This window comes from Phytophthora infestans, genomic scaffold, assembly GCF_000142945.1.
Source record: "Phytophthora infestans T30-4 supercont1.25 genomic scaffold, whole genome shotgun sequence".
NCBI classification, from domain to species: Eukaryota; Oomycota; class Peronosporomycetes; order Peronosporales; family Peronosporaceae; genus Phytophthora; species Phytophthora infestans.
In genome coordinates, this window is record NW_003303734.1 from 1,718,953 (window position 1) to 1,782,094 (window position 63,142).

Consider the following 63,142-nt stretch of genomic DNA (forward strand, 5'->3'; position numbering starts at 1 on the left):
CGGTAAGATGACTCTGGTGCTACCAAGCGTGTTGATGCACCTACAGAGCGCAGCGCGTTTTATTAAACAATTAGCACATGATAGCAACTGTGTATCTCTGCAAGCTGGTCGTTCCTATCCGCATACGCGTCACCGTAGATGCAAGGTACACTCGCTCACGTGGACACACGAAAACCATGCTATCTGTACCATCAGCGTTCAAAGCGTATATTTCACTAATGGGCGCCCACAAATTTAAACTACAATATTGAGTGGGAACTGCGCGCGACGAATGAGCTGTTGTTTGCATAGATACGACCACTGCGTTACAGTGCAGACCGTACTGATGGACGTGGAAAGTCGATGTGTCTGAACGCAATATTGTACGTTTGTGGCCTGTCCATCGTGGCCGAGATAAGAGTTCGGTTGAGTCGCGGACGACAATAAGGTGTACCCGCTGCGCGCGTATATATTGCTTTGACTGCTGCTAACAGAAGCCAGGTCAGCTGGTCTAACGGAATTACACGGTGTAGAACACACAGGGGTACGAAGTACCTGCAGAGCTAACAAACGCTCAGTACATAAGTTGGAGAGCTAACAAGGTCTCTCAGTACGTTGGCTGAAAGCCACACGTTATGCATTTGATTAGGTTAAACTATGCTTGATAGCTAAACACATATTTGTTTTTACCCCTAGGCGGCTTGGCCACAATAATAGTAAATAAAACACTTCTGGTTTTGAAGCATAAAAGTTAAGGTATTAACTTTGAGCCCTGGCCTTGGTCTGTAAGTGTCCTTTGGATAAGGAACTTAGTATTAGTGACTCTTTGAGTCGAACGTCTTCCTCTGACGCTAAAGCTACGGCAGCCCCGCTGCACTTGGTAGCACTTGTAGTCAATCCCGCTCCTGAGTCGGTAGACTTTATCCTTTGCGGGGATGAAGCACCCCGTGTTTGCGAATTTGCTTCCGGCGCAGCAAGACCCGCTTACTAAGCTTATGTCCCGGAGGGTGTGGCCCATCTTGCATCGCAAGGTCCAGAGGCGGCTACCGCGAGGCTGGAATCGTTCTCACGCTACAAGAAGGCGCGCTAGGATCACGTCCAAGAGAAGATGAGCGCCGCAACGGCGGCGGCGTGGATACGCGTGAAGTGTCTACAAGCCTGATACAGCTCATGGTGAGCGTAAAAATCTTTGAGGGAAAGGGTGGAGAGAATCTTCTTCTCTGGACCCGTGAGGTCGAGATGGCCATGGGATAGGCCCTGCTCCAGAATGAGCATCAGCGCGTGGCGCTGGCTATCTTTAGGCTTGGAAGTCGCGCTCGCGAATGGGCACTAACGTGCGGCACGTCTGTTGACGCTGCATTTCGCACTTGGGACCAGCTGAAGCAACGGCTTTCGCGCGTGTTCGCGCCGCCTAATCAAACGTACCGTATCCGATCGAAGTATCTTGCTACCCGCCAGGGTAAGAAGAAATTATTGGACTATGACCAAGAGTTGAGAACCCTTGTCGCCGGAATGACGGCGTACCCTCTTCCAGAGCTGGTCAGCGTGACGTGTTCACGAAGGGACTTCGTGTGAGCGCAGCTCGATCGGAAGTGTTCCGTGTACACCTTAACGCTTTCGAAGAGGCGGTGGATGTGGCATTGAATGCCGAGCACAACTTCAGGTCGGCGCGACACGGTTGAAGCGCTGATAGCGCAATCTCTTCGAGCGGCCCAGAGCCGATGGACCTCAGCTTTGCTAAAGATGAAGAAGCGGAGCTTCTTGCTGCGGAGCAGCGGTGCAATAGCACTGAACACTTGAGGGCCTATTGCCCTCTGCGTAAGAAGCGCGAGGCTCCGGCGAGCCAACCCTCCGGGTCATCGCCGCGAAACGACAACTCCCAGTAGGCGCGGGGCGACCTACTGGGAAAGAACTGAGTTCTGTTGTGCCTCGACGAGGTAAAGGGCAACGGGGCTCAGCCCCGAAGAGAGCTTAGCTCTCTTACGAGAAGCGTGTATGCAAGCCGAGCGTGAATCCTCTTCGAGGAGTGATGGTGTTGCTGCACCCGGTGGTGGTGATGGAGATGTCGCCACACCGCCCTCATCCAGCCGGGCTCAGTCGCGGAGGGAGAGGAGAAGAAGACGCAGGGCGTCTTCGACGTCGGACGAGGTGTCCAACGTGATGAGCGGTGAGACTCCACGTGATTGCTGTGAACTGCTGTACACGCTCATGAACGGAGTGACAGGGGAGGTAGAAGGCGACATCAGCCTTGACACTCTGCCCGCTGCAGATGCTCTGCTAGTGCTGGACAAGATGTCTATTGCCGAGTGTGGCGAAGCCTTAAAGGCAGGCGAGCTAGCCGAGGTGGCCTTGTTGGGACCTGAGGATGTGTTGAACTCCTCATCCGTCGTGGACGACGCGGTCCTAGAGGACACCAAGAAGGCGCTGGACGCCAGAAGTGGATCGGCGATCATCAAAGATCCTTCGGATCCCTTCTATCGTGTGGTGAAGTAGTATGGAGACTTTGTCTCGAAAGACCCACTGATGGGCCTGCCTCCGGATTGACGCATGTGTCATGAGATTGACCTGATTTCTGAAACCAAATACTGCGTGACAAGGCAGTGGCCTTTGCCGAGAGAGCAGTGTGACGTCATTGACGCATTTTTCCGTGCGAAGCACGAGGCAGGGATGGTGCGTGAGACTAAGTCTTCGCACTCGACACCCACGTTCTGTGTCAGAAAGCCGAACGGCAAGTGGCGCATTGTTCATGCTTTTAACAAGCTCAATGCGGCCACTATCCCGGCGCATTCGCCGATTCCTCGCAAGGATATTCTGCGGAACAATATGGTAAGTAGTGCGTCGTACAGCGCGCTCGACTTGGTCGATGGCTACTACCAATTGCGCATGAGAGCGAGCGACATTCCGCTGACAGCGGTGACTACTCCGAGCGGTATGCGCTGGGAGTGGCTGGTCATGCCCCAGGGGCTGTCGAACGCACCAGCAGCGTTCAATTGTCTTGTGACGCAGTTGTTTAGGCCCCACCGGGCGTACGCTCAGACGTACTTTAACGATATATTCGTCCATAGTCGTGCCGAGCACGGAAAGTCAGACGTGGATAACCACGTTGACCACTTGCGAGCAGTGCTCTAGTGCATGCGCACAAATAAGTTGTATGCCAGCTTGGACAAGTGCGCCTTTGGCGCGAAGGAGATACGTTTCCTCGGGTGCTTCATTGGGAAGCGTGGCTTACGGGCTGATCCTGCCAAAGCCAAGGTCATCGTGGACCGGCCGGCCTTCAAGAACTAAAAAGACTTCGCAATTGGCTAAGTTTAGCCAATTACTTGTCAAGTACAGAGCGAGCTACGCGGAAATGGGTCGGCCATTATCAGATCTCCTTAAGAACGACGCACTATGGTGCTGGAACGTCGAGTACGACGGAGCCTTTGAGGCTGTAAAGAAGAGCCTCCTCCAGGCTCCGATCCTTGCGCTACCGGACCCGGATAGCCCGTTTAGCGTCGTGGCTGACATCTTCGATTTTGCAATCGGTTACGCTTTGCTACAAGCAGACACCGAAGGGTGTGAACGTGTGATTGCGTTTGAGTCTCGCCAGCACAACGCTGCAGAGAAGAACCATCCAGCGCATGACAAAGAGCTAATTGCCATGAAATATGATCTAGTCAAATTCAGGGTACACCTGCTAGGCTCTAAGCCTTTTGTGATCTTTACTGATCATGCGTCGTTACGCACTGCGACACAGTCGTCTCATCACTCTCAGAGAATGGCAAGATGGCTTTCCTTCTTTGCCGAGTATAACTTCGAGGTGAAGTACAAGCCGGGGCGGCTTAATGTAGTGGCCGATGCGCTCTCGCGCAGGCCGGACTACGAGTTAGCCCATGTCACGACAGTGACGTCGTCAGTGCCTGACTTGACACGCGGAGCTTACGCACAAGACAACGTGTGCGTAGCGCTGCTACGGGCCCTTGAGAGCGAAGAGTTTAAAGACTCTGACGAGGAATTGTCTGTGCGCTTACGCGCGAGGCTGCATCGATTCTCGCTCGATGGCGGCCTTCTGTACTACCGCACCGACCCTGAGGATAACCCTCGAGTAATCGTTCCTCATGATGAGGATCTAAGGTATCGAATTCTCTATAAGGTTCATGATACGCCCGTGGGCGGGCACTTAGGTCGGGAGAAGACCTATGGCTCGGTGAGCTCGATGTACAGGTGGCCTAAAATGTATAAGTGGGTCGGCCCATATGTACGAACGTTCGAGACGTGTCAACGGACAAAGTCCGCGCCGAGCACGGCAGCGCCATTGGCGAGTTTGCGTGTCCCCAAGGGATGTTAGCAGTCCACGCGTATGGACTTCGTGTTTGGCCTTCCCAAAGATAAGGCGGGAAACACGGGTATTGTGGTATTTGTAGGCCGATTGAGCAAGATGGCTCATTTAGCGGCGGCGCCGGACAGCATTGATGAAGAGGGTACAGCTTTGCTGTTTTTAGACTGAGTCTTTCGCCAACATGGCTTGCCTGAGGCGATTGTCTTGGATCGAGACCCGCGCTTCACCGCGAAGTTCTGGACGTCCTTCTTCAGAGTGCTCGGCACTCGTTTGGACATGTCCACAGCGGATCATCCGCAGACCGACAGTCAAATCGAACGCGTGAATCGCGTTGTGGATGATACCCCCCGAAGCGTATGGGCTGAGGCGCCAAAACGCTGGAGCCAGATGCCCCCGCTCGTTGAGTTCGCATTAATCAATGCAGTGCACGCCTTGACATGCTACACGCCGCGCTATGTGAACGGCTTGGTAAGCCTTCGCGTCCCACTGACGCCGCCCCGCAGTGGCTCAGGGCTTGATGGGGGAGGTATAGCCGAGCGGCTAGCTGACGTCAGCCCTGTTGTGGCTCGAAAGCAAGTCGATGACTTTGTCTCTTTGAGACTGGGTGTAATGCGTCAACTACGCGACGCTCTGACTGAAAGCCAAGACACGCAGAAGGAACATGCAAATGCCAAGGGCAGAAGCAATGTTGAGAGGTTTGAGGTCGGTGGCTAAATTTTATTACACGCTTAAACCCTACCTACTCATGCAGTGTCTGCAGTCTTTAAGACAAAATTGAGCCCACGGTTCATAAGACCGTTCAAGGTCGTGGCCAAGAAGGGCCTAGCCTATACGCTTACCTTCCGAAGACGATGCGCACGCATCCGGACTTCTATGTTGGCTTGCTTAAGCCATATCAAGACCCTGCTTAGGTGAGCGCGGAAGCGTTGGAACCAACGGTGGCTGGACCACGGACAGCTACAGGGCAGCAGGTGGTGGACCCACAGATGGCTCATCAACAGCATGTGGCAAAGCCACAGGTCGCGGAGCGAAGTGCTCGAGATGCAGGAGCAAAGCAAGCTGAACGTTCAGCCGAGCGACTGGACGCTTAAGGTCCGAGATCTGTTGTGAGTCAACAATGGTGGCTCTATACTATCCACAAGGTGGATCATCTCTTCGAGATCGACCGATCGACGGTGAACGGGAACGTTTGCTTCGTGGACGCCGGTGTCGTATGGACGCAGACACCGTTGCAGCAAGTGCTGATTCTCACCGAGAGAGCCCAGCTGAGACAAGGCCTCCTCCTGCTCTGCTCTGTGAGCATGGCTATTTTTACTTCCACGTGGGACGCCTTGTGGCGCGGCGTAGACGCCAGGGTCGTACCCAGTACTTGGTGAGGTGGAGGGGTTACCCACACTCACAGAACTCATGGGAGTTTGAGGTTATCCTCCTGCAAGATTGCCCTGACGTCGTTGACGCTTACGACCGGGCACATCATATGCCGAAGCGCCCCCAAGGCGTGCGACAGCGTCACCAGGCGCTGGGCGCCTCCCACTAGAGTGGGGAGCGATCAGGTCAGTAGTTGAGCTCAGGCTCTGACCAGTGGCTGCAGCAGCCAGCTCGTACGTATGGGCGGTGCTCGCAGCGGGAGCAGGAGGTGGAGAGACCTCGTGGTGTTAGGGACATGGTCCCAAAGGAAACATGTGCTTTGTGCTGTGAACAAGGTTCAGGTACAAGCGTCTCGATAGACGCATAGTTGTTTTGAAACAGCTTGCCCGATGATCATGATCCAAATGTGGATGCGCTGTAACATCGAAAGTGGTGTCCCGGACGGGGGTCGAACCACTGGCCTTTGGCTTGCCAGGCCGGAGCTCTACCATTGAGCTATAAGGGCGATGCCCGTACGTCAGTCCGAGAACGGACTATTCATGGTATGAAAGGGCTGCGCCCGAGTGGATTTGAACCACCGACCTGTGGCCTCCAAAGCCAACGCTCGACCATTGATCTATAAGGGTGATGCCCTTAAGCTTGTCTAAGGATGGACAACCGTTCGTGGAACGAGAGGGCGACGCCCTGGTGGGATCGAACCACCAACCCATCGCTTGTGAAGCGAGTGTTTAGCCGCTGAGCTGTTGTCGACGACTCGGATGAGTCAAGAGCATAGCTCTAAGCGGTTTGCAACTCTTGGAGTAGGCGCGGAGCGCGAGCGTAAGCCTGAGACCGCTTGAGAACACGATGCGCGCTGCGCTTGGAACATTGGTTGTGGGACGACGACGAGAAGCTGGGCCAAAACGATGCGTAGGCGTTTGTGAGCTCACGGAGCTGTACAACGCTGGTGTGAGGTGTAGTAACCTCCGCCGTCTTAACAAGACGTGACCTCGCTGAGTAAAGTTTCGAGAAAGAATGTTCTCATCTTAGTGGAAAGAGTGCAGCGGATTTACATGGTGCGGAACACACAGGGGTACGAAATACCCGGAGAGCTAACAAACGCTCCGACATAAGCTGGAGAGCTAACAAACGCTCCGACATAAGTTGGAGAGCTAACAAGGTCTCTCAGTACGCTGGCTGAAAGCCACACGTTATGCATTTCATTAGGTTTAACTATGCTAGATAGTTAAACAGATACATTTACCCCTAGGCGGCTTGGTCGCAATAATAGAAAATAAAACATTTCTGGTTTTTGAAGCATAAACGCTAAGGTAATAACTTTGAGCCCTGGGCTTGGGCTGTAAGTGTCCTTTGGATAAGGAACTTAGTATTAGTGACTCTTTGAGTCGAACGTCTTCCTCTGACGCTAAGGCTACGGCAGCGCCGCTGCAGCTGGCCTGTATCACCGCGGATATGACCTGTGCCCAATTAGTGACGCGCTCGATCATATGGACTGATACATCATAAGCGTAGGTACCGTAAGCTAGCACGATGATGCAAAAGTAGAGAGATCGCAGCAGTGACCCAATGCATGGGTGTTGGCCATCACGATCACACCCATTTACGGCATTGCGGGATATGCGCGGACACATCAAATAGCACGCCGGGTAGTTAGGTAGACAACAAAGTACTTCATCTAATGGACATGAGCTACTTTTCGATTCAAGTATAAGATATCTACGATCTAATAATTTGCCTACAGCCATGTGGCTTCATATATTCGTCGCACATATCGGAAATGCCAATCGAAAAGGATCTACGCCACTCCGTCAGGCAGTAGCTACGCAAATAAGTCAGTAAGTAAGTCAGCTATGCAAGTAAGATCAATGCATGCGGAAGATAGTGGAAAAGCCCCTTCAGTAATATTATAACGAGCTCAGCCGAACACTTTCAAGGTATGTTTGTGGCGCCCATCGGCAAATACTACCTGTCCTAAAAGATAATTCGTGCGAGGAGCCGACCAAATTTTGCTCTAATAGACCGTCGCAATCAAGGATATGGTGTCGACAGCCTCACGGGCGATGACGTGACAGATGGTATTATGTTTGAGTTGGCGTATTTACGCCATGATTTCTCACCGATCTATGCCAATTTGGATCATCATTGATACTGACACGTCTTTTGAACAGCATACAACCACGCGCGTCTGCGATTCCTGTCATTTTGGGAGCTATGAGCTCAAGCGATATTATAGACAATACCTTCCCGGGTAAGATGGTTCTCATCTTGCAGATCACGTTAAACCCGAGTCATGTCTCCTGTAACATGTGAGCACTAAGCATATGTGTGCAGTGTGGTTTTAACGGGTAACAAAAGTAGATCACAGTATACATATATTATATGAAGTTTCGCTCCTCGTAGAAACTCTAAGCCCACCGCAACGCAACGGGGGTGGTTGGCCCTCTCTACACCAACAAACCATGCCCTAGCGTCCGCGGATCGGGCGCCCAGAGCGCTAGTTCTATCAGGCTAGCACTGTGTCCGTCCGTCCATCGCACGAAACGCTCAGATTTTTTAGCCTTCTCATTTGTTGCCGAGCGGAGCGAAGGCGGCTCCAATTGGTTTAAACTGAATTATGTAGCTTACATCAGTAAATTTATGTGATTTACAGAGCACATATGGATTTGCACACGATTATACATTACTGGTATTGTCAATTCTGCAAGAAATTTCCGTTTCGATCAAATTTATAAACGGATCCGCAACCGCTCGGTAGCATACTACTGGCTAAAATCAGGAAAGATGTGCTCGCTCGCCAACAGCGCACAATAAGGGAAAATAGAGCTGGCCGCCACTAAGCAACATGCTCAATCAAACACAGTGTTCCACTGCGTGTACGCGCTCTAAAATCTTGGCTACACTCGCCAGCAGCTCGCTCATGTCTTATACAAGGACGTAAGAACTGTCGGTAACTGGATACAGGTCTACGAGGACACAGATACATTTCAGCGGGCGAACACAGAAGTGGACAGGAAAGCTACATCAGCGCATAGAGAATGGCTCAGCAACTATTATCAGAAAAAAACCGTTTGCCTACTTGGACGAAGCACAAGCTGCTTTCACTGAAGCTCACCACATTTCGATTTCAAAGTCATCCGTTTGGCGCATTATCCACCACTTCAGACTAACTTGGAAGGTCCTTGAAAGATGTGCAATGCCTATTAAAAAAGGCGATGTATTCAGATTCGTTGAGGAGCTCAGTAATGTTAATTGGAGTCATCAAAACCTTGTCTTCCTAGACGAAGTATCCTTTGATAACCGCGGAATGATACGAAAAAGAGGATACTCAATGAGGGGAGAAAAGGTTGCCGTATGTGGAGACTTTCAGAGGAAGCCAAGGATTTCAGTGCTAGCGTTTATTGGAGCTAACGGTTTACTCGACTACTACGATACACAAGGAACGTTCGACAGGCTAAGCTTCGTGAATTGTTGCAAAGATTTCGTGTACTCAGCACGTAAAGGCGTAAATCAATACCCGGGATCTAACTCGGTGTGGATTCTCGATGGAGCATCAATCCATCGCCATCCAGAGATTATACACTACCTGCGAAGTGTCGGCGTGGTCCCTATTTTTTTGCCGGCGTATTGCCCATTTTTTAATCTCATTAAATTTCTCTTTGGGTACGTGAAGAAGGCTTTTATGCGACACTATGACGAATCTAGTGGCCGGGACCTGACTCCGTTAGCTGTGAAGCCGTTTCAGCGCCTTGAATCGTTCGACATGACACGCGTGTTTGAGCACTGTGGTTGGATGAAACAAGGCATTTTTAATCCAGTCGGGCCACTCTCTAAGGAGAAACGACAGGTACCAGACATTTGGGACGGGCAAGAACAAGTCGACTGCCGTGAAGATGAGTTAGGATTTGTAACGCACCAGTCGTTAGGCTACTGAGTATCCTACAATTTACTATCTACTCTTCATGATCGATGTCAGCAATGTTTTCAATCAGTGGAGCAGGATCGACGACATCACTAGGTGGGGGGGCAGTAATTCGTCAATGAATGCCTCGATGATTGCCTTTCTGTCAGCTAGTCGATTCTTTTGTGCTTCAACCCGTCTTACAAATGCGTCAACATCACGACGGTGTTGCTCATTATCTGCAATAGCTGCGGCAACACAGTCCAGTGCGAGTCGAGATGATCGATTGAGGTTTAAGATGTATTGCTCAAGAAGCAAGTCCGCTGCGTTCAGTAAATTCGCTACGTGCACCGGAGGTGGATCTGAAATTGCATCAGTCCATGTCGATCGATTTAGGTTTCGCGTAATAGAGTTCGCCTACATGCGCCAAACTTTTGCCGATCCTTGAAATCGGCTCCCCCAGTGTTGCTGCAGTTGGACAACCGCATCGTGCAAAGTGCTCTCCGCAGCTGCACCAGCTCGATCGGTTTCCGGAGGTCGAATGCACGCCTCTTTAAATTTTGGAGGTCTTGAGCCTTTGTTATTTCAAGGTCAAATTCGTACACAAGAAGCTGTACAGTGTGGCGACGTGTACTTTTCACCCACTGTGCCCAAGCGTCTTCTGTCTTGGTACTTTCGATCATGTGCCTTTTAAATCTGAATTGCATGCGTTTGTGCCGTTCTTCCTGGAAAGTAGTCTGCAGTGACCACTCGCCATTCGTCTTAGCTGCCCGTCCTTTGATGTGACTACGAAGCTTTTCGAATAGAGAAGTGATAATGTCGTTAAACATGGCTCCACACACGGTCCTCTTATCTAGCGTGACGCCAGATGCATCTCGCTGGCCAATTGTAGCCTTGATAATTGGCTGGACCACCAGCGCTAGCTGCCGACGTTCTTCTGAGTGCGCTGCGCTTGGCGACCGTCGAACTCGAGTTCGTACCCGCTCAGGATACGGAGAGACGCGCGTATGAGACGTCGAGCTTCGCTGTGATCTCAGAGCTGTCAATCTGGTTGGTGTTGTTGCCTCTCGCTCGCTATCACGAGTCGCCTCCATGTCTCCAGTCCTCGGGCTTGGGCTCGCCACCTCGACGCCCCCCTTGCTTGGTCTTGGGTTCGCCTCCATTGCACTCGTGTTGTGGTTGCTTGCAGATTTCTCTCTGGGAATCTGGTCAGATACACACCATTATTGGAAATACACTATAAGATAGGTAGGGCGAAACTCAGATCGAAACTCCGGAGCGGTTCAATCGGCCGATTCGGAAACTTTGACTACAACTCACTATAATCGTTTTTATATTACGAAGTTTTTCTTTTTTAAAAATGCATGTTGCTTTTACTATTTGATTGCTAAACAGGCAGAGCCACTTATTCTCAAATGAAATAGCCCCTCTTTTGCTGCAAGGTGCTTAGCGTACACGTATGAATGTGTGTTTTCGAGGGTACAATATTAATATACGTAATACTATGTTCATAATAGTTTCTACAAGAAACAATGACTAAAAGAATAACTATAACTATTTTGTTGTAGAAATATTAAGAAAATATCTGAATGTGAGGTAACTGAATGAGCTGAAAATAGTAGTACATTTACAACAGAAGATGGCCGTATCAACAACGCTGTGCTAACAAACGCTGTCACTTGATCAATAAAGATAGATAGTTTTAGACTAAAGGGTTGGGCTGGTAGTGCTGCTGCGCAGCGCTAGTCGCCCTGGAAAGCCAAAGGCTTCGCACCAACTCCCTTACCATCAGAGGGGTCATTTGTTCTCTTAAGCGCACTACTTCTAATGAAAATTTACAAATTCGTAGTAATTTCCAATCAGCCGGGAGGGATTCGTTGTCCTGAGTGTTTTTTTCTTCTTGCTGTTTACATTTTGCAGATTTTAACACCTTTTTTTAAACTAGACTCGATCACCTGTAAATCGGTTGAATTTTACCGCATCTGCTCTAACAATCATTTACAGATAAGATACAGTACCACACTAAACTCCAGCACATCCAGAATTTGTAAAAATATAATTTTAAAGAAGGTAATACGATTTGAGTGAGGTTATCATTTTCTATAACCGGAAAGCTCGTTTCTTTCAAAAGCTCACAACCACAATTTCTCAGCGAGCTCGCCAGCTGCGGTGACCACCTCCCGAGGGCACTATATTTCGTCGCCGTGGCGTTGAGTGAGCTGCTGCGGTTATCTTTGCTCTACCTACATGATACTCTACTCTTCTGCTCGTCTACTTATCGTCCACTTATTTACTCATCTCCGCTCTGCTCGGGGAAGAGTTGGGCCGGTCGAGTCCACCACTAGTGACGCCCGCGGCGGCTGGCCCGATACGGCCTAACGACACCTACGAGCGGACTTATCACTTCGCAAAAAATACCGAGAGCTCCAAAATCACCATGTCCAGGATCCTTAGCGTCTCGATGCTGCGTCAAGGGGCAGCAGCAAGGCATTGAAACAACTGCAGCTTCTACCGAACAAGGGCTAGAGGTGGACGTATAATGGCCTCGACAGCTTTGCTTACAGACCTCTTTATAGTTATTAAGATCTACAAATACGATTATGTGATATTCTAGCACAACACCTAGCCGTGTAAGAAAAACTGAAAAAAGTAAATTTTCTAAAGAACATCTCCAAGCATTTGTAAAGTAAGCAATAATTTCTTTCGTACACCAAGGTTCTATAAGTTTATACCCATGCCAAACTTTTACTTGGAGTGAAACCTGTGAAATTTATACAAATTGATAGAAAAGTAAATCCTTTTCATTTGAAATTTGTATCGAATCGATACCTACTACTGGTGTGGGCACATAATCTCGAATTAATCCCTATTGGGATAAACCCATACAGTATGTGTTACTGCTGTAAATCATTGTTTTCTAATAGTTGTTTAGACTGCAAAATTCGATACTACATAACGGGTGGACGTGTCGCCGACAAGGGCGTAGGATACGAGTTCAAATGGAGCAAGACAACAACAAAACACGAGAGGTGCTACTTTTTGCTGGCTAAGTAGATTTCATAAATAACCGTTAATAAACTTGGAGCCTAAATGACAATTAACCATCCTGGAATCATCGTTAAACTATAAAAAAAATACCGCCGTCAACAAAAACAACAGAAAGGCGGCTTGCGACGCATTATCCAGATGATTTAATCATAACTGGAACTGATTAGCGTGTCTAATGACTCATTATGAATCAGCACAAAATGACCGCTAAATGTAATAAATATACAAAACTGTTTATTTTTTGTTTCATGGAGTTTGGTATGAGAAGTGATCAATCTTTAGCTACTTACAAGATGAAACAGGCAGTACAAGCGAAGTAGTGCAAGCTGACACGCCATTACTATCTTTTGCGCTGATGTGAGCTAAGTTTCGAAACGGCCCGTGGTATCGAGCACGACGCTTAACTATACAAATTGTGTAACGTTTGTATAAATGTAATTTAAAGTGGAGGTGGTTTTCGATGGAAGAGAAATATACAGTGATAACCAGCAATAATAAAGATGTTCTAGTAAGAATCTTGATTCGGGATCATTACAATAATTATTTTTAATCAGGTAAGCATGATGCTGACCCAGATTACTTAATGAATTAAAAATATCAAGGCGCATACGGGGCCTAGCGTTTTGTACCTACTTGTTTTGGCCTTTCGCCTCCTCTACGCTTCGGCGGAGCACACCGTCGCACACAGCTCGGAACATTCCCACGTCCATGCTGATAGGCATCAACGACGCCACATCTCTGTCTGCTTGCAAAATGTTGTTGATATGCTCGGTGAAGGCAGCCGTCTCTATCTCTGAGTACGAGTGGAGACCACCCGCAGTGCCCTTGACCTCGTAGTTGTATCGCACTGCTCCACTTTCGGGGTTTCTGAAGAAGAAGTGGCGACGGGAGCAGGAGATGAAGATCGACACCCGAGAACTGCGGTCGCTCACGTCTCTGGGCGCTGCATGTGAAGCAACGTTGGAGGTGGCTGGCTGCCGAAAGTCAACTTGTCTTGGGCGGAAGAAGATCGTTCACTATATCTTGTACGCAGTTTCTGTCTTCAATATTTTAAGTCAATTTTTTTTTTACTTCAACTTGATCAGAGTTTAGATAATAAGATATCCGATAACTTCAACGTTTAATTAGCCATAAAGCTGCGTAAAACGCTAAGAATTGCGCAAATGATCAGTTGCAGAAAATATACTACTTAGTAGTTGCAAGCTATTACTGTCCGCGCCCTCCTCTCTCTCCCCCGCACACACTGATAAAGCACCGCAAAGCTCCTGCCCACCATCATCGAACAGCCGGACGCAAGCAAATACTATATAGTACATCATCGCTCGCTGTAAGGGTGTCTAGGGGTACTCTAGATGCCTTTTTATGCGTAGCTTGAGCCGACAGTCACTGTCAGCGGAGGAAAAAAACCGTTTTTTTCCTCCGCTTTCCTTTATTTCGAGAAAGAGAAAATGAGCACATGCTGCGACGGGGATTCATATTGTTCTTCCACACTATACGACGTGGTACGCTAACATCAGCTGCAGCAAGCATGACGACATTAAAGACCGTCGATGATATTCGCGTCGCCATCGATGCGCTGGAGCTTGATGTGGCTGCGAGTTATTTCGACAACGATGACGATGAAATCGATCCGTACGTCGTGTGTGAGGGAGTCTCCATTGCTGCCTTCAATGAGTATGTTGGAGACGGCGAAGGGCTGCGGATTCCACTTCGATTTCTCGCCCTTGATGATGGCCGTCTCGCGATTGTCGAATTGCCAACTAGCGTGCATGAAAGCACTGCGGCATCTTTCGAGAAAATGTTCAATCGTGCATCAGGCAATGATCTCGAGGTTGCAAGTCGCCGCTCGATGACCGCGAGAAGACCTGGCAACCCGAACAAGGAGGCTGATGCGACATTTGGTCCAAAGAGAACTACGCTCAACCGAACACCAGCACCGGCACCTCGCACCGTTACCGATTGGGTGACGCTGGCAGTGGAAGTTGGGAGAGCTCAATCTTGGAACAGTCTGAAAGCTGCTGCCAAATGGTGGTGCGGTTATGCTGGGATCCAGTATGTGTTGCTATTGAAAATCAGTGCCCGTGGTACTCAGATTCGATATGCTCTCTATGACAGTACGACCCGACCACACCCAACCATTAGACCAACAGCGAGCGGAACATTTCGACACGCAGCTGCTGGAGCTGCTATCGTTCTCACCTTCGACATGCACCGAATTTTATCGATCCTCCCGAATACAGCTCTTCCACCTGGTGTGAGCCCAACAGCTCGTGTCGATCTGCGCATCGTCATGAATCTTGTCATCGATAGTCTTGAATAGAAGAAAAAGCACTGCCATGGATTCATGCGGCTCTGTTGCAGTCTGAAACCACCGTGAATTCATGCGATTCTGCTTTGTGAGACTACCACGAAATCATGATCGGATTGGATAAAAATAATCATGAATTTTAATCAAAAACCACCGCCGTGGAAAACTGGTTTTATTCCGGTATGGTCTAGACGCGAAAACTGCGTGAGTATTTTGTTTTAATACTCACAGATTTTTATTAAAAAAAACACATACCACGGGAAGGGCCGTCGTGTATACATCCTCTTGAATTTGTGGGTATGTGAGTTTTTAAAAATGGCCTTTTTAACCACTCCATATATTTACAATATTTCATGGTAGGGTCCTAGACCCCTATACGTATTTATGGTTTATCTATCCCAATACTCACATACTCACATACTAACAAAAATTTACTAATGATATAAAGTTACTATAGGATCTATCGACATGTTCTAATTGAAAGCTTTGTGAGTATTGTGCTATTACTCACACTTTCTTCTAAAATCTATCTCCTATTGATATTAGATGAATCAAACCTAGTCTCGGTCATTGTTTCGTGCGAGGCAAGACTTTTACGGACATACTCGACACATTTAACATGAATACAGCTCATATAATCCACTTGCTAATGTGACTTCATGGCGGAATCCCCGCACGAAGACATCATAAAAAATTATGATCTTGAGCGAAAATATAGAATATGAAAATATAACTTTAGTAATATAACAATGTGCAACTTTATCAAAAAAACGGAGAACAGTGTTTGCTAGCTCGCAACAAGGATCGCTGCGACAAGCATCCAATTAATATGGATCGGGAAAGTATTGTCGTGGAGAGTAACATAGTAGAAGAAATGTCACCACATGTCAATACCCCAGTCGTCGCTGAGGTTGTTGATACATCAGCGCCATCGGTGATCGAACCCGTCGAGGCCTCGAATGTCAAAGTAAGTGAAGTTCCAATGTGGATGAGTCGATGTCGAACCGATGATCGCGGATAGCGCGGTAGGAATATAATTTAGATTCGGAACAATTATATAATTCGGACGATTCTGAGAATGAAGTGACCTCGACTAGAACTGATGCACGTGAGCTGGATAAAAAAAGGAGTCTAGCCCACTGAGACAAAGGGTATTACTTGGGATACTTATGGACTTGAATACGGGAATAAAAACATTCTGAAGTTTTCTGAAGTAACCGATGCTTGGCGCTCACTAGCGAAGGAAATACCAATCGATCATCCAAGCATTAAGAATGCAGATCCACAAGTATTATTCAGTCAGAGTTATATCTCACCAATCCAGCTTGAAAATCGAAAAGATGGCAAAGTAACCTCGCGTAAGCGTATCTACTTCAAATCAGATGAGGACAAAGAAGCCTTCTTAGGGTTTTATGAGAAACTTAATCTTGTAGAATATTGTGTGTCAAATGGACTATACGATCAGCGTCTATACAAACTATGCTGCATGATGAAGAGATCGTGGTACTATGATAACAATAATACTTGGAACTTGGCTGGTGTGCTATATCGCAAGCAACACATCAATCTTGGCTTAATGCGGAAGACATACTTGTGCATTCTCAAAACAATGACAGATCGATTTGATCAGGCCGCTGCATTGAAAGTGTTTAATGACTGGGAAACATCCAGGTATTACCCCAAGCTAAGTGAATCCCAAATTAAATTTATTGTTGGAGGAATCTTTCGAGATGGATACAAGGAATGGAAAGCGGAGTATGAACCACAAGAAGTAAAAAAAAGAATGAAGAAAAGGAAAAGAGAAGACCGTTAGATATTCTTAAGGAGAAGCTGATTGAGAACGTCAAAGGCAAGAATTTCAAACTGGAGCAATCTATGAGAATTTGCTTCCATATTACTATGTTCGTAAATACGATGATCCGGCTGTGTTTCTGAATGTAGTGTTTGCTGATAAGCCTCTGTTTCATATGTGCAAGTTGCAAGATCATCAGCAATTACTTTACTTCATCAAGAACATCATCAACCCGGACTTTGAATTCATTAAGCTTGACTACATCTACATTGGATTCCGCAATGGTATCTACGATCTATCTAATACCACGTTTATTTTTACTGCTGATATTATAGAGAGCATTCAGGTTCGAACATACATTGACTCAGAGTTTGAGCTTAATACTGACTATGCTCAGCTACTTGATCAATATCTCCAGTTCCAATTCGATGACGAGACTATTGAATTTATCTATTTCATGATTGGTCGCCTAATGACTGCTGAATGGCAAATTTGATTTCATGGTATTGCTTTATGATGAAGGTGGATCAGGTAAATCGTTATTGATGAACCTTCTTAGCAAAATGCTCCCGTTCACCTGATCACGGACCCCTATAAGTGTGAGTAATAGCAAAATACTCACAATTTGTGAGTATTTTGCTACTACTCACACTTGCATCTAAAATCTACTTGAAGTATCTCCTATTGATATTAGATGAACCAAACCTTGTCTTGGTCATTGTTTCGTGCGAGGCAAGACTTTTACGGACATACTCGACACATTTAACATGATTACAAGTCATATGATCCACTCGCTATTGTGACTTCATGGCGGGATCCCCGCATCATAAAAAAATTATGATCTTGAGCGACGAAAATATAGAATATAAAAATATAACTTTAGTAATATAACAATGTGCAACTTTATCAAAAAGAACGGAGAACAGTGTTTGCTAGCTCGCAACAAGGATCGCTGCGGCAAGCATCCAATTATTATGGGTCGGGAAATTATTGTCGTGGAGAGTAATATAGTAGAAGAAATGTCACCACAAGTCAATACCCCAGTCGTCGCTGAGGTTGTTGATACACCAGCGCCATCGGTGATCGAACCCGTCGAGGCCTCGAATGTCAAAGTTAGTGAAGTTCCAAATGTGGATGAGTCGATTGTCGAACCGATGATCGCGGATAGCGCGGTAAATAAGGAGGAATATAATTCAGATTCGGGACAATTATATAATTCGGACGATTCTGAGAATGAAGTGACCTCGACTAGAACTAATGCACTGACAAAGGGCATTACTTGGGATACTTATGGACTTGAATACGGGAATAAAGACATTCTGAAGTTTTCTGAAGTAACCGATGCTTGGCGCTCACTAGCGAAGGAAAAACCAATCGATCATCAAAGCATTAAGAATGCAGATCCACAGGTATTATTCAGTCAGAGTTATATCTCACCAATCCAGCTTGAAAATCGAAAAGATTTTCAAGCTGGATTGGTGAAGTAACCTCGCGTAAGCGTATCTACTTCAAATCAGATGAGGACAAAGAAGCCTTCTTAGGATTTTATGAGAAACTTAATCTTGTAGAATATTGTGTGTCAAATGGACTATGCGATCAGCGTCTATACAAACTATGCTGCATGATGAAGAGATCGTGGTACTATGATAACAATAATACTTGGAGCTTGGCTGGTGTGCTATATCGCAAGCAACACATCAATCTTGGCTTAATGCGGAAGACATACTTGTGCATTCTCAAAACAATGACAGATCGATTTGATCAAGCCGCTGCATTGAAAGTGTTCAATTACTGGGAAACATCCAGGTATTACCCCAAGCTAAGTGAATCCCAAATTAAATCTATTGTTGGAGGAACCGATCCAGATGGATACAAGGAATGGAAAGCGGAGTATGAACCACAAGAAGTCAAAGGAAAGAATGAAGATAAGGAAAAGAGAAGATCATTAGATATTCTTATAAAGAAGCTGATTGAGAACGTCAAAGACAAGTATAAGTGTGACGACTGGTGAGAGCACGGCGCAGAGGAACAGCGACGAGGAACGAGTCGCGTGGCGAGGAGCGAAGCGGGGGAGGGCGGCGAGAGTCCAACGAAGAGGACTCGAAGATAAGGCGTAGGAGGCAGCTGATGTGCCTCGAAGAAGGTAAATTGGAAAGTGAGATTGAAATGGTTAGTTATTTGTCGGCTACGAGGAAGTGCTTGTTAGCATTCCCTTGGTATCCTATGTAAATATATGCATTTCACTATACTAGATTCTAAGTAGTCCTTGAGTCGAATCTTGAAGTAGCGTAGCGTAGTAGTGAACCGCGGTTCATTTGAACCGGGTCAGAATCTCCATAGTGAATTCAAATAAAAAAGAATGACTGTCGTTGAAGCTCCATGTTTGGCAATACTCGTCCAAACATGGTGATTGCCTTCCGGTCAGGCGTGTGTCTGTCTGGCCGCTCATTGGCAACTTAAGAAGACAGTTGGCAGTCAGCAAAAACAAGTAGGAAGAAAAAAAAAAGTAGGACGCATTGGTACCAACGTCATGGCCATCGCTGGCTGTGACGTTGGTGCGTCGTTACATCCTCCCGGACTTGACTTCTCGTTGACGCTTGTTGAAGTCCGAAACGAGAACCTTCCAATGCGACACATGGCGGATGTCTTTTTCGCGCTCCCAGGTTGCTTCGTGATCTGGCAATCCGTGTCATTTCACAAGCCATTCAGGTTTGCAATTGAATTGACGCTTGCGAAGAAGCTTCTCGATGATGTGCATCGTTGCGCCAATGTCGTCGTCAATAATCAGTCTCGAGGCCTTTGGGATAGGACGAGTCTTAAAACGCGACGGGATTATAACGTAATGACTCAACACGTCCACATTGAACGTGGAGTTCAGACGACTCATGCTTCGCGGAAGATTCAACTTGGCTACATTCGGATTGATTATTTTTACAATCTCGAATGGTCCAATCTTTCGAGCAGCGAGCTTAGCTCGTTTCCCATCAATGTCTTGAGTCACATGGGGGGAAAGGAATGCGGCGTGTATCCAGCATGACTAAGTCTCCTTCCTTGAACGTGATTGATGATCGCTTCTTGTCATAGTACTTCTTCTGACGTTCTTGGGTTTGAAGAAGATGATTCTTTGCCAAATCAATGATCTATTGGCGTTTGTCTTGGAACTGCTTCGCATATTCAACAATTCCACGCTGAATTTGAGTCATGGTACTGGGATTGCTCAAAGGATTCAACGGATTCCGTTCCTTGCGTCCAGTATCAACTTCAAAGGGCGACATACCGGTAGATGCGCTGACGAGAGTAGCACGAGCATTATTAATCGTTCCGAGATTATCCGACCAATCACGTCCGTGGTACGATATCATGCAGCGTAGAGCGTCTTCCAGAATCAGATTCTGGCGTACGGTTTGTCCATCGGCTTGGGCACGATAGGAAGTTGTCATGTGCAGACGAATTCCCATTAGCTTAGCCAAGGATGGCCAGAACTTGGAGACGAACTTGGAATCTCGATCGCTGATGATGATCTATGGTAAACCGTGATGGCGAACAACGCAATCAAAGAAGTGATACGCAGTCTTCTGTGCATCATCAGTCGGGTTGCACGCACGATACTTCGGGCGCTTGGACAACTTGTCGACAACAGTCAAGATTGCATCAAAACCACTGGGATCAGGTAATCCAGAGATAAAGTCCATAGAGACGACAGACCAGCATTCCTCAGGAATCGGGATGGGAATCATCTTGCCATTCTTGCGAGCATTGCTGCGTTTCCAGCGAGTTCAAGTTTTACAACTTTGCACATAATCGCGAACGTCTTGGTCCAAGGTGGGCCAATGTTACCATTGCGAAATGCGAAGGTACGTTCGATGAGCTCCAGGATGAGCAGCAATATTGGAGTCATGGAAGCAAGAGATGATGGAAGTTCGAAGGTGATTGTCCCGAGTAAACGGAGCACACAAGCGCATCATCGTCTGATACTTGCGGAAAAGAAAACCATTTTGTTTGACAAATGGTCGTTCCGGATGCTTAAAACGACCTCCGTAGTCTGGGCAATTGCGATATCCAGCAGCGAACTCTCTGCTAATCGAATCAGACCAACCGAGCGAGCTCCAATTTTGAGCTTGTTGGGTCACATTGGTGGCCACAACAATATTCTCAGCCGCAGCGACGGTACGTGGAGTTTCCACTGGTACATATCGGTAAGCTTGGGTTATGGTCGGAGCAGGGCGCGTGTAGTAACCAGCAGCAACATCCTCCCCACGAAATTGAGGGCGAGAGGGTGGTCGAACCAAATGTTGGTTAAGACTGCGGTAGTCGGTAATAACGCGTCGATTCGTCAGGTTTCGAGCTGCACGGGTATGGCAGCGCGTGGTACACTGATGAAACGAAACCGTATTGATCGCATGCTCCGAAGATTGACGCGACAATGCATCGGCAATCACATTGAGGTGTACCTTAACGTGATGCAACTTGAACGTAAACTGTGCGAAAAACGTCAAATAGCGAGCTAATTTCGCTGAAACCTTCGGGTGGTGCAAAAACCATTTGCAAGCAGTGTTGTCCGTGTAGATATCAAATTCACGACCATATAGGTAGTGACACCACTTGTCTAACACTAATTTAATAGCGAAGAGTTCTTTCTCGTGTGTTGGCCAATTAATAACGTGAGGACCAAGTTTCTTCGAGAAGAAGGCTATCGGATGATCTTGACCGGAACGAACTTGAGAGATAACGCCACCAACACAGTAGCCAGAGGCATCTGTTGTCGCGATTAAACGTTTCTCGTAATCCGGTAACTGCAACACGGGTGCTTCTTGAAGAGCGGATTTGATTTCCTCAAACGAACGCGTCTGTTCTGGACCCCAGCTCCAGACATGTTCTTTCTTGACAAGAGAACCAAGAGGCAACGCAATAATGGCGTAATCACGAATAAAGCGACGGTAATAACCTGCGAGACCCAAAAAGCTTTGTAGTTGCTTTTGGTTTAGTGGCGTAGGCCACTTTGCAATCGCTTCAGTCTTGCGAGTATCAACAGCAAGTCCTTTGGCAGAAATCGTATGGCCGAGAAACTTAACTTCGGACTGACCAAAGTGACACTTCGAGAGATGACAGAACAAATTCTCACGACGTAGAACCTCGAAGAGAGTTTGAAGATGCTCAACATGCTCTTCCAGACTGGTGGAAAAGACACAAATGTCATCCAAGTAGACAACAATGAAACGGTACTTCGCAAAGCGTACCCTCATGAGGCGAGACCAAACACCAGGCATACCGGCCAATCCCATAGGAGCTACACACCACTGGTAAGTTTCAGCGTGCGTGCGAAAGGCGGTATACTTGCGACTCTTGAGCGCGATACGCATTTGGTGATATCCTTGAGCCAAATCTAGAGCTGAAAAGATGACACAACCAGACATCTGATCGAAGTGCTCGTCGATGCGAGGCATTGGAATCTTTAAAACAATCGACTGCGAGCTCACATAGCGATAGTCGATGACCCAACGAATAGGCAAAGTCGAGTTTCCAGAGCGTACCCACTCAGAGCGAGACAGCTGATGTCCAGAAGTAGGATCTTTCTTTGGAATCCCAAAGATGTTGGGCACCCAAGGAGAATCAGAAACTTCGATCCATCCTTTCTTCAGCTTCTCTGCAACGAAGAGATCCAGTGCATCCTGCTCAACCTTAGACAGGCGGAACGGAGCACGGCTACTTGGAACAGCATCAGGTTTCATGTGGAGTTCGAAATCCACACGACGTGAAGGCGGTAAACCATCCGGTAAAGTTTCCGGAAAGACGTCAGTAAAACGCTTCAATAAGTGAGTGATCGGAACAGGAGTCGACTCACTAACTGGCGTGACCGCACAAATTTTGACACGGTACACTTCCTTGTACACATGTTTCTTCACATTACGTTTAAAGTCAACAGCAGCAATCTCCACAGCTGCTTGACTAGCAGCCGTTGGTGGAGGCGCACAAGACATACTTGGAAACGAAATCTCATGCGAACGCCAATTGATACATGGCTGAAACTTGGTAAACCAAGGTTTTCCCAAGATGACATCATGGGCAGATCCAAGTGACCATTCTATGACTTGAAGTTTGCGGAAACGGTAGCGACCGAATTCAATGGTCGCTTGACCTTTCTTCACAGAGCGCGCTTTCGTAGAAGTTTCATCGAACCGAGTGACTTGTGAGACACCAGACGTAGCGGTGTTAGCGACTAAGCCTGGGCGAACAACATCGCACGTAGCACCACTGTCGAACATGATGACGACAGGTTTACCATCCCAAGTCCCTTGTTTACGAATGAGCTCGTTCTCACGATGCATGGACGACAAGGTGGACGTGGAAATCTCTTCCACTTCAACAATCTCAACCTCGTCATCGGAACGGGTCATAGACGCTCGTTCAGCAGCAGCAGCAGTTGTAGGAGGAGAAGAATTAAAGTTCGCGGCAGATTGCTCGTGACGGTTCTTTCGAGCATACTTCTCCTTGTTCTTCAACTTGAAGCACTGCTCAATGACATGACCAGACTTCTTGCAGTAACGACATCGCTTGTTAGACGACGAAGAAGAAGCAGAACAGCGATTTCTAGTGCTCCCTGAGTCAATTTCCATTGGCTCGGGTTCGTTCTCCTGAATGCACGCATAGGCGTGGCTTGCTTTTGGTGAGAATTGTTGTTGAACTGAGAGCGTGATCGGTCCTGCGAAAAGAACGGTGGGCGATAGTTCATACCGCGGACATGATGCGATCGATCATACTCCAAAGCAATCTTCATTGCTTGCGACACTGTTGTACAGCGACGATATCGCACCTCTTCGCGCGTAGGAATGACTAGTCCACGTGTGAAGTAAGTGATCTTGTTCAACTCACTCATGTCTGTCACTTGCATGATGGCTTCACGGAAGCGAGAGATGTAATTTTCCAAGCTAGAGCAATTGTTCTGCTTGAGCGCGTACAATTGATCACGCAAACGCTCTTGCAAATCCGGAGGCACAAATTCATCGGTCAACCGGGCCATAAGGTCCGCATGTCCTTGATATCACGCTTGTTCAGCTTGTACCAAGCGGCAGCATTTCCCTTAAGGTTCGCAGTAGTAATGGCCAAAATTCGAGAACTTTGGTTGTCGTTTTGCCAATCGATGTTTTTGACATCAAAGTACTGAGCAAGTTGCTCGAAGTACAAATCAACAGATTCTCCCATCGTGCCTTGAAATTCACGCAGACGGATACCTTCGACTTTCACTTCACGCTTACTTATGGCTTCAAGCAGTTGTTGCTGCTTGTCAACCATTTTGATGAGTTTCTGCGTGATAGCGTCAGTAGACCATCCTTGAGGATTCAAGGAAGTCATGGTTGATTGTCGAAAACTTCAGCGATGAAGTGCCGAAAAAGGTAGTCGGGGACAGGTGGACAGCGACGAGGGGTGCAGGTACTGAATTGATCCGGTTCTTATAGACCAGACACACGCAATCAACGATAACGCTGATGAAGGATGCGACGTTAGGTACGGGTACTTACTTGATCCGGTTCTTATAGACCAGACGCTTAGTGCAGTACATACGCAAAAATTCAACACGGCAAGCCGTATGAAATGAGGTTGCAACGAAAAAATCCGACGAATGTGGAGACGAAGAACGACGACACACGCTTAACGAGCGGCTTTCCACGTGTCGCGTAGCGAGTAGAGAATGAAGAACCCCCTCCCGGACGAAAAACAGCAAGTGCAACCAGATGTGACGACTGGTGAGAGCACGGCGCAGAGGAACAGCGACGAGGAACGAGTCGCGTGGCGAGGAGCGAAGCCGAGGAGGGCGGCGAGAGTCCAACGAAGGGGACTCGAAGATAAGGCGTAGGAGGCAGTTGATGTGCCTCGAAGAAGGTAAATTGGAAAGTGAGATTGAAATGGTTAGTTGTTTGTCGGCTACGAGGAAGAGCTTGTTAGCATTCCCTTGGTATCCTATGTAAATATATGCATTTCACTATACTAGATTCTAAGTAGTCCTTGAGTCGAATCTTGAAGTAGCGTAGCGTAGTAGTGAACCGCGGTTCATTTGAACCGGGTCAGAATCTCCATAGTGAATTCAAATAAAAAAGAATGACTGTCGTTGAAGCTCCATGTTTGGCAATACTCGTCCAAACATGGTGATTGCCTTCCAGTCAGGCGTGTGTCTGCCTGGCCACTCATTGGTAACTTAAGAAGACAGTTGGCAGTCAGCAAAGACAAGTAGGAAGAAAATAGAAGAAAGTAGGACGCATTGGTACCAACGTCATGGCCATCGCTGGCTGTGACGTTGGTGCGTCGTTACAATAAGCGTGAATTCAAACTGGAGCAATCTATGAGAATCTGCTTCCATATTACAATGTTCGTAAATAGGATGATCCGGCTGTGTTTCTTAATGTAGTGTTTGCTGATGAGCCTCTGTTTCATATGTGCAAGTCGCAAGATCATCACCAAGTACTTTACTTCATCAAGAACATCATCAACCCGGACTTTGAGTTCATTAAGCTTGACTACGACTTCATTGGATTCCGCAATGGTATCTACGATCTATCTAATGCCACGTTTATTTTGACTGATGATATTGTAGAGAACATTCAGGTTCGAACATACATTGACTCAGAGTTTGAGCTTAATACTGACGATGCTCCGCTACTTGATTAATATCTCCGGTTCCAACTCGATGACGAGACTATTGTACTTATCTATTTCATGATTGGTCGCCTAATGACTAGGCTGAATGACATTTTTTCATATTCTTGCTTTATGGTAAAGGTGGATCAGGTAAATCATTATTGATGAGCCTTCTTAAGTATCCATTTACTTCTGATCAGGTTGGTATTTTATTAAACTCTCATCAAGAGCAATTTGGATTAGAAGAATATTCTCATAAACAAGTATTATCCCCTCGACTCCCAACGTCGTAAGATACGACATTCTAAAAAAAATACGTCGTATCTCACGACGTACGAAGCATTACAACAGAATTTGGCTCGTAATTATTTTTCCATTACTTTAATCAAGTCATTTTGGAAAAATAAGGTCCCGGAGGTATTATATGAAAACCCAGAAACAACGTGCGCGGGAAAAGTAGGGGAAGGGGATCGGGTTTTGGATCTATATCGGTGGCTTGTCAACCGCTCATTCCAGATTTCGCCGAATGGCGCGCATTCGTTCCAGTCGTCGAGGGAAGGCCGCAGCTACAGTCGCGGCAGCAGCTACGGCCACCGCCACCGCGCATGATATCGACTTTGGTCACTTCTGGCGCCAGCTTCGTGCTGCTGACTGGACAGCAAAGAAGCCCAGTGGATTGCAGACCAAGTGAGGTTATTCAAGTCCTGATGGTACCAAGGTGCTGATTGGAGAAGACGCCGTAGTGGAATATGCTCTGGAGTCTGGACTTCTGGTCGAAGGTGACAGTGACAACGATGCTGATACCCTGGATGACAGACCCTCTGATAAATGCGTTACCGCCTCGCAGATTGATACCAGTATCGAGATATCGCAACGTACCATGTTCGGCACGCTTAGCGAGTCGGAGGCAGATCTGTCACAGTCGGCAGTCACTCGGGCATTTGATTTGCCACCTGAAGGTCTATTACTGGATGCTTCGCAACTTGAAGAAGCTGCCGCTCGTTTGCAATTGCTGTCGGGCGCGTCTGGAGCTGAGAGCGGTGCCGAAGAAGAGGACAAGTCCACTGCCGATGAACAAAGACGGAAGCCCCAGCGTCAAGCTCCCAAAGAAGAAAAGGATATTAACTTCGTACCTGATAATGAAAACACAAGCACGTACGCAAGCTTCAGCTCGGATGAGAGCGACGGTGCTGCCTACACAGATGACGACGAAGATCCAGACCGTGGAGACGACGACTGTAACGATGATGGTATCTCCGATGGCGACGCCGTGGAGATGGATGAGGCTGTCATCGCTTCACTTCAGTTGGACACTGAAGCACCTGATCGACGCAGTCTGCATCAGCGCGAGGATGCCTTGCGGACAATGAAGTGGACGTCTGTGTCGTCTTCTTTCGAGTCAAATGTGGAAGCGTATCCAGGACTTGGTGAGGAGCTTGCTCAGCCCACGAGAGAGCTGCGCAATGTCACACACTCGCCACTTCTTCCTTCTTCTATTTTATGCCCGAGTCCATGTGGGTGAATATCAATCAAGAAACGAACTTTTACGCATTTCAGCAAGTAGACAGACGAGCTGAAGCAATGCATGCTCGACAAGTCAAGCACCCCGACCGCCGACAAGAAACGCTGATGAATATACGGCGCCGCCTGAGAACTAAGCCAGCGTACCAGGCTTACGAGATCCTACACGCCCTCGGTTTGCTCACTGCGCGCATGCTCTGCCCGCAAAAGAGCTTTGCTGCGCACTAGTCGATGGTCGAAGATGGCGCCGTTCCTGCTGGCAGCTTCGGACGCTTCATGAGCCGCAACCGCTGCCAGGATATCCTGATAGATGTCCACTTCGTCGACAACCAGGGCGAACGGAACAAGGAAGTGGACACCAGATGCATTGACGGGTAAACCGGTCTCGCCATCGAAGATGTGATAACACTCTTCCACCGGCCTTGTCGGAGGAGCCCGGGCCTGGGCTCCGAGTCGCGTGAAGCGACGTCGATCGGAACGAAGCTCGGATCCGACTTGAGGCGGCGGCGGCGTCGTTGACGACGGCGACTGTGACGGGGAGCTTTGCTGCCCACGTCTAGGGATGTCAGCGCTACGACATCCGAGGCATTCGTGGCCTCGTGTGGTACTATGGCACCTACACAGGAAGCATGTTAGACGCCTTCCTCTTCACTTAAGGTCTAGGAGACCGCGTGTGGCACTTTGTTACCCACACAGGAAGCGTATCCGACGTCTTTCTCTTCAGTTAAGGTCTGGGCGACCGCGTGTGGCACTTTGTTACCCACACAGGAAGCGTATCCGACGTCTTCCTCTTCAGTTAAGGTCTGGGCGACCGTGAGTGGAACTCTGTTACCCTCTCTGAACACGCTGTTCTCAGTGTTCGTGGCAGCTGCAGCTGTCTGCGGAACTAAGTTACCCGCCTGTGGCCCTAAGTTACCCACTTGGCCAGCGCCTCTTCTGGGCGCTGCCACCATCAAAACATCCTCGGAGTCGTCGACGTATATGACGACTCCGAAGCATCTGCCGGATGCTTTGATACCCTGGCATCCCTTGCGGGCGCCCCGGGTCCTGACAGAGGTGGGAACAATGCTCTGTCGGACTGCGCAGGGCGGCTGGCACCGATTGCCTTGCCTCGCCAGTCGATCCAGGGCTCGTGCTTCTCTAGCCAGGGTATGCCCAGGATCATATCATATGGATCCATATCAAGAACAGTGAGCTGTTCGAGGCTGTCAAAGTCTTCAAACTTGACGGCCAGATCCACTTGGACGTTGGGGACAGTGACGACCTTCCCGTCGGCCAGTTTACTGACACCGTCCCGCTGCCCTTGCTTTCTCTCAAAACATCGGACAGCTTGTTGCTGTTACGAGCAACCGTCTGGCGGCGTGCGAAATTCTTCGACGCCCCTGAATCGATCAAGATTCTAACGGAATGATCGAATCCCCGTACACATCCGTGTACTACGAGCAACCCGCCGCTGCTCTTCGCCGATTCGAGAGTGCGAAGACTCTCACGGGCTAAGTTCCCGTGGTACGCGCCACCCGCGCACCCATCACGAAGACTTAGCTCTTCCTCAGTAGAGCGCCCCGCCCCTACTGGTTTCCGGCGTTCCCCTGTCCCCGGGATCCTGGCTTCTGCCAGCGACCCTTGAGGACGGGCTTGGGGAAGGACTGTCTGCGGAGTCTTTCCGCGGGACAGTCGCGCTTGAAGTAACACATCTTCCCGCAGCCGAAGCAGCGGATGTCACGCTGTTCGGCGGGCCCGAGCTCCATGGGAACTGGTCCGTTAGGGCTCGTTCGACCCGGGGTCGACAAGGAGCTCCCAGGCCACGCTGAGGCCGGCGTACGCGCCTAGCGATGGCTGTACCCTTTTTGAAGAGCCACTTGAATCGCCTCTTCAAGGGTGCTTGACTGCACCCGGAACCGCTGAGTGCGTACGGGGCCCACTCGAAGTCCGTTCATGAACACAGTCATCTTATTGTGTTCGTTGAGTGGGTTTCCCACTAAGGACGCCGTGAGCTCCCGTATCTCTTGCACATACTCGTGCAGGTCGCGCCTCCCTTGTTTACACGCGAGGAAGCGCGAACGCTGGCGGTACTCGTAGCTCGCCGGGAGGAATGCGGCTCGTAGCTGTTCGCACAGCTGAGCCCAGGATGTGAAACATCCAGGGGATGTTGCTTCCCGTGTGTACACCCAACTCTTAGCACGGCCGCTAAGGTTGTAGAGTGCAAAAGCAACACGCAGTTGCTCGGTCGAGATCAGAGCCGCGTCCATCGCGAGTTCTACTTCTCGGACCCAGAAGTGAAGGTTCTCGCCTTCCTTCCCTTCATACGACTTAACCTTCAGCCGTATTGGCTTCGAATGAGGCGGATTTGCTTCCGCCGCCGGAGCCTGCAGGTTCTCCCGCACATGCGCGATGAGGACCTGTTCGTACGCGTCGAATGCATTGACGCGCTCGAGCTGCTCAGCCGGTGTTGACACCACCAGGCTCTGCAGGGCCTCCATCCCGAAGATGCCTGCCATCTTCCGAACCGACTCGAACTGAGAGTCGTTTATATGGGAGAAGTCGTTCCTATCCATGGTAACGAACTTCGGAGAGGTTCAGGTAGTCTACCCGCGGTGGCGTGGATTGACTACGAGTGCTACCAAGTGTGACGGGATCACACAGCACCTTGCGCTAGAGGAAGTTATCTTCCGAGAGTATACAAACTCTCAGTGAACGGCAAATCACAGGTCCCCTCTTTATTCAAAAGAGAGCGAAGTGACCTAATTAAGGTAGAATGTAAACTGAGTATATTTATAGGTAGATAAAGCTTGGGTTTAATACAAACTATAAGTCACCTATAGAAATGCAATGTCGTTAACCAATGGTTGGCTTTGAACGACCTTGGTACTTTGTACCAAATATCCCGAAGTATGACGTGTCACACTTCATGTAACCAGGGTGCAGTTAGGGCTACGTACCCGCTACAAAGGACCTTATACCCCATTCCCTAGGGCTTTCTTTGCCCCATACAGTTATTCAGTTCCAGCACTAAGTCGTAAGATACACGTACTGTAGACCATGTGTACATCCGGACGTTTTGTTCATCCGGACACACCCTCTGACCAATCACAACAATGTATCCATCACACTGAAGTGCATTTGTTCAACCGGACAGACTTATTTTTACCCAACCCATCGTAGCGGATAGTGCGATTTTAGCACAGAAAAGCGTCTTGTCGGGCACTCACAGCGAGTTTTTCCAGCATGGCACGAGGGCGGAAGCGAGCACCTGGCAGCAGCGGACGCCGTGACAATGGTCATACACGTGACTGTGAAAGTTTTAGTAAAAAGCTCGACATAATAAACTACGTTCGAGATCACGGCATGCCTGCTACTCTAAATAAGTTCTATAGCCATCTCACCAAGCCCAAACGAGAGTCGAAGAGGAAGAGAATTTACGACTGGATCAAGGATAGAGAGAAAATAGAGTCCAAGGCATCTTCCTCGGCTACAGCGCACCTCAAAGCTGACAGAAAGAAGGGCACTGCAACGACTCTATCGGCGATAGCGGAAGAAGGCCTAGTCGAGTGGGTTAATACTCTACGTGGTGAGGGCGTACCGATATCCCGGTTGATGTTGCAGCTTCAGGCTGTAGATATCGCACACACTGAAGGTATTCCTGAGGGCGTATTTGAGGGTAGCTGGTGCTGGCAGCAAGGTTTTTTGTCGCGGCATAAATTATCTCTACGTGCTAAAACTCGCCAAGGACGGAAATCACCAGAAGCCATGGAAGAAGCTGCACGAGCATTTTGGTGTGAAGTTGAACGAACCAATTTGGAACTTGGAGTTGACAAGATATACAATGCAGACCAAAGTGGGATCTGTTTTGAATATCTGCCCAAACAGACGATCAATAAAAAGGGGGCAAAAACCGTATGGGTTCGCTGCGGAGGAAAGGACAAGGACCGTTTAACAGGAATGTTTCTGGCAGACTCAACAGGTAAGCAATATGATCCATTCTACGTTGTTAAAACAGACCCATCGAAAATCCCCGAGAGAGCTGCCTACAACTATGTAGCTCAACACGGTTTCGGTGATACATTATGGCGCCAAATGAAGAGTATCCAGACTGATCTTCAAGTTCAAATCTATGGTAACAGTTCCGCTTGGTGGAATTCGGATTTGTCTGTCGCATTTTTAGACTACCATTTTGCCGATAGAGACGAGGCATCTCCAGTTCTCCTGCTTTGGGACGATTTCTCAGCACACTGGACAAAGGAAGCAGCACAGCACGCTGAAATTTTGAACATTCACTTAGTGAAGGTGCCACCAGGCTTGACATCTGTGTGTCAACCGGCAGATATCTCTTGGTTTCGACCACTCAAGCAGCGTTTGAGAAAGCGTTGGGTGGATTACATTGCGCAGCAACTGCGTACGTATTCGTCAAGCGAGTCTAGCGCTAAGTTTGTGCTCTCACCTCCGTCTAGAAACGATGCTATTCATTGGGCTACGACAGCGTGGCGTGAGTTAGGTACACAGGTTATCAGAAGTGGATTTAAGCGTCAAATGGCTGAGCCAGCGGCTGACGTCCCTCAGAATATCGTAATTCAACAGTTAGAGCGTCTTCACGCGGTTGAAGAGACCGTCAGCGACGCGGATGATGTCGTTCAGCATTTTCTTGACGGGCAAGAGCAGTAATGAACCAAGCAGAAAGATTTGCACTTTGTATACGAGAAAAAAAATCCTCTTTTTCTGACACGGTTTTTTGTTTGTATATATATATATAATTTTGGGGTGTCCGGATGTACAGACAATGACGGTGAAACTCAACCCCCAGTAGACATGCATTTTCAAGTCATTTTTAGAAAAGCCAACAATACAAAAAAACTCGAACCCTTTCGTGGTATCACCTGCGATTGGTCAAAATTAAACCGACCCAACAGTTTATTAAAAGTCGAAAAAACAATTTAAACAAACACCGTAAAAAAGCAAAAACATGTATTATTTTGCTCTACACCATCACGACAGGGTGTTTTGGGATTGCTTTTTCAAAGCTTTTAATAACACATTCCGTAGATATGTTTTCCCACGCTCTAATTGTGCGTGTTACGGCAGCCAGACGCTTTTCCTTCGCGGTTCTTGTAACTGTTACCTTTCTCTCGTAGCCATTCAGCTGTCAACTTTTTCTTGAGTGGCCCCATAACGCCCACGTCAAGGGGCTGACTCACAGAGGTGCTGTTAGCAGGCACGGGGACCACAATTGCAGAGATCTTCTCCGCCACAACGCTCTGACCGGCTTCGGAAATATGCGAGTCAAAATTGTCCAGCAAGAGGATTGACGGGGCATCAATCTCGTACTTTAGCAAGTTCAAAACGTACGTTTGCCACACTGTGACGTCCATCCAGCCATTTTCTTGGACGGTGTACACGTGGCCTGCAGGATACGTCGGAAGTTCATCCGTCTCCACAGTCCCGCCCGGCATTCCTCGTAGTATAAACAGTATTGGTAGTTTTTTCCCTAAAATATAAATAAGTTAGTTTAAACATAATAAAATCATTAAATCATTAAACAAAACTTACCATCCGCTCTAATGGTGAGAACTGCAGTGAGTCTACCAGAGTTTTTCTGCGTGTGCTTCACTTTAGCGGAGCCACGACGGCCTTTGAGGGCCCAAATCTTGTGGGGTGGGGTGTCAAAATATATTGCTGTCTCGTCGACATTGTATATGGCGGATTGCTGGAAGTGAGAATGCTGTTTCCAAAACTCTACGGCAAAGTTCAAATGGATTTCTTGTAGTGCATCTTCATCCTTTTTAGTAAACTGCGGTTTCTGAACAGAAAAACCATGGCTATAACATTAAGAAAAATATGTAAGCAATAAATATTGATTAAAAACACAAATAAAATAGGATAAATTGCTAAAACGTTTGATTAAACCAACATATTGAAAAACGAGATGCTTACCGAGCTGCAAACCGCTGGCACATACGCATCAACGCGCTCAATGCGCGCTCAGGAGATGATTTATCGGCTAAATACTGCTCCAGCCAAGCCCCCTGCTCCATCTTCATATACTCGATCATGGCTCCAGTACACAAATACTATATATACACGTTAGAATCTGCAATAAATAATATAACAAAACAAATTTACCTCTTCATCCCGACGGACATCTTTCATGAAGGTGACCAATTCGTGCTCAAATGTGATTTTAGTCTTTGCGCCTTGTCCTTTTGTCGTTCTGCTAGTTTGAGGTCCCTTAGGAGTTTGTTTGGAGAATAAGTATTGGGAGATTATTGCGCAGCTTTGCCTTCTTTCTCCAGCCCTTCAACGTACCTAATGGAATATTAAGCGCCCGAGCGGTAGGTTTACATCCCTCCAGAGCCACCAGCTCGAGCGCTTCCCGTCTCTGCTTGACGGTGTAGCTGTTCTGCCGACGACGTTCGTCCATCACTTCGCAGAAACAGCAATAGCGTTGTCACCAGTTGCTAGTGGTGATTGTTGTTGTTAAAGGTAAAATGGGAACGGATGTATTGGAGTAGCTTAAGCACGGCCTCTGCTATCTGCTGCACAAGCTCCTAAAGCTTGTGACTTGACTGGAGAGCGTTCACTAGCTCTTGCTAGCCAACCATGCAGTGGTTGAAGTCGTTCCACTTTGGCGCGCGTCACAGATGCGCGCGTCACAGGTCGCTCTGCTGACAGTCTTCCCCACGTTGGGACTTGAAGGGCACAATGCGTCGTATGTGGACGGTCTCCATGTACTTGCCCTTGTCAAGGACCAACGTACCATTCGTTCGCACTGCTACAACTTCATAAGGGCCACTGAAGAGCGGTGACATCTTGGCTTGAGGTCCCGCATCGTTTCGCAGCAGCACCTTGTCTCCTGGGGCGTAGATCCACTCGCGTCGCTTGTCGTTTTCGCGCTTGTTGTTCTTGGCGACTTGAGCAACCTTGCGCTGGTACTGTTCATCCCAGTTCGTCGTATGCTTCACGTCGAAAAGCATGTCTCGCCCGAAACTGGCCTGGGCCGGAGACGACTTGAGCATTGAGTTGTACGTTGCGCGAAGGGCAAAGGTGGCGTCGTGTAAGAATGCAGCCCACTCCTCCTTGGTGTCGATCGTTTGCGTTCGAAGCTTGTCTCCAATGACACGGTGCAGCCGTTCAATCACGCCGTTCGACTGAGGGTTTCGAGTCGTAGTGGGTAGCGCATGGATGCCATAGCTCTCTAGTAGCTCGAAGAACTCTTTCTTGAACTCGGGGCCTTGGTCGTAGATGACTCGCACAGGCCGTGGGTATCGGCACAACCAAAACCGATCAAAGACGAAAGCCGCGTCGTCACTTGACGCATCGTCCACTGGCTGGATATCCACTAGCCGCGTGCTTGTATCGATCATGGTCATCGCTCGAAACTTTCTCTTTCCGTAGGGACCTATAGAGTCGATTGCAACCTCAAACCACGGTCTCACTGTTACCGTCTTTGCCGGCAATTTGCCGTACTTCACGGTTGGGTGCTTGCTCTTAGTGCAGGGCAGGCAGTTCCGAACGAACTGCAGAATCTTAGACTCCATACCCTTCCAATACAGCGATGTCTTGATTGCTTCGTACATTGCTGCACCGCCTGGATGCAGAAGCCACTCGTGATAGGCTCTGACAATGGGCTCTTGTAGGTGATCCGGTACTATGATGCAATTGTTCCTCGCGTCCACCTTGAGCTTGACGCCATTAATCTCTTTCACGTTCTCGCTAGAAATCGCAGCACTCTCTTGTGCTCGTGCGAGTTGTTGGAGGTTTAACGAGAACACTCCCGAGTCTTCACTCGTAGCTGCAAGTGTAGTTGCATCTTCCGTGTCCTTCCCCAGTTCGGCACCCGGTAGGCGCGATAACGCGTCCGCCACGACATTGTTCTCTCCCTTGATATAGTGCAGCCGGGGTCCGAACTCTTCAATCTCGAGCCGCCAGCGCATCATCTGGATGTTGTTGAACGTCCCGTATGTGAGGTTCAGGTGATCGGTATGGACGTGCAGCTCCTGGCCGAGTAGCATGGTGCGGTACTCACGTAATACCATGAGAATACTCAGCAGCTCGAGACGGTTGGCGGGGTATTTGCGCTGCGTATCGGTGCACTTCTTACTCCAGAAGGCGAGCGAACGACCATGCTGGGCGATAACGGCACCGAACTGGTATCCGGACGCATCCGTGTGGATGTGGAATGGTTCGCCGTACGCCGAAAATGAAAGCTCCACAGTGTGCGCCATCACGGACTTCATCTGCTCGAACGCTTGCTGGTGAGTCTGATCCCAACGAAAGTTGTGCTGCGGCGACATCAACGCCGTGATCGGAGCCAGGATGTAAGCACGTCTTGGCCACATGTCCCGATAGTAATTCACCATACCGATGAATCGACGTAGCTGACGCCGTGTGCGCAGGGCTTCTATCGCCTGTATGGCCGACACCTTGTCATGAAGTGGCTTCATCCCGCTTGTGCTAATGTGGTAGCCCAGGTACGACACGCTATCCGTGCACAACTTAGACTTACGAGGGTGAATAGTGAGTCCATTGTCACGAAGACGCTGAAAGACGATGCGAAGATGCCTTAGGTGCTCCTCAAATGACGTCGACATCACAATGAAATCGTCCAGATACACCCACACGAACTCCAGGTCTCCGAGCGTCCTGTTCATAACCGCTTGGAATTCATCAGGGGCAGTAGCGACGCCCATCGGCAGCCGGTTGAACACAAACTTGCCGAACGGAAACACGATAGCGGTGGCAGCTCGACTGCGCTTCGAGAGAACGCGAGCATAGTATCCCATCGGTATATCAAAAACCGATATAAACTTGCACTGCTGGAACTGGCGAAGCAGCTCTGGAATGACCGGCAGTGGGAAAAACCTGCGCTGCAGCAGCGCATTCAGCCGTCGAAAGTCGCAAAGTAGTCGGATGGTGCCGTCTTTCTTCAAAATCGTAAACGCTGGCGATGCCCATGGGGAGCTGTTGTCGGCTGTCATTACTTCAAGGCGCACAAGCCGCTGCACCTCTTGCTTAGTTGCTGCCAACCGGATCTGTGGTACTGGAAAGGGTCGGCACGCAAAGGGCTTTGCATCAGGATCAAGTGGTAGCTCGTACGGATCACCTTTGATTTCTCCAAGCCTCCCTGACGCAACATCGTCAAACTCCTTCATCAGCGCCAGCATGAGTAGAAGCTCGTTCTCTGAGAGCTTAGTACCGTCAATCATCAAGTTAAAATCCACCGGTCCGCTGTTTTCCGCCACAGAGATCTCAACTTGGCTAGATTCATCGCTCACATGCAGTCTTAAGCCGGGCTTCCATCCGCGCGCTCGCAACTTCGGCATAGGCACACGAAGACCATCCCACTCGAGCTCCTTTGTCGAGAACAACAGGTCAATTCCTTGAGTCGCGAAGAAGTCCTTCCCCAGCATGACCGGGTACAGGAGCTGTGAGGCGACTCGAAATTCATGAGTGCAAACTCTTGACGTCGAGAAAATGGGCATGTTTATGGCTGCCTTTGCCACGTGAGTTGTCTTGCCAGTCGAGCCGTCAGCTTGCTTGAAGGTTGCCTCTTCCTGTTGCAACACAAGCTGTTCACGAACTCGATCCACCACGCTCTGGTCAATCGCAGACCGCGAGCAACCCGTGTCGATCAAAGCAGAGAACGTAACTTCACCAATGCGGACTTCCGTCACCATCACTGGTTCATCGCTGCGATTGGGTTTTTCTGCTCTTGTTTTGGCCAGCAGAGGCGCCATCGTTGAGCTCGTCCTGCCTGCTTCCACTCCGTCTTCCTCTTTGTCGTAAGTCATTGCGTTGAATTCATCGCCTTGGTAAAACCGAAGAGCGTTCAGCTCCTCCTCATGCTGTTTCTGCATGGTCTCCATCCTGGCAGCCATCTGGTTGATCTTTTCCTGCATGGCAGCAAATTGATCACGCCCGTGGCGAGGTTGTTGCTGCTGGCCGCCCCGTGGTCGATACGCTGGAGACGACGGATCCCGGAAACACTGCTCCTGGGTGTGGTTATTGCGCTTGCAGAAGGAGCAATACTTGCCTCCTTGCTGTCCTTGCTGTGCTTTTTCCTGGCCACCCTTCTGTCCGCCTCGTCCCGGACGTGCATTCCTTCGTTGCTGCTGTTGGTGGCCTCCGCCATTCTCACGAGATTGAGCTGCGTTACTGTTCTTGTTGTCGCGTGGGGGCCGGCGTCTGTTGCGGAGGGCTTCCGCTTCATCTTCTACTCGCTCAATGAGCTCGAACTGCTGCTCCAGTCCAGCGAAGTCCCAGGAGCGTGATAGTCGTGACACTTCAATCTGCCACTCGATCGGCATTCCGCTTTTGTACATGCGGACACAGTCGGCCTCAGGGATGGCTTCATTCTCGTCGATGATGGTAAGGTAGCGATTCAGCTTTCTGAAGGCTCGGCTGTATTCTCTAACGGACATGGACGCCGTCTTGCGCAGGTCCGTCATCCCGTGAATGATCAAAGTCCGAGTTCCGGGAGGACAGTGAGCCATTGTCAATCGTCTTAAGGAGTAGATGGCTACATCGACGTGGTCGAGTTGCTCCTCGGCAACCACATCGTTGAACATCAGAAGGTCGTCATCGAAGAGAAGGACCTGCAAGTCCTCGACGAACGCGAACTGGTCCTCCTCTGTGTTCTGGTACCCCATGAAGACGTAATATTCCGACAGCCGTAACAGCCACTCCAGCCAGTCCTTCCAGGTTCCATCTCGGAAGACCGGCACGCGCTTCTTAATCGTCGACCCGTTACTCTTCACCTTCTCGAAGATCACTGTCTCCTCCATCTTGGTGTGGCTCATGGGTGGGCGCTGTTGACTTGTCGGTAGCAAAACTTGGTTGTGTTTTTGCTATAGCAAAATGTCACCAGTTGCTAGTGGTGATTGTTGTTGTTAAAGGTAAAATGGGAACGGATGTATTGGAGTAGCTTAAGCACGGCCTCTGCTATCTGCTGCGCAAGCTCCTAAAGCTTGTGACTTGACTGGAGAGCGTTCACTAGCTCTTGCTAGCCAACCATGCAGTGGTTGAAGTCGTTCCACTTTGGCGCGCGTCACAGATGCGCGCGTCACAGGTCGCTCTGCTGACAAGCGTGATTGTTTAAACGGCGCCAGCATGGCGTGCTGTCCAGCAATATATTTGAAAGTATATTATTGGCTAAAATTACAAATAACATTCTTACTTTTGCACTGTAAGGGGTCGAGTTTTTGTGGGGGGTTGAGTTTCACCGTCGTTGTCTGTACATGTACACATGGTCTACAGTACAATAAGTCCTGGGAGTCGAGGGGTTAAGCTGAGCCATATCATTTTTTTTACATTTTAGAGCTTCTTCGTGCAAGTCAAGCTGATGTTTTGCTATCTAAAGCCTATACTCGATTAACACACGGTCCTTTGGTGGAATGCGAAGGTACGGCACGTGCTAGTAGTACTGTTGCTGGTGAAACTAGGCTTTCGCTGGGAATGCAGCTGGAACTGATTTAAAGAAATTGCTTTTAGACACCTGCCCGAATGTAATGCGTTCCAGCGTTATGGCGGTTTAAGGCCTGGTATTGACGTTAAGCTGATAACTTGTGTCCAGATCCCGTCGTTCACACCTATATTTTTATTAACTTCGTGCAAGCCGCAAAGCTCGGTTTTTCTAACTTAAGTTTCAAATACCGGTATATGCAACAACAATAAGTAACGTTAGCCGACCCTTTATAGCATCACCTCTCGGTCATGTCCACAAGTCCTCACCGCCACGGTCCTGAAGACACCTCTGATATTCCTTCTGCGCACGAACAATGTGAGCAAATGCGTCGTGAGAGTGAAGAGTTGTGTTTCCTAAGGCAACTCAAGCCCGCGCATACGAAAGCAGTAGCAGCACTGAAGCTGGCCACCGACAATTACGGCAAGAACTCGCTTCAACTCGTCCCATTTTACCTCGTGCTAGTCGAAATTTCGCTGCGAGAGAGGCAACTCAAACCTGCCGAGGAAGTGCTCTCTTTAGTGAATTGGCTACTGGTCAAAGATCGTAAAGTCGGTGTCGACAACTCGACAATACAAACTGGTGCTGGGGCTTCTGAACCGGAATTACCAGAAGAGACGAAGAATCTGCTTGTGATTCGAATGAATAAACTCTACAGTCTGTTGCATCTTGAGTACGGCGCCTTCTCTGAAGGTCTTCAACGTGCAGCTCATGGCGCCTACCACTGCTCTCTACTCTTTGGCCCCGATCATCTGTACACGTCGGAGCTTTACGTCTGTCTTGGCCTGATCTTCCACCGCATGCAACGTGCAGCTGTCAGACAACAGCAAGCGCAGCCTCAACAAGAGTCTCAACAGCAACAACGTGAGCTACAGCAACGTAATCAGCAAAACGACAGTGCACTTGCCATGCTGGACAAAGTCGTGGATATCTGGTATCGGTTCCTAACTAATCCGCCTGAAGACACGGCTGCTTGGATGCTGGAACATCGACGTCTGCGTGTCCAAGAAGCCAGCTCCATGCTTCAACAGATTGTCAGTATCCGCCAGAATCTGCTGGGTTCCAAGCATGTCGCTACTGGCGAAGTGCAGTACACTTTGGGATTGCTGTTCCTCTTCCTAGGGGACCACATACAGGCGAAGGCTTTCGTGAAACAGGCTCTAGATATCTACATCAACGCACTGGTAGGTTATCTCTATTACTATGTTCAAACTTTGAACTGACCGCCGGATCTTGTCTTGTAATGTAGGGACCTGAGCATCCATCGACCGTGGACGTAATCGGCGTACTGCATCAGCTGGACGAAGCTGGAGTTTAGATGCCAGTCTAATCTCAAGATCTGCAACATTTAAGTACTTTGGCTTGAGGATTCCTTGCTCGCTTCAGCTGCCTTTTGCTCCTTGTGCTTGTGGTATGTAATAGTACACACTTCACGTTCACTTGGCACGATGAGGTCGAATGGATCTGGACTCTCGAAGTATAGATCGCCATACTTTTTCTAAAACGATATCCACACATACATCATTAGCATCTTCCGTCTGACAGACCCCCTGGTTGTCTACAAACCTGATCTGCCGGACGTCCGCGAAGCCAAATTCTCCACGCGTGCAACATCATTCGAGGTGCTTCATCCTCTTGTGAGCCGTAGGTGACATCACCTGCGATAGGAAAGCCATGGTGTGCCATGTGGAGTCGCAGTTGGTGTCGACGGCCGTTTAGTGGACGCAACAACACCTTCGTCACAGGTTCTCCCTTGTATATTGCGTGGCCCAAGACAAAGCACATGGTGGTCGACTGCTTGGCTGCAGTATCCGTCTCAGTACCCACCAACATGCGGAAGACTCCAGTACTTCGGTGTGGTTCAATGACTGGAGCGTCGAATACATAGGCGACCGGCTCGTTCGCTTCCTCGCTGTCTTCTCCATCGAAACTCTCGTACTTGCGCTTGCGAGCGAGTCGGATCTTTTCCTGATTTAGAAACTCGCTGAACTCCTTTAGAAAACGTCGCTTGTCTGCCTTTGCCTTCTCCGTGTATGCGCCCTTCTCCTCCTTCGTCAAATCGTGCCACGTCATCTTCGTGAATGCCAACTCCGCGGGTGTCAACTCCCGTGCTTCAGCTCTATTACTGGAGCCCCGTACTTCACCTCTTGGGTGTTCTTGACTCTTACGCAGAAGCTGAGCTTGCTCCATCGTAAACAAGTTCGGGCCATGTCGGACTCCACGAGGGTATCCAGGCGTTTTCTGGTGTGCTCTGGAGCCTCGCTGCTGGTTCCTCAACCTCTCCATCTCCTCCATGTCTTGAATCAACAAACCTAACTTCGAAAAGGTGCAGGCTTTCGCAGGCAAAGCAGCGGTATCCACGCTCTCCGCCGGATTGAACGGCAAATGTCCTCTTACTACCGCCAAATATTCCTTCTGCACCTGCTTTTCGCGAAAAAGTCGACACCCTGTCGCTGTCGCGCTACACAACAAAGTTCAGCTTTTTTTCCAGCTTTTCTTCAAAATCTCCACTCACTCTTTATTCACTCCAACAACCAAGACACCCGACGTCGCTGCAAGTTCAGTCATCACTACATTGTCAGTCTTAGAATTCTCAAATTCTACTTTATAGTAGTTCATACCAAAGTCCAATTGATGAATCCATCGGAACTTTTCCACTTGAGGAAAATCCCTCGCCAACTAGCACCGTAACGAGCAAAATGATTTCAGTTATTTGTATCATAGCTGCATTTTCTTCACCCATCACCAAATTGCAACATGCTTCTCACCGCTTTCTCCAATGTCACGTCAAAAGCGCCGTCCATCCGCACGTCGGGGCCCTTGTTCAGCACCACAAAGTGCTCGTCCCTGCTCAGAACACGAAGATGCAGCTGATCCTGCGTCTTAGGACCTCCTCGCTCATTGTCTCCACTGTTGGTAGCACTATTTACGGGCACTAGGGGCGGCTGGTCTTCTGGTAAATGACTCTGTTGCCTCCGAACTATGGTTCCTATTGGGTTATCGACGTTTTTGGAGCCGTTCGATAGGCGATTGTAGCAGGAGGAAGACGCCAACCCAGCAGATATACTGGCATTACTGGAAAAAGTGCTCATGGCTCGCCACGAACGCAGTGGAAGACGACAGTAGCGAGTCAACCGGAGGGTCATGCACACCAGCAAAAACTGGATGATGAGCTATAAATCTAGTGTTCAGATGGTGTGGTACATCAAGACTATTTCTTAGTACCGTAGATGACAGAGCAAAACGCATGTTATTAATAGTCGTCAAGGACAGAGTTTACTGGAACTCTCGATTTGGCACACTTACACTCGATGGAGCGATTTCGACGGGGTTAATTCGGCAAGTTGGAACCAGTCTGGAATTTCCGTAAGTGCTGTATATGTTGCTGGATATTATAGTCATGAAGACCCGGGGAGCAAGTACCGCAATTATGCGCCGCGGGAAGCGGAAGAAGACGTGAAACCGTGGGAGACATGAGAAGTGTTCAATTGAAATTTTAAGTGTTCAAAGCGATTGTGTTAGACCAGAATGGAGCGTCGAACCCGAGTGGGCAACGGAGTGGTGACAGCAGCAGCATCGACGACTAAGACTTCGCAAGATGGCAAAGCGACTTGTTGCAGTTCGACACGAGAGGTGCATTGAAGATTCGTGGCGACAAGCACAAGCGCAGAAGGGAGCGTGCTGGGCGGCCTGACAAGTGAAGCGCCCCTGGCAAGTGCATGCAGTGTAGTTAGTTTTTTCTTTTCAGAGGACTCCCAATCAATCACTTTTTAACTCACCTTCTAGTGCGCACTTCCTCTCCTCCACCACTCGACCACCGACCTTCCTCTACGGCCAAGTTTGAACAGATTGCATGCGGAGACGGGGAGGGGAGGCTGTGCCCTGGAAGCAATTTTACTCTGGAGCTCGCTTTAGATCTGCTTGCGAACATGTCGTGCGTGAGCGCCCTCGAAAATACGAGCTTTTCACAGGGAACTGCCAACAAAGACTAAGTGTATCACAAACCGTGTCCCGAAATAATCATTGTATTGGAATTTCAATACAATATTTTACGATAAATAATTTAGTTTTGAGATGCCAGATATCACTTTCAGTAAATTATTTTCCCAAGGTCTGGTTCTTCGTATACTTTTCCGTGTTTTTACCTTTAAAACCTTTTAGGCTTATTTTGGCTGCAATTATTTATTTTCGCTGTTGATTTCAGAAGAACAATATCTTATTTCTAAGGGCTGTGATAAAAATATTGCAGTGTTATTATCGGAGCACCTGCATGTGGGTATGATCCCGCCGTATTCTATTTGTTTCCGCCCACTGGTTGTCCATCTGACGAAGCTTGGTTTTGTGAAGAAGAGGTGGACGAGAGATTTTTTCACGAATCGAGGAATCAGCTACGAACACGACGTCGGCTTAGTCAGCACTCATTGCAGACGAGAGTCCGAAGATATTCGCGGGTACAAGAACAATGGATTGCTAGTGTGAAGCAGTGCTTCATGTGATAGTGAGCTGTCCTCTGGTAATGAAAAATTCGAGCGCAGAACTCATGTACATTACTGTACGGTTTCGATCTCACTCGAGCGGTGAGTGATACTTTGTCGAATGTTTTCAGGCAATTCCAGGTCAAAAAATGGCTCGATCGTACGAAAAGCCGCCCGCTTCAGTTGTGAGTTGTGCTTGAGAAATCTTGCTGCGGCCTCCTCTCGACAGGTATAAAACGCAGTAGAATCGCCACCGATTTTCGTCGACTGTGTAGCTAAATGATTGTAGACTAAAGATTGCACGTAGCTGATCTCCTTTAGTCGCTTCACATTTTGCACCAACGAAAACATGTCCGTGCTTGCGTTTAGCATTTCAATGGCCTTGGTAGCCGCAGGCGTTGGCTCCTTCGCTCCTTCATTGCGTCGTTTGATACTTGCAATCAAGGTTTTTGCGAGCACTAGCAGACATTCTCCGCGCAGATCGATGCTGCCGTGTTCCATCACCAGAGGCATCTGATCGTTGAGAAGTGAATGAGCATCTTGAAGCTTGCCCATGGCAATATAAACTTCAGCCATGACAACATGAGCCTCTGCTAGCAACAGGTCATAGTGGTGACTTGTGCAGATGTCCACACCTTTCAGTAGTGCATTGAGAGATGCGAATGGCGCATGCGGCGCAGAGGCTTGAAAGCGAGTTCGACTGGTAGCGATCAGCACTTGGGCATGCAGATACGTGAACCCATGCTCTCTACACGTCACTTCGATGCATTCGAGTAGCTCTAGACTTCGCGGGTAGTCGCCGACTGCAGTCCACAGTGCTGCCTTCAGCAGGAGAGCATCCAGATAAGCAGGGAAGTCTTTTCCGTCTGGAGAAAACGCAAGTATCGCGTTTAAATGGACTTCCGCGCGTGCGAACTCCCCCCTTTGCAGCGCCCACAAGAAGAAGAGGCGGTGTACTGTCCTTTGGTACACCATATCATACAGTAAATAGTGTCGCGCGGCATGGTGACCTCCATCAGCGACGCCCACAAGGAAGCGAAGAGCTCGCTCGTATACGTTCGTGCGATCTGTCGTCTGTGTGAGACTCGACATCGCCATCTGACTCACAGTAAGCGCAATTTCTCCTATACCAGCCGAGTCTTCGTAGCACAAGAGATGTATACGATTGAATACTTCCTCAAGTGAACGCTGACCATAGAGACTCCACCCCACTGCTGCTGAGATCGCGACTTTCCCACTAAGACTCCACACTGTATCGAGAATTGCCTCTGTAGACTTGATCCAGTCCATCCCAGTACCACCAGACTTGTTAGAAGAGTCAGTAACAGAAGCCACGCCAGCTTGCAGTTGTAGTGCCACCATCGTTCGCGTACCAGAGTTTGACATATTGGCAGCAGGCGTCGCTATCGACGCAATAGATTGCAGTGATTCCTCCAGACGCGACCAAACGTGCAGTGGCCGAGGAGCCGGCGCTTGAGCAGCCATCCGATGCGGCACAAAGTGTGACGTCGACGCCAGTGTCTCTGACCTCGCTGTACTGCCACGCAACAAATCGCTCTCCACTTCCGTCAATGTCGCCAGTACTTGCAATGAAGGCAAGCGTAACTCTTGAGCGCGATCGAAGCAGCTACTAACAAGCTGCAGTACAGCATCCTTGGTGTTCCCCATCTTCTGGTTAATACGAATAAGCCACGCCAACGCGAACGCCACACAGATGTGATCTCCATGGTGCTGAGCTACTCGAATCGCTTCTTGGATACTTTCTTGCGCTGCAGTACAGTGGTCGAATAGTATCTGCAAGCCAGCCAGATTCAACGCAGCATACTGGATGCCACTGCCTCGGAAATGCAGCCCAGAGCCCCCTATCAACCCTGTCGCCGCAGAGCTATTGCCATCGCTATCACTACCCACTGCACGAGAATTCTGACGAGGGGAGAGGACGTCATGGTACTGGTGTAAGCTGTCGAGTGCACCCTGGTAATCGCGATCATTTAGAAACGATAGATACCTCGCGAACAGCACGTTAGGGTTGGATCCGTCCATCTTGTTGCGAAGCAGTCGGAGCTGTTCTTCCATTGACTGGTCTTCGATATGCTGCGAGCGTTGAGCTGTTCGTCCTCCTTCCATACCGCGGATCATGTCACTTAAGATGTAATTCAGCTGGTCATTCGACCACACTGCCGGGTCGTTGACTTCCCGAACAGCGTCCGGTGTCAGTAGCTTGTCCGTCAGTACGTAGGAGTCAAGTCTTGTAGGTGCAGGCGTCATCAATGTGTTTTGTCGCGTACTCTGAGACGGTGTAGCGCTTCCAGAGTGAATCGGTGACAGCAACAACTCGTCATCGTCCATCTTGTCTTCATTCCACAGATTTTGCGACGCCGGTGACCCTACAAGCTCCAAGCTGTTGTCTTTCTCCTCTAGTTTCTTGTCCTTCTCCATATCTTCTCGGAATTGTTCCAGATACTGTTGTACATCGTCGAAAAGTCTCGATAGACCGTCGAACAGAAGGCGGTTCACCTCCAGTAAGAAGCTGCGTACGAAGACACCCAGTAAACTGGTACGGACCAGCGTGGCGTTGGCGGAGTCCACGTCTATTTCCACATCCTCTTCGTCGCGCACGGTCTGTAGTGGCGTCACACACTCGGAGATCTGCTCCACGACGTTGCACACGGAGTCGGGGCTCTTGATCTGCGTCAGGATACTCACGAGCTGCCACGACACCTGCTCGAAGTCCTGTTCATTGTCTAAACTGATCTCCAATCGACGTAATAAACTCTTGAGGGTCGTGAATCCTGTCCGACTCGAAGTGTCCGGATTAGTTTTCAAAGGATGCTGGATCTCGAGAGTTAGAAAGCGAGCCAAGGCGTTGAGCGACGTCCTGCTGATGACTGGTGGGGCAGGCTGCGTGTGTGGCGCGTCAACCAGAGAAGCAACCGAGTCCTCTCCGGCGCTGCTCAGCTTGGCATCTTGCTGCTGCTGTCGCACATACTCCGATACTAAGAGACACACACTCAGCAAGTAACTATTTGCCTTCCACTTGCGCATGATGCGAACTACATGTACTTCATGTAAAACAGTACGATATGTACCATAGAAGTGGTACAAAGTTTAGAGAAAAACTCTAATACATCATGAGTCACCTGCTTTACGAAGTTTTCGTTTGATCGCTATTTAATATGACTAGGTTGCTCGGTGAACATAATATTTACCGCGAAGGTTCGGAGGGGCTGCGAAGTCTGGATTTCCCCCGGTGTCGCTGGGAGCGCTCTCCGCCCGGAAGCTCAATAAATTTCGTGCAGGTCGTGTACATCTTTTGCTGGCTCGGGTTTTGCATTTGATTCGATTTGTGAATTAGCCTTTGACCTGCATTGGCCGTCAACTTTTTATTATATTTAAGGCTGCTGGTGGTCAATATCACAGCACCATGGCCACCCATGTGGTGCTTGACTTTCGTCTAGAACGAAATGCCCGCCTGCTTGCAAGTGACTACGTGTACATCTCGTTTGAAGATTTTTACAAGAGTGCTGGCATCAATGATAACCAAGTTATTGAGCTGGATACAATATGCTATTTAACAGCCAAAATACGGGTTCGGCTTGGTGCTGAACAATTTCATAACTGTGCAAGGAACCTCTACTGAAGATAGCTCGCTGCGTTTTAAGCTTTTAATTTTAAATATATTCTACTTGCAGTGGTTATTTTATTCTGTAGGATTTCTGCTTGACGAAAAGAATCAAAGGATAAGATAAATATTGTGTTTTAGATAATGTAGTACGTTTCTGTATCGATTCCGATTTTGCAGAATTTTTTGGAGTCTCACGATGGGATTGATGGGATCAAGCTACTCAAGGGGGCATACCTGACATTATGAGCAAAGATGTCTTCACGGAGCAAGCGTATGCTCAGTCGGGTAGCGCAGGTGTCCATCGTGTTTTTGGTGCTTTACTGCTTTACAGCAGTCGTGATCTGGATAAAATGGGCCGAGATGAAAGATCTAAATTTCGAAGCTCGAGATATTACTACACTTGACGTCGAAGATGAAAGTGGCGAATACCCTGATCAAGCATGGAAAAAGAACGAGTTTCAGTGTCTCGGCTGGGTGGAGACCGATGACGATGGAGACGAGTCGGGGGCAAGAAGAGAGTGCTGGCAGCGGATTCAAGCTGGAGATGCAGGGTACTGCGAGGTGATGAACACTAGCTCTGGTCAAGTGCTCCGCGTGATGCAAACAACCAGTCTTTCTCTCAAAGACGACGCTCGATTCACGTGTGAATTGGCACAATCGTTTTCCTCGTTTCGCTTCCGTGCCATGGCATATCGTCACGATCCACCGATGACATTAGACCCACTCAACTCACAAGGAATTATCATGGCAGTTTACGAAAATGTCCTTCCTAGTGCATTCGCTAGTGTCCGTCGTCTACGGGATGTCGGATGTACACTTCCAATAGAGCTCTGGTTTCGTCACAATGAACTACTAACGGACAACCCCGTGCTGTTACTGCTGACTGAAAAGTACGGACCGATACACCTACGTCAGGTATTCGACGAGCGCATCTTTGGCTTCAACGTAAAGGTGCATGCTCTGTACTACTCACACTTCACCAGCGTCTTGCTGCTCGACGCGGACAATTTCGCCGTAAAGAATCCAACGCCTCTGTTCTCTTCTCGAGCGATGAAGCAATACGGTGCTGTTTTTTGGCCTGATTTCTGGCACCCTGGGAACTCAATCTTCAACCTTCATGCTCAAAGTTTGGTGTGGGAGCTGCTAGGACTCGAATACGTGGATATGCCCGAGCAGGAGAGCGGTCAGGTATTGGTGGATCGAGCGGTGAGCAAGCCAATGCTTGAGCAACTGATGTACTACGCGACGCACACGCCCAATCTGTTTTCGAAATTAAAGCTCGTGTGGGGCGACAAAGATCTCTTCCGCTTGACATGGCTGCAGATGCGAAAGAAATTTTACTACAACGACCGTCGCGTTCCTGGAACTCTTGGAATCGTTAACCATGACCGTCGACGCTACTGCGGAGTTACGATGGTGCAGTACGATTTAAATGGCCAAGACATGCTCTTCTGGCACCGAAACACTATCAAACTGAGTGGGCGAGATGATCGACGGGTGTGGCACACGCTACAAGAGCTTCATGCTGTAGACAGTAGCTGGCTCCCCAAGATTCAGTCTTTCAACGGCAAAAAAGTGTTCAATGAAACGTCATGCTTTGGAGTGAAGCGATTTGAGATGAATGGTTTTGTGCAAATGAAGCGCGTTGATGAGCTGGGAGATATTTTGGCCTCGCTGGAGAACACGTTGATTATATATGCACGACAGGCATACGAGCTGCTTGACAACGACGACTTGGACTAGACTCGGCGGACATCTGCAACAACATTTGAGACCGCGCAAAACAAAATGATGCTTACGAACCTAAGTACAAATCGCGATTTAAGCACTATAAACGAAAGCCTCTATCTCTTGAGCCCTTATACGCTACAGAATGCTTAAAACGGAAGAAGTTGTGGTCGCTCAAAAATATTATTCCCATTTATGGCCCTCGAAATGAAGATACATTTAGGAGTGTTGTGAGCTCAATATTTTTTTCAATTTTAAATAATAGCAATTGAAAAAGGGTAGTTTTACAGTTTTTCGATGAAAATTTACGCCAAATGTCACAGCTCTGTTTAAGTGCAAAATTCAAATGGCGAACTAAGGGGTTAGCCCCTTAGTTCCCGTATGTTGATGCTCCAACATAAGGGATGTATACCCTAATTCACTTCTGTTGCACATTTTATTTTATGTTGGAGGTCCAACATAAGCAAAATTTATACCTGAATTTTGTATGGGGCAACGGTCCATATCCTTGTTCCCCGCTTTAGTGAAATGAAGTCATTGATATGAGTGTAAAAATGTCAGATGCACAGGCTTAGGTTTAGTTTTATTGAATGAGTTAGAAAAGGGAGGTACACACCCACTATCGAGCGAGTGGCCACCAGCCACCAACTGCCTCACTCTTCAAAACGACGGCCGAGAGCAACATAATTGCGCCAACACCCAAGACACCGCGCCACCACCTCACCGAGCAAGAAAGTCGCCTCTGTCGCGAGGCTCTGTTAAGTGAGCGTCACGAGCGCCGCATTCGACGGACAGAGCAGAAGAGCGGCAGCGATGGAGCAGGGCAGACGAAGGCGAAGAAGGCGACAAGGAAGAAGGCTGCCAAGCGCACAGCGGCAGATATGGAGGTGGCGCAGTACAAGGGTCTGTATATTCCTTCAGCAAGCGCGCAGCTTGCAGACACGGCGGGCGAAAAAGAGGGCTCGACGATTGCTGAAGTGAAGGAGACCATGGTCCTAGAGACAACTGCGATAGCGGTTGCGATGTAGGTGGAAGAAGACCACGAGACGGCGGTGACAGAAGTCGTCGCGGACATGGTTTTGAGCATTGAGACTGCGCTGCCTGCCCAACAGTCTGGTATCACGTTTGCTACTACTGATTTCAGTGCTGAAAAACGAAAGCGTAGTATGCAAGTGCCTATAAGAGAGCATCGCCGCGCTCTCCTACAAGAAGACAGCTATGACGACGATGACAAGTTGTGTTTTGTTCGTTTATCCAACTCGAAGGATTGTGGCAGACAACACATTTAACATAATATCCGACATTATTCATGTATGGCGAACAGAGAAGGCAAGGTGACGAAGACGTTAGTGCTTACGAAGCAGACGTTGTGCACGGTGTATCTGCGTGTGTCATTGACACAGGCCCTAACTTTATGGACGAAGGAGCTGACGAATGCTCAGGGCTCAGCTCCGATGAGGACCCAGAGCTTCGTGAGGAACCTGAAGACGAAGAGGATGCTGATGACGATAGTTGGGACGGTGATTGGGACATTGGAGAGCTGACAGATGAAGATTCGGACCACGAGCTCGAGGAGCTTCCTAGCACGGTGTGGTTGTCCGCAGCGAAGAACGCACCCCTGATCACTGCAATGCGTACCGATGGCTGGGAATATGGTACGTTATGTTGGCCGAATCCACATAATCCTTTCGTTTTGTTTCTGACTTAACATAAATGCTAACATAGTTTTTGCTCTTGTGTTTTGTTTCTAGATGCGACTAAATTTGGACCAGACCTGACGTATGCTGGGTTGTCGGATGGGCCATACGGACCAAGTGTGGAAACATCTTGTTTTGAGCCAGCTTGATAGTACCTTGCGGAGGCACCAGTACCTCGCGCCTGTTCACTTTTTTTTTCTTTTTCGTTGTGTTCACTCCAGCAGTGTAACCTGATCTATCCGTCTGTATCGTCCCCGTTAGATACATCCGATAATGAAGCAGCTCCAGCGCCAGCTTGACCGACATGTAGAAACGGTCGGCGACCACTAATCTCCATGGGGACGTCGGTGGCGGAGGCAAGAGAGCTTTTATGTTTCGAAGTACAGCCGCTTCTCCAGTGTTGTTATCCTTTGGAGCAGGAGTACGTAGATGTGGCTTCGCCCCACAATAAATCTCAATCCTAGCAGGCAAACACATCAACAGAGACGATTAAGTTAATATTATGTTGTATCAACACATGGGGCAGGATTATTATGTTGGACAAGTCAGCATAAGTACTTGGGCCAAAAAAAGGCAAGCCGAAGCTTGCCGCACAGTTACCTCATGCAGTACGCGGTCTTGGCACACGCAGCGACAAACACCTTCGTCCCCCACAGGTGGGGCTTGTCCTTGTTGAAGATCCTCATAGGATTGTACCGCGAGCGCGAAGGCAGCATAGCTTCATCGAAGCTAATGACGGGGGGGGGGCTCTGTATCCAGGAGCAAATGTTCGCTGTAGCACGCCGAGCACCGGTCAAATCTTCTACGCTCGGTCCGTACGGGCTTGTGGCGACTTGCTGCTCGGAAAAATGTAGATATACCATAATGTGAAAAAAAGCGATTCTTTTTCATCACGAGACTGAAGCGGTTTGCCGGTTGAACTCCCACTTTCTTTGTTGACAAATGCGCTGCAATGCATTTCCGGATGGGGACCAACATACGTGCAATCAGCAATGTCATAACTTGAAGGACTTCGTAAGTTTGTACTTCTTCAACTGCTGACAACCGCCGCCTGATCTCAGCAAGATCTTCTGCCTCGCCACCACTACGCTGTTGCTGTCGGCAAATTGAGCGGGTCCTCTTAGGGATTGACTGTGTGTGATAGCGGTTGCTTTCGACAGCAATTTGGGACCAAATCTTCGGCGGCAGGAAAATGAAGAGCAATGCCAGCGGATCGTCCCCAACGCGTAGCACGCTGTCAGCTAACTGCTGCAATGTGGATGGCCCGTAACCCGGTGCACCTGCTCTCAAGGGGCAGCCGCCGAACCGGCACCGTGAGTACGTACTACATGCATTAGGTTCCTATTTGGTTGTTAGCACTAATTTTATTTGTATTTTAGTGAGACGCATCCACGGTGAAATGACGCCGGTGCCGGCTCCAGATCTTGTTCGCGACTACCACCGCTGGATGGATGGAGTCGACGTTCATGATCAGCTCCGGGTGCAACGTTACAGCGTGCAACTTTGCTACAAAACACGCAAGTACTACAAAACTTTGTTTCTGGGGCTTCTGGACATGGCGCTCGTGAACCTCATCGACACTATCGAAAGGTGAGCAGCAGGCGCCCGCCAAAACACTTCTCATTTTTCGAGGAATTGATGGAGCAGCTACTGGCAGTAGATTCAATCGAAACGTTTGACGAGATTGAGGTAAGCCAAATGTTGACCAGTCAACATAACCTCATCTGCTTCAGCATTCTTCCAACATAACAACTAACTTATGGTGGGCTTGACTGGATTGGTGCAGCAAGCGACATCTGCGCAAGATAGAACTGCCCCCTCGCCGGCAAGAGCAGATTCAGCACAGCTACAAGGAAGCGCATCGTCAGCTATCGACGGTCATTGTTTAGAGGAAAACCCAGATACTGTCGATTGTGAGCAGGGTGTGAAGCGACGCCACCGATCATGCAAAGTCTGCGCCATCTACAAGGTCAAGCCTCGCAAGTTTACGAAACACTTCTGCCCGGAGTGCTCGAACGGAAACAAACGGTGCGTAGCTCGCTTGGTACCCTTACCATAACCTTTGGCTAGCTCGATTTGATCTAGTAAATACCTATGCAACGTTCCGCGTGAAGGCAGGGTCAGTACGTGCTTCAGCATTTGGCATGCAGCTTGGAACAGCGGCAACGACATTCCGAGCGACCTACTGCAAGAGCACAGGACACGTGAACGACCGCCAGCGTCGCGGCCAGGCAAGAAGCGGAGACGCAGGCAGCAGGTAGACGAGAGCGGAGCAAGTGCTGATGCTGCTGCTGGGGAGTCGAGCGACAAGAAGAAGATGAAGCGGTGGAGGAGGAGGCGTAGTGGTTGCGCCGTCTACGAGAGGTCGTAAATGTCTATGCAAGGAGCAATCAATTGATACAGCACTTGATCGTTCTTGTTATTGGTTATAATAAATGAACTCACCGCTGCTGGACGTATGCAACAAAACAAAGATAGACTAATCAACAAACAGTGCATATCTTATGTTTTTTTATACAGCATAGTCGCATATGATCGTCTCAATGTACTACATAAACCCTCCTTTATGTTGGAGAATCCAAACTATACACACTGGCATGTCATTGCTACCACCCCGAACCCGCGCCAAGATATCCGGACTTATTTGAAAACCCATACAAATCCCTTTATATATGTATATGGGACGAGGTCAAAATATACCCTCATATTTTAGGCCGGGAACTAAGGGGTTAAGCTCGATTATCTTGATAACTCTAAATGGTTCGTAAGCATCATTTTGTTTTGCGCAGTCTCATTTTTCAATGTTCTCGGGATTTTATCCAAAGCTCAATTTACATTCAAGCTGAGCTGGAAAAAGGCTGCTCTCTTGATAGATTTAACCTAGTGCTAAGTACTGTGTTCGGAATTTTGTCATCTTGCAGTCTTACGCTCACTTCAGCAAAGTTGTGCAACCAGCGATGTTTGTCATTATAGCAGGTTAAGTTTGACGTCCTGCAACATTACGCCAACTAAACAAAGTTGTGCAACCAGCGATGTTTGTCATTATAGCAGCTAGTGTTTGATGTCCTGCAGCATTACGCCAACTAAACAAAGCTGTGCAACCAGCGATGTTTGTCATTTTAGCAACTTAAGATCATGAAAAGTTTGTCGTCCTCCAACATTGCGCCAACTAAGCAAAGTTGCCATCCTGCATCATTGATTGCAAGCAAAACTGAAGTTACTCAGCCGTCCATGTTAGGCAGTAAATTTATACAAGCAGTAAAATGCTCGTCAACTCACCGACAAAGGACCTACATTCCAGTTCAAGGGAATGTATAACATCGTATTGTCTGTTAGGAGCTCGTCAAAGACTACACAATAGAGAACTGTTGTTTCTGGAGTTGGAGTAAGGAATATCTAAGCAAAACTCCGGATTACCGGTAGCGAATACCGGTAATAGATTTCCGTGTGGATATTTTGAGATGCTCCAATACTTAACTCCAGTGGAGTTATGAGGGGCCGCTCTAGCTCCAAGAAGTCTATTTTTGGAGCGACGGTTCGTAACCCTCGATTAGCTCCATAGCCTCTCATAGCTCCAATAACTACAGTTCTCGAGTATCTTAAACTTCATTATCTCTACGTCTAATTTGCTCTACTCGCAGCATCTTATAATGAGTTCCGTGTGGTGCGCATGTACATGTAACAGCGACATACTTCTCTGGCCTACTCCAACATGACAGTTTCTGATTTTGGTCGATTGCTCGAGACCCAGAGCTCGCCCATTAACGAATAGCGCACCAGCTCAAAGCCCCAGTCATGGCGCACTCGGACACATTTTTTAGCCTGCTTTAACATCAATTATGGTAGAGTAATCTCCGCTCAAACACCTCGCCATCTAGAGGCCGTTAGGTTTTTTGTCGCAGTTCAATCAATATTTAGCGATATTAAACCATTTTATAAGGGCAGGTAGACCAGACAATTACCAACAGCTGGACGCGTTCTTGTACGCAGAGATGCGCTAGAAGCGCTACGGAATCGAAGAGGCGGGAGCGAGCTTTAATGTATAAAACCAGAGCATTAGTGTAAACCAACGATTCTTATTGACCAATCAGCGATTGCGTAAGAAATAAGCCAATAAATACGAATAAAATAGCTGAAGTTAAGATTATAAGATTAAAATTAAGCATACAGCCGCATCGGCAGCAATTACCACCGACATAGGCATTCGCCCATTGACTGCAACATTCCTTGAAACGCCACCACCTCTAAAGGGACCGAGTCATTGACACACACTTAGTAACAGGTGTAGCTTTAGGTCGATTAGCAGAGCTACGAAGGGCTCCAACCTTTTTAACTATAGGCCAAACTCCGATCTTACCATAGAAATACTGCTTTTTGTGGAAATCGTATCGGTGCCGCGCAACTGCGCCAAAAACGTGATTTTACCGATGTACCTTTTGTTCTGACATGACCGATATGGAAGTTGATCACTTGGTAATACTTCGTGGCACCTTCATAAAGACTCAACCACTTTTCATTGACATGCACGGTGTCATACTGTACATGTGATGCATTCTTTACATCCTGGCACCTTAACATCTTAAAACACAATAAGTTTTTTTAGTTGAGAAAACAGAAATAAAAATTAAAAAATACATGCTACTTAACCGAGCGGCAAGTCAACGTGACTTAACACCCATCGAAGACGCTTGATCTTGTGGTTATCCGTAAGTGTAGGGAAGAAGCGCGGTGTAGGGTTCCGTCGGCAAGGTGGCGCTGGCGTGCACTTCTTGGTATTTCGGTTGCAGCGGCGAGCGGGCGCTGAGTTTGACGTTGTATTTCAAAACGTGACTGAGTGCGTATAAGCCTCCGCCAACCATGAAATTAGTGGTTCGTACCCAGCCATCTAATTAGAATAATTTAAGCCAATGGAATGGTAGTATTCGTTTAGGTGCAATTTATAAAAAAACAATCGTCATATTAGAGAAGTACAGTGTGTCCCGCTTTTTGGTCATGTGTGTGGATCACACACACTCTTTCTCAGATGTGGCAATATTAGATATTTAAGCTAAAGCTGCTGCGTGAGCGCTGCAGACGAACGTTACGTGCGACATGTCGGGGATGCCGACAACACACGATGGCCATGGCCCACTCAACTGGATATATGTGGATCACACCCACCTTCTCAGTGCTCTGCAGGAGCGTTTTAAGCGGCTGTGTGAGCACTGCAGGCTGCTTGTGAAGAGTGTGGGGTGAGTTAAGGCTGTCAGACCGGCAGACTACACAAGACGGGTGTTGTCACTGCCCACGTGGAATATGAAGCTCCAGGACGTGTCAATTGCTGTATATAAACCCGAAAGGGCGGGTTAAACGCTCCTAAAATGTGTTCAGCCATCATTGAGAGTGCAATAATCTACAATGTAATATAATACTTCGAAGTAGAAGAAGAAGTATCATTAGAAAGACTGAACCTTTATAGACAAGCATGATAATACTAACACTGCCTCATCACGATGACTTGTAGCGTTTGTAGGACTCTTCAGCTGCTTCTTCAATTCTGCGATAGTACTCTTGTCGGAATGTTCTCACCTCTTTTGCATTGAAGCCGCTAGCTGTCCACGCCTTTAGCTTCGACTTAATTAAGATGAGCTTCGACGAAAGCACCTCCACTATGCATTCTGCAACTTCCTCCATGTAATAAAGCATGAAGATTACACAGTCAACCGCATTCCTCTGCTGGGGCTTTGTGTTAAAAACACCGTGGCTCCAGTCGCATCTTCGAAAATAGTCGTCTCGTTTAAAGCGCTTTTTACATATTACCAATTTCACGGCTTCAATTGCGTAGGCCGTGTCGTGGTAATCTTTCATAGAATTGACACGAAACAAACTCGCCGTGCCATTTCGCAATGATTTAGCCACAACGTCAAAATTCCAGTGGTCATTTCCGGTAAATTGTAACTAGTACAAATGGGTAATTAGCCCATTCTACCGGACCGGTCAGTTGCTCCATGCGAGCAGCCCTTTTGACTGCAACGGTCAATGTTCGTGCAAGGTCAATTGTCTTGTACGTTGAAGTTCCACATACAAATACAGAACCAGGTACATATTTGATATAGAGATGAATGTAGTAGTCAACCGCAGTCTCGGTTAGCCATCCACCAGGCAAAATACTTTTGAGATCGTCAGGAAAAATACAAATATACGTATTATCATTTCTCTGTTCAAGCACTGTTGCAGTCTTCGAGTGTCGCTTTCGCAAAAAGCGTTGTCCCGCGGTTCTGGTGGACACTTTCATCTGCCTTTGAGATTGGTAAATCAGCCTTAAATAGGTTTTCTTCTGAGTCATCAGTATCACTACTTGAGACTGAATTTCCATCAGGGCTGCCGAAAATACTGTCATCGTCACTGGCAATAGCACCATTACAGCCTAAAACATTACATCCAGTGTCAGGAACTGTTTTGCATCCGCAATTAATGCCGTCTCACCCGAAATATTTCTATAAACGGCGCCGTTTACACAATGTTCACCGGCGCTTGCAGCGCTAATTCTGGGGCTTACTCCACCTACATCGGAGGTTGCATCTCGAGTTGTACCACCAACAATCCAACTTGCACCACCAACATTGGATATTGTACCACTTGCAGTGGAGTTTGTACCGCCATCAGGAGCTGCAATATCGCCGGCAATTGCGACATCACCACCTAAAAATATTCCCCCCCCCAAATTTACACCACCACACGAAGTACTGTCCTCGCCACTAATTACACCATCATGTATAATATTGTCCTCGCCTGAAACTACATCATCAGCCGCAATTTTGTTTCCGCCAATATTCTCATCACCACCCGAGATGCTGTCGCCGCCACTTGAACTTGTACCCCCTCCACTTGAGCTTGTACTCCCTCTTTCCAAGACATCAGTACCGGCAGCCAAACAATTGCCGTCTTCACCTTGAATCTCTGCGCTATCTCCGCTGCCATAGACACAAGTAGAGTAGTACTTAATGAATCTTTCCACGTTTCTTGGGAATGGCGGTTGGGAATATCTTGCTGGAATTCTTCCAACTCCTGGCAATGGACCAACAACTCTGAAAATCTGCACACACCTTTTTCTCAAAGACAAACGTGAAAGTATCTTAGTACTATACCTTCATATGGTCTCATTTTCGTTGACGGCCCGGCCTGCTTGCGTCGGGTGCGATCTGAGCCTGTAATAGAATCCAATTTTCCCAGTATCGCTTCTTCCAGTCACGCAGTGTCTGGGGCGAAACTCATACCTGCCGCGCAGCTTCTTCGGGGCTCCACTCAGGATGTTCCTTCCACTGCTTCAGGAGCGCGATTCGCTCCTTTTCCGTCCTCTGCACATTCACCCGTTTCCCCGTGTTTTAAATCACCTTGCGCCTAATCTGAAATGGGGCTATCTCCCAGCCAGTCACATTGATAAATATCAGATCTATCAGAATAATTCTGAGGCAACAACCTAACGTGAGTCTGAGACCACGAGCTAAGGTGAGACCACGAGCTAAGGTGAGTCTGAGACCATTAGCTAAAGTGAGACCACTTGCAAAGGAAAGTAAAGAGAAATTCGGCAGACCCTACTTGATCCTACTAAGCTTGAGTATGGTAAGTACTAGCTATTACATAGTGATAATTGTAACAGTGTTGCTGGTATTTTATAACCACAGGTGATGTCGCTGCTTCTATTGAATATAATTTTGCTTCAACTACAATGTTCGCTCTGGGCGATATTTATTCAATTAATTACAGCGTGTTATATTGAACGACTGAAGTAGACATCAGCAAGATACGGGATCATCACGAAACACTATTGCACCCGAGCTACATCATAACAACTATTAAAACGATGCATCTCAATAACTCGGAAAATGTACACGAGCATGAACTAGTGCTATTAGATAATCTTGAGGAAAGTATGTGCTTCCTGGTAATTTTTTCACTTATTACCAAGTAAGTAGCCACCTGAATCTACTCATGGTAACATTGGCGAGCGTTGACTGGAATAGATTACTCGACCGATGCAGTGAACAAGCCTTGGAAATAATGATAATCCAATTCAGAACTATGGTACTTAACATGTCAGCAAGGTGCTGGCCAGCATAGCGACGTAGCCATGCAATTACCAAAGAAAAAGAAGAGCTACATCAGCAGCAGCATGAAGAGACTTGCATTGACGACGCCTCGTCGCAAGCTGGAAGCCTTTCGGGTCACACAACTGGTCCTGGGGCGTCGACTCTACTTTAAGGGTATTTTACGCCGGGAAGCTGCGCTCCGGATGATATTCGTAGACTTCCTGAAGCTGGCCTTCAGGCGCATCGACAGCGCGCGCACTATCGTCTCGATTTTCTCCCTGTACGTGATGCTGCAAGCGCTGGCGATTCTCTGTTCGATGTCGGAGCGGTTCTGGGCGAAAATATGAGCACAGTCGTCACGATGCCAATAATACAAGCCGTCTGCGTGCTGGAAAGTTAGATATACCAATGATAAACTAATGAGAGAATATAACTTAATAGCTCTGCCGTACCACAAGCCCATTCTAAGCTATTGTGATCGCTTGTATGTGTTAACCATTAAAATAAAGGTTGTCAAACGAAATGTACAAGCTTACGTACTTCTCACTTGCCGGCTCCGCAAAATCAACCGCACTAGTCTCTGTGTGTACATCCATCCAATTGTTTTCTCCACCATAAGTGTTTGCAGCAACTGTCTCGTCCAAGTTGACGCTGTCATTCGTGAAATCACGAAGAAACGTCTGAACCGTTGCACTCCGAAAATTGAACTCAACGAGGAGTCACTGCTGACACCCGAAACGAGGCAGCAAAACACAGTCTCTATAGCGTGATCACTACTTTGCAATAATGAGCGAGTTGCACGCTTTCGTTTAGCATCGCAGGCACGGCAAATTCTGCGATCATTCAATTTCACATGTAACCCTCCAACATCAGGTACACTTAGCCCGATGGCCATGCGTCCACATATGTCATGCGCACAAGATACAATTTTATAGTAGTACGCGCACCCGCACTCAAATGCAGTTGTGGTGTCGTAGAACACACAAATACCGTCAGATGTGGATTCCTTACATAAACCACAACAAATCGCCGAGTTAGGTCGGCGGTTGTATGGCCTGTGCAGAGGGTGGTCCCCTCGCGGTTTGGCCCAGCCGGGACAGACGAGTGGCTCGCTTCCACTCGGGTCCGACTAACCAAGTCAGAGCACTTCCGAGGCTCCGCCGAGTTTGGCTCCGCAGATCTCGCTCACAAACCTTGTGCCCTTCACCAAAGGATGGACGACGGCGCACGAGCGCTTTTACAGGTCACCGAGCGCAGATGCTGCTCAGCTAGAGGTGTCACGGCACCCGGGCTATCCGACGTACCGGCCCGCTGAGTTTGCGGGACTTTCTTTCGCGCGTAGCGAGACTTTGTCCTACTCGGACCGACCTAATCTCTTGGCGCTACCAGTCAATACCCTACAAGCTATGCCTCTCGAGTATCAACGGCAGGCATAATCCAGCCCTATGCAGAGACTTACCGGAAAAGTGTACACGTGTCTTGGACTAGAAAAATTCTGCTCTGTTATCTTCTGGGAGCCTTTTCGGCTCCCCCTATTTAATATTATGTCTCTTATACACATATCTAGTGAAATGTAGTCGTTTTGGATCTCTACCGACCCTTACGCTGGGTTCAGGCGACCGTTAACCTCAGCGGTCATCCGAATAACATCATCCGGACAGATCGCTGAGTACTTACCGTGAATCCTTTTGTTCCTAAGCGCTGGTCTACCAGACCGAGCCGATTTCTTGATCTAAAGTAGGTTGACGTATGGCCGAATCTGGAAATCACTATAGTGCTAACTATCCATCCCGTCGGTGCCATACCAACATGGTGTGCTCGTCGGACTGACCATTTCACCGCTGAGCGATAAAATGTTGACGCTGACTTTTTCTCATCGTCTGTCAGACACATCCGCAGAGCTAATTAAACCCACTCCCGGTGTTTTGTCTACGACCCGCGAATCACCAATTGCGGCAATGTTAGCAATGTCCTCGTTATCACGTCCAGTGTCTCCAAGATAACGAACCCGGACTTTTGATTCGTCGCGGGTTCGGAACACTGCAATTCGACGAGTTGAAACTGGTACTTAAGCTAATCGTTTGACTTCTTGAGGGGGGGGGGGGGTAGCGAACCCGTTGCTGGCGTAGGTGCGCAAATGGAGTAGTCTTCTGCAATAGATTTGCCAACACCAGAGCCGACTTGATATCCACTGTTTATAGAAATAATTTACAAAGTCCAGCAAACGAGAATCACGCTCTCAGTCACCCATCACTTGGTTTCAGACTGAAATCAAATCTTCGTCTCAAAGTGTATAGGGCATATCTCGAATTCCACGGTAAGCAACTGCCCGGGTCGAATGGGGCAAGTGCCGAATCCGTTTTTGAACACCACATAGCACGTGAAAAAAAAACATCAAGTACTTGCTGCAATCAAAGACAGCAATCTGTGATGGTGCGTTTAGCTGGGCAGCTTCGGCATCACCCATAACAGCATCAATTCTGCGTGGATTTTGTGTGTGTGTCTGAAAAGGTCTCGTTAATGTCTCAATAGCCTCGAAGTACTCACTTCCCGTGCGCTGGCTAACAAAACGTAGGGCGCCCAGGTGGTACACACGGCGCTTATCAATGAAGCCACACGTGATGACAGGGTATCCAAGATCACTGAGCTCAAAAGTCGCGTCCAGATGAAAATTAGGAAAGTTAGTTTCGCTCGTTGTAGTGCACGAATGTCTCGCAGCAATTTCATCGTAGTGATGTCCAATATAAACGCTGCTCGTCCTCTCCGTTCCTCACAAATAGGAAGCCGTTTTCGTCTCCAACGTTTCCAAATACGAAAGCTGTCTCAGGGTCAATGCCCGCTACATAAGCCTTAGCATGCATCAGCTCCTTCACTCGTTGAATTAAGTTTTTGCTCCCTTGAAGCCAGCGTATATACCTAACGCTGCGCTGTGCCTAGGCGTACGATGGGTAGCCCAGGACCGGTTTCGGGATGTCAGGGGCTCGCAGGAGATTACTCCAGATTAGCCGAGGTGGTACTGCATTTTTGTTCATTCGGTGGATGTAGGCTTTTATTTCGGGTGTAACCTTTGGGCGTCTTGGCACAGCACACTCAGTGTCGCCGCGTAGGTGAGGTTTCCGTTGCAAGGAATGACCCAAATAGATGCAGTAGAGCAGTGACGGACCTTCCAGCGAACGGGGCACTTTGTACATGACACGCTATTTTCACGCGTTACACTCTTGCAATGAAGGTGTCACTCTATCATTTCATGATCAATCAGACAAATAGAGCAGACAAATGGCCTAACACCGCGCACGACCGAGCCGCAGAAGACTTGCCATCGGTAACTAACGAATTCAGCTTCAGTTCTGCATTGCATCACCCTTGACCAGGCTTGCGAAGGGGGCATCTAATCTGCGACGTGGTGGTTCAGTGTCTGGAGATGTGGCTAAATTGGAATGTGTGGCGGGTATGCTGCACGTGGTTGTGACGCATGGGCGTCACGGCAGTCCACTCCTTGTACGCGTGTCTTCCATGGACCAGTAATCTGCATACTACTGGACATTTTGGCTTCTTTGTGCACACTACTGTCATTTCGTGTCTACTGGCGACTGATACATGTCTATTGGCGTATCAAAATATGTCTACTGACGACCTAGACTCGTGCTGCTGCGCCATAATCCTCGACATTCTGGCGAGGGTCGTCACAGCCGTCTCATGCGTCATGGTTCTACCTGCACCCAAGGCTTTTTTCTTGTTTCACTTGTTCAATGTATTAGCGCCTGGTCTCCGATGCACAACTCCAGCTGGCTAGTGTGGTCACCACTGCAGCTGCGAGCGGGCGTCTTATATGGCCGAACCGCCTTCACTCACTCGACCAGCAAGTGCTACCAATTGTCGACGTCGAGGCTGAATCGACGGTGAAGTTAAAGTTGCAGTTGGAGTCGAGTGGCGGCTCAGATGTTGTACTACCAATCCTAAAGCAAAAAATGAAAACCCACCAATAAAAAAACCCGACCAGTCCAATGGTTCTAACGCTTCAATGTGTACCACATTGAGACCAAATGTTAAATGTAGTAGTTTTTGTTGTTGATGCCTTCTTGTGAGAAAAAATGCAGAATGATGTAATTAGTTAGGGTTCGTTTTGGTGCTCGTTGGTTCCGTTTCGTCCTAGTACTTCACTCTAGGAACTACACCTTTTCATTTACTAACTTACTGTTGTTCGTGATTACGACCTCCTCGACGATCTCAAGCGGCTGGATCGTCGTTCGCCTCTGGGTTGTACATTTGCACGTTGAAGTGCACTGGAAAGCGTTCTCCATGCTGCTGTATTGGCACCGATGCCAGCGTGTCCGTGTAGGCCTTCATGGTGGACGCCACGGTCGTCAACACGAGCATTACTAACATCAACCTGCTGGTCATGTCCAAGATGGGCTGCTATCCTGTGGAAGGCATCGTGTGCCTGGTCATCAGCTCCATCACCGCGTACGTCCATACCTGTGACGTCTGATCAGAGCACGGCGCAGAGGAACAGCGACTAGGGAAGAGTCGCGTGGCGAAGAGCGAAGCGGAGGAGGGCAGCGAGCGTCCAACGATGGGGACTCGAAGGTAAGGCGCAGGAGGCTACTGATGTGCCTTGAAGAAGGTAAATTGGAAAGTGAGATTGAAATGGTTAGTTGTTTGTCGGCTACGAGGAAGTGCTTGTTATCATTCCCTTGGTATCCTATGTTAGTATATGTATTTCACTATACTAGATTCTAAGTAGTCCTCGAGTCGAATCTTGAAATAGCGTAGCGTAGTAGTGAACCGCGGTTCATTTGAACCGGGTCAGAATCTTCATAGTGAATTCAAATAAAAAAAATGACTGTCATTGGAGTTCCATGTTTGGCAATACTCGTCCAAACATGGTGATTGCCTTCCGGTCAGGCATGTGTCTGCCTGGCCGCTCATTGGCAACTCAAGAAGACAGTTAGAAGTCAGCAAAGACAAATAGGAAGAAAATTGAAGAAAGTAGGACGCATTGGTACCAACGTCATGGTCATCGCTGGCTGTGACGTTGGTGCGTCGTTACATCCTCCCGGACTTGACTTCTCGCTGATGCTTGCTGAAGTCGGAAACGAGAACCTTCCAATGTGATACATGGCGGAGTCTTTCTTGCGCTCCAAGGTTGCTTCGTGATCCGGCAATCCTTGCCATTTCACAAGCCATTCAGGTTAAGCGATTGAATTGACGCTTGCGAAAACGATTCTCGAAG

General features: G+C 48.3%; 7 protein-coding genes, 1 non-coding gene and 1 pseudogene across 9 annotated transcripts; 4 read left to right on the forward strand and 5 right to left on the reverse strand.

The window, feature by feature from the left end:
• Window positions 1–6,219: 6,219 nt before the first annotated feature.
• On the reverse strand, window positions 6,220–6,291 carry PITG_27956 (annotated as a pseudogene). The gene has a single exon. The product of its transcript is annotated as a tRNA-OTHER (tRNA).
• Window positions 6,292–6,342: 51 nt separating this feature from the next.
• Window positions 6,343–6,413, reverse strand: PITG_27957. The gene has a single exon. It is a non-coding gene; the product is annotated as a tRNA-Val (tRNA).
• A 3,176-nt stretch (window positions 6,414–9,589) lies between these two features.
• PITG_13141 (uncharacterized protein) lies at window positions 9,590–10,726 on the reverse strand (the record flags this gene model as incomplete). Its single annotated transcript, XM_002900616.1, has 3 exons — window positions 9,590–9,601; window positions 9,768–9,925; window positions 9,985–10,726. The coding sequence occupies 3 exons, from the start codon at window positions 10,724–10,726 to the stop codon at window positions 9,590–9,592; spliced, it is 912 nt and encodes a 303-aa protein (XP_002900662.1).
• Window positions 10,727–15,793: 5,067 nt separating this feature from the next.
• On the forward strand, window positions 15,794–17,207 carry PITG_13142 (uncharacterized protein; the record flags this gene model as incomplete). Its single annotated transcript, XM_002900617.1, has 4 exons — window positions 15,794–15,886; window positions 16,550–16,590; window positions 16,769–16,995; window positions 17,047–17,207. 4 exons carry the CDS (start codon window positions 15,794–15,796, stop codon window positions 17,205–17,207), a joined length of 522 nt encoding a protein of 173 aa, XP_002900663.1.
• Window positions 17,208–17,604: 397 nt separating this feature from the next.
• Window positions 17,605–18,489, forward strand: PITG_13143 (uncharacterized protein; the record flags this gene model as incomplete). The annotated part of the gene is made up of 2 exons (XM_002900618.1): window positions 17,605–17,883; window positions 18,463–18,489. 2 exons carry the CDS (start codon window positions 17,605–17,607, stop codon window positions 18,487–18,489), a joined length of 306 nt encoding a protein of 101 aa, XP_002900664.1.
• Window positions 18,490–38,566: 20,077 nt separating this feature from the next.
• On the forward strand, window positions 38,567–39,633 carry PITG_13145 (uncharacterized protein; the record flags this gene model as incomplete). The annotated part of the gene is made up of 2 exons (XM_002900619.1): window positions 38,567–39,499; window positions 39,565–39,633. 2 exons carry the CDS (start codon window positions 38,567–38,569, stop codon window positions 39,631–39,633), a joined length of 1,002 nt encoding a protein of 333 aa, XP_002900665.1.
• Window positions 39,634–39,663: 30 nt separating this feature from the next.
• Window positions 39,664–41,461, reverse strand: PITG_13146 (RNA pseudouridylate synthase-like protein; the record flags this gene model as incomplete). The annotated part of the gene is made up of 7 exons (XM_002900620.1): window positions 39,664–39,813; window positions 39,882–40,432; window positions 40,484–40,776; window positions 40,831–40,867; window positions 40,937–40,994; window positions 41,084–41,279; window positions 41,370–41,461. 7 exons carry the CDS (start codon window positions 41,459–41,461, stop codon window positions 39,664–39,666), a joined length of 1,377 nt encoding a protein of 458 aa, XP_002900666.1.
• Window positions 41,462–42,862: 1,401 nt separating this feature from the next.
• Window positions 42,863–45,835, reverse strand: PITG_13147 (anaphase-promoting complex subunit 5, putative; the record flags this gene model as incomplete). The annotated part of the gene is made up of 4 exons (XM_002900621.1): window positions 42,863–43,751; window positions 43,881–44,652; window positions 44,707–45,038; window positions 45,087–45,835. 4 exons carry the CDS (start codon window positions 45,833–45,835, stop codon window positions 42,863–42,865), a joined length of 2,742 nt encoding a protein of 913 aa, XP_002900667.1.
• An 832-nt stretch (window positions 45,836–46,667) lies between these two features.
• Window positions 46,668–48,158, forward strand: PITG_13148 (uncharacterized protein; the record flags this gene model as incomplete). Its single annotated transcript, XM_002900622.1, has 1 exon — window positions 46,668–48,158. One exon carries the CDS (start codon window positions 46,668–46,670, stop codon window positions 48,156–48,158), a length of 1,491 nt encoding a protein of 496 aa, XP_002900668.1.
• Between the last annotated feature and the right edge of the window lie 14,984 nt (window positions 48,159–63,142).